Source organism: Lytechinus variegatus, chromosome 16 (assembly GCF_018143015.1).
Source record: "Lytechinus variegatus isolate NC3 chromosome 16, Lvar_3.0, whole genome shotgun sequence".
NCBI lineage: Eukaryota > Metazoa > Echinodermata > Echinoidea > Temnopleuroida > Toxopneustidae > Lytechinus > Lytechinus variegatus.
The window spans coordinates 26,594,915-26,655,862 of NC_054755.1; the positions used below are offsets into that span (position 1 = coordinate 26,594,915).

At 36.6% G+C, this 60,948-nt stretch overlaps 2 protein-coding genes across 2 annotated transcripts; one reads left to right on the forward strand and one right to left on the reverse strand.

Annotated features, from left to right (window-relative positions):
- Window positions 1–32,319: 32,319 nt before the first annotated feature.
- Window positions 32,320–46,554, reverse strand: LOC121429519 (ubiquitin-like-conjugating enzyme ATG3). The gene is made up of 9 exons (XM_041626578.1): window positions 46,309–46,554; window positions 41,903–42,065; window positions 40,281–40,388; window positions 39,721–39,846; window positions 38,361–38,398; window positions 37,719–37,874; window positions 35,704–35,828; window positions 33,944–34,012; window positions 32,320–32,922 (listed from the first exon to the last, which is right to left on the reverse strand). Exons 1-9 carry the CDS (start codon window positions 46,378–46,380, stop codon window positions 32,820–32,822), a joined length of 960 nt encoding a protein of 319 aa, XP_041482512.1. The 5' UTR covers window positions 46,381–46,554; the 3' UTR covers window positions 32,320–32,819.
- Window positions 46,555–50,794: 4,240 nt separating this feature from the next.
- LOC121430252 (echinoidin-like) lies at window positions 50,795–59,255 on the forward strand. Its single transcript, XM_041627529.1, has 3 exons — window positions 50,795–51,041; window positions 57,524–57,701; window positions 58,806–59,255. Exons 1-3 carry the CDS (start codon window positions 50,908–50,910, stop codon window positions 59,034–59,036), a joined length of 543 nt encoding a protein of 180 aa, XP_041483463.1. The 5' UTR covers window positions 50,795–50,907; the 3' UTR covers window positions 59,037–59,255.
- Window positions 59,256–60,948: the final 1,693 nt, after the last annotated feature.

Sequence of the window (60,948 nt, forward strand, 5' to 3'; positions counted from 1 at the left end):
TAAGCATGGAGCTAAATAGCTCTATGGTATAAGTTTGGGATCATGTCACCAATGCAATTACCATAATGACCTGATGTGACCCTGACTGAATTATCCAATTGATATCCTGCAGGGTAGGTAGCTCTATGGTAGCTTTGAAATGCACAGACGGAATCCTCTCCCTTGTATTGGGTCATGGTGTTTGGAGAGGGAGGGGGCGTTCCAACTTGATTCAACAGGTGTATATACAGTATGTACTGTGTGAATGCTGGAAAATCAGTTGACTTTCATCCATTCCAATCTCACCATAAAGGGTCTGTGTATGTACACTGGGCATGGATATATCGAACTGATTTGTATTATCAAAGCACTAGATATTGTTCAATCAGAATACAAGATGTCACCTGGGACCCATTTCGTATAAAAGGACTTGCAACTGTTTTGCAACTTTGCCATTATGGCAAATACCATGGTAACCTTGATTGTGATTGGCTACTGAGACCTGTTACCGTGGTAGTTGCCATAATGGCAAAGTTGCAACAGTTGCAAATCCTTTATGAAATGGGCCCCTGGTTGTTATGGTGCATGATTGAAAAAAAATAATTTTTCATTAAAAAAAAAATCAACATACTGTACTGTCTACACAGAGTACACCATGTACCTATGATGATGTAGGACTAATATTTAGTGAGTTTTCGCAATCGCAATGTGGATGGATTCTAGAACATAGAAAATCTACACTGTGAATCAAAGCAGCAGTTTCGTCTGTGACTCTGGAAAAACGACATACTGTATTTCCAATTCTTTGTCAGCTGCGAATCTAAAGACGATCTGCTGCCCCGGTTCACCAAATTTAGACAAAAGACCACTCGGCTGTTCATTGTGATTTGATGGGCATTTTCAATGGATTTACTTTGTTCTAGAATCCATCCCATCGCAATATTATTGCGAACACTCCCTAATATAGACCTACATGTATATGATGCTGTGATCATTTAGCATACATATTTATTTCCAAAAGAATTACATGCGTATATCCTTGTAAATCCAAGGTACATGTAGCATATGGGCTTGGCCTGTGCCTATTCATCCTGATAAGAGGTCAAACTAAGCTCAAATGATGTTTGGACAATGCAAAGTTCCTTGAGGTCACTTGATCTTATCATCCTTGGGCAGCGGAAGTCTGTGAACTTGACTGATAATAGTATCTTGAGGAAATGCTAACTGATTATATCAGAATTTCATTATTTTTTGTAATCATTTCCTGTCATTCTGATGCAATTAAGCCTGAGACTTTTACAAAAATCCACTTTCATTGTTACTCAGATATTTGAAGTTCAACTGCTTTTCTTGTAGGATGATAAAGTTATCTTTATACATTTGAATTTATCATGGTCACAGATTTCAGTACAATTTACATTTTATTTGTAATCTTGAGCCTTGAGAATATATTTTAAGGAGCAGAAAGGCAATGGGCTATTTTTTATCTCTCTGAATTCCCTATTTAATTTTCGCATTCATCTTTGATGTTTCTGCAGATTATAACCTTGCAATTGCTCTATTATTGTAACCTTGTGATTGCTCCATGATCATATTGTGATAGGAAAATTGTAAAACCTGTACTTATTTTGTCTTTTCTTTCTGTCTTCTCTTGATTTTATCAGTCTTCCAAAGGAGTCACACCCATGGATTTCCTGATGCCAACCAAATACAACTCAGAAACACCGAAGCCAAGGAAGAGGCGGCCATCATCACCATGGTAACGTACGGATGCTACCCTTCGGTCAACATCCTCCAGGAGTCATCTCGTCAGTCCGTCCATTCATCCGTTTCAGTCGTTCTGTCCATCCATGAAACCCTTGCACGTCGACGTCGAGAAGGATGCGAGATGCAGCGAGCCGTGATGATGACGACGAGCGTGAGTGGCGAGTAGTGTTCCTTGGTTCTCTGGGGGATGCGAGAGAGCGTGATCAATTCTCAGACATGTTCCTCCACTCAAGATCTCAGGGGTGCAGGGTGAGAGATGTGGCACCAGTCTGAAGAGGCCATCAGATAGTGGCCTTTCGGAGCTTGTGGACACCATTATGACCATTGAACAAAGAAAGCAATGGGAGATAAGCCTTAAAGGAAATGAATTATGGGGTGTGTGAACTTAATATACTATCATTTTGTAAACTATTATAAAGTGTATTTAATCTAGAGAATCAAAGACAAAACATGATTATAGGAGATATTGAGCTGCATTTGGAGCTTATGAAGTAATAAACGGGAGAAATCTAATAGCCCTATAACAAATATGTACTTCTGACAAAATGATGGATCAATCGTGAATCATGCTTGGAAATATAGACTGGAAAGCAGAAAGTGTTTCTTTATGAGCATCATCTCGAGGAAAAATATTGGTTTATCCTAGAATTTCTCAGTGAATCTTTATGATACAGTGAATATCTATTATTCAAGTGAATCGCAAATTTTCAATATTGGATCTCACCGCTCGATGCAACTGCACGGTTTTCACCCCAGCACACAGTGATCGCCAAAGCCTTTGTATTTCACCTCGCTTTATAATGCATGGATCAAGCGATGCACTTGCCGTCTCTGGTGAAAGCTTTACAATACCAAGGGCACGTTTCCTTCTATAAAGAGAAAGCTTTCACTTTTTTTTGATGGATGTCGGGAATATTGCTGTTGGAATCAGAATGAATCAACCACCATGTCAAAAAAAAAATGCTGCTTTCCGTGTGCTTCCTCCATGAAGAGGATCTACTTCAAGCAACTCACCATTCGCAATCTCTCTCCACCAGGTTGTGTACATCCTGGATACTGTCATCGCAACGATCATCAAGATATTGTCAACATCGCTTTCAACATGCCTTGTGTTTTAATCTCTCTCTCTCTTCACTTTTTGCTGAACTCTGTCCTATCTTTTACAAACATGCTGAAGTGTGAATCGTAGCATGTGAATTCATCTTTTTTATCTTGCTTGTAATCTGTCTTTTTAATGTTTTTTTTTTATTTTGTTTATATGTTTCTGTAAGTGTGTGTTGGTATTCCTGTTGCAGTACCTGTACAACAATGTTTTTGGGCGTACATGTTGTTATTCCATCTGTGATGCAAACGATACTGCACAAGCTGTTTGAAAGTATCTCTATACTTGCGATTCATTGTAGAATCAGTCATAAGTTCCCTCAAGAAAAATCATTATTATTGTTTGATATTGATGGTAGAACAGTCTATTCATGACCTTAATATCACCAAGTTTTACTTGCACTTCAAAGGCTAAGCTTTGATTTAAAAGAAAATACTGTAAAAGAACAAAGCTATCACAATTCGCACAGCTTTGAAAGTATTTTGATAGTGATTTCACTTCAGCCATTTGCAGCCTTTTCGTGAGCTCACAAAATCTTTTTTTCATTATAATGTTCCTTGAATTACATTAAGCTTTTCAAAAACCTGAAAAATCACCAAATCTGAGATAAACTTGATTATTATTATAATCATAGGGTACACTACATTGGCTTCTCCAGTATCAAAACTTTCTTCATTTTTCGTCAATTTCAATATCCATGAAAAATGAAATGCAACTAAGCCCACCCCAGCTATGCACCATCCTACCCTTTTCCTAACCTCAATACATTAATAATGGGAATCTATTATGTTCATTCTTCCGGGCTTTGATGGACGGGTTCTCATTTTGAGTTTGCCAAGGGAAAGAGTCGAAGTTGTAAAGGCCATTAAAAATGCAACCCCCAATAACGCTCTCAATGGACCAGAAAAGATAGTCCATCACGACTTCGCCTTTGTTTTATTCATCGATGCCAGGCCATCCTCGTTATGTACCTAAACAATTTTCAGTAGGAAAAAAAAGCACAAAAATTTAATGGGATTGTTTCAGATCTTGTTCCTTTGTTCTGAAAAACTGCTCTATCCTTGTCAAAGGCATCATTAGCAATATTAGGGACTCAAGGTTGAAGCAAAACTCTTGACGTTGCCCCATTATTGAGTTGCCATGGTTTCCTTTCGTTATCTGTATCTTATGATAGCTGTTTTTTAAGCTCGCTTGATCGAACCATGTGGTATTCGATACATTGCTGGTAATAGTGATAGCGTCCCTACCCTCAGATATTCAAACTCTAATTCTGCTAATCTTGATAATTTGCATAATGGTTGATAATGTTAATACTAAAGGAGAATAAATCATTATTATCCCTGTCTAGCCATTTCTTGAAGGGTGTGACTGGAAAGTAGTTATTAAAGGGTGCCAGTAAAGTCTGATAAATTTATAATAAAACAGTAGAATATTATCATTTGAGTTGGATATGATATCATTTGTGGGAAACAGCTGTCTTTTTATCCCTGAATTGAAAGGAAGGGATTCAACACAGAATCCCCAATGAAAAAGAGCAAAATATAGGATTATCGTTTTCAAAAGAATTGATTTTTTTGTAAATCTTGACCTCAGAGTCGAAATGAGAACCAAATGAGAAGTAACCACTGTAGGCTTAATTTGGGTAGATGGGAATATTGATTAAATTTTATTTGTATTTTTTTATCATTCTATTCATAGTTCAGTCTCTGTAGGGATACCCTAAAGCAATCGAAATGGAGGATTTTGACAAATTTAACTTGTTGAGTACAAAGTTCTCTAACGAGTGAGGATTTCATGATTTGGGGGCATAGAATTTTTTGAAGAAAAAAAAGACACCATTTTTTATTTCCAATCATCATTTACCTGTCAAGCGGGAACCTTCCTTCATTGGAAATTTCAGAGGTTTGCCCAGATATTGTTTTCTTCAAAAAATGCTGGAAAAACTCCTTTATTTTTTAAACAATAATCATGTGAAGTTAACCGCTGCTGAGTGACCTACTGCATAATCCAAAATATGGATGTTTTGATGTTTTTTTTTTCCGAATCGTACCCACTGCTTCTAGCTGCTAAACATGTTGTTGATTCACAAACATGCAGCTGTTTTTTTCACATTGTTGACTTGTCTGACATGCATGTTGTGGATTTTTGAGACATCGATCATAAATATACACAATACAATCACACAAAATGCTGTTGGCCCCTGCACCCATCCCACCCTCCCTCCCAAAATGAAATTGTGTCACACAGCTGCAGGCGCCTGCAGTATGTATGAATACTGATGTAGGTCTACAAAGTACACTAAACGTAACGGTGCTGGGGGCATACGCCTTAAATTATTAATGATACCAATCTATTTTTGCTCCTAAATCTAGATCAGTTCAGAGGTTCAACACTATGCTATCACAGGAAATCTGTGAATTGAAGAGCATGATTTCTTTATAAAGTCTGTTTGGCAAAGGTGGCAACACAGATACGGTGCATTTTTAATGGGGAAAATCCATGTATTATATTTTCCCAGAATATTTCTCAAAAACAGACCAACGAGTGCAGCTTCCTTTAATATCGAACACGTATTGTGTAATGCAGCTATCGTAGCCCCGAGGGAAAAGAGTCTTTTGCTAGGTATTCCAAATGAAATTAACTTTATGGAAATTTCTCCGCGTATAATTTACACTGGCTTTCAAATAAACGGATGGCAGCAGTAACTGCCAGTAAGGTTGAATGTGGGTCTCGCTTCCGCTGTCTCGACATTTACATAAGATGTAGCTTTAGTCCTTCGGTTTATTTATATTCCGAGAAGTATAGCTATGGTATTAGAGGTGTCTTAATTCTATAGGGTATGCATGTATGATGAGGAATTTGCGTCAGAGCATGCGACCTTGTTTTTCACCTGAACTTGGTTAGAGCAGTCTGCAGAAAGATGATCATCGCTAGATTTACATTTTTAACCACCTCTCAGAAAATCTCGGATTTTCTCTCTGAAATGTCAAAATAGATGATGGTGTTTGGGACACCGTAGATTGAGCAAGATAACAGTTTTGTGGTTCATTAACTGTGTGTTCAGACCAAGAAAAAAGTTGTGGTATACTATCTGATTTTTTTTAACAAACCCAAAAGTTGATTAAAATACTAACCCCAAATCCCAATTCAATTTGCATGCAATATTGTTATAACCACCTTGGTTGATTAAAATACGAATTGACCAACTGTTGGTTAAAAAGTCCCAATTCATTATGCATGTACCTAGTAATTTTGTCTTGAGCAACTTGGTTGGCTATTTGAACCAACTTAAACGTTGGTTAAGAATTTTCTGAGAGTGTATGAAATATATGACTGACAGGTTTGTTACCAGAGTCTTTTATTGCATTATGATATCAATTGCTTTTAACGTCTTGGCCCTGTTGTACAAAGAGTTACGATTGATCCGATCAATCATAACTCTATGGTAATCCATTAATGTCATAATTTTTTCTACGAAAAATTTGCAAAAGAGAAGTGCAGTGAATTTTCAAGAAATTAATGAATGCATGATACATCACAGCTAGAAAATATTTTAAACAAACATGCATAATAGATGTTGACGTTGCTGGCCGTCCATAGTTGCGATTGATCGGATCAATCGTATCTCTTTGTACAACAGGGCCCTTATCTCTGCAAGTTCAGTATCTTAATTTGTTTTAAACAGGCCTATAGCCTACATGTAACTGTCATGGAATTTCGTTGGAGTTGGGTGTTGCACATACCCATAGCAGACATGCCAGACAACATTCAGGCCATGGTCAGTTCCATTTACTCCCCCGGGGGGGGGGGGGTGTCATCCATCCCTCGGTCTATCGGGAAGAGAAAGAAACTGATTTGCAGCTGGCAGAATGATGAGAGATTTAATTAAACTAATCAGGAGGTTATCTTTCCAGCCTACCTTGTCCGCTCAAATGTGTCACTTGCTCAGGGAAGCGTCATTAATTTTCACGAAACGGGACGAGATATTCGCGGGCAGGAGTGTTGCATAGCGCCTCCGCTTGCCTGCCTCTGAACTCGCGGTCTTGGTCAAGCGGGTTTGCTAGTCTCGGCTTCAGACCTCAGAGTCTCTGAGACACTGTTCATTCTGAAGATGATTGAGTTGTTGGATGGCAATGATATTAGCCATATTAATTAATCCTATAAAATGATTCCTTGGTTCATTCCATTTTGAAACAAGTGCGTACATGTACAATAATGTGTAATATCATTGAAGATGGAATCATGAAAGTCAGTTGTCTAATCTTCTTTTACAATGCCTTTCTAATGGCAGACCTTTTAATAGTTGCTCCGCTCTACATGAAAAGAATGCTTGTAGTCTATGAAGGCCTTTCATGTTATGTCATTTTTCATCAATTCTTCATTTATAATGCCATCTAACACACAGGAGCAATGGAGGAAAACATTGTTCAGTTGTGTTAAAGTTGCAGAGGCCATCTTGCTTTCAAGCTGTTTCATTTCCATCTTTTTCCATATTCATGACCAACAGATGTGAATATAAATGTCTACTGTTAGTTACATGTACATGTACGTGTACATGCATGTGCATTAGCCTACAATTATCATGAAGGCCTGCACATAGGCGTACGTTGAATATATTTACATTTATTGTTGCTATACAAAGTTAGAGTACAAATGTAGACTACATGCACCAACTGAACAAGCAACTGATCGGGAAGAGCTAGGCTACAGCGCCATTTGTTTCAATCCACCTAGAGCTCAAAGGCTTTATACAAACTGTACAATATTGAATAAGCCTTTACTATACATGTATCTTTAGCATAGGATGTTAAGCATTGGCAGTAGTTCAAGGCTGCGGTTTATCTTTGATCACATTTCAAAGTTTCTGATCAAGAGTTGTGTTGTTGCCCTGTGTACACTCCCCAAGCCAGTTTCCTTGATGAGAGGAGATTGTGGGTATTTTTTATTGAGGTCAACTAATGGCTTGTTTTGGTTTGATCATGGCTCATGATATGCAGACCTTCCCTCACAATCCTTGATCAGTGATGCTGTTCAGACTTAAAAAAACGTATAGAGGATCGTTGTTTTTACTGAGCATCACTGATGATGGGAGCTTCATGTAGGCCTACAATGTAGATTTCCTACATGTAGCTATGATACTGTTCAGATAGGGAATTTTTTTCACAGACAGTTCCCTGTTCAGACTAAACAAAAATCATGTAAATGATTGTTGTATCAGAGCATTGGTTATGATGTGAACTTCCCTCACAAACTTTATGCTGTTCAGACTAATGAAAATTTGTGTGGACAATGTATCATAGCATTGGTGCTGGTATAAACAAAGCTTACAGTACATACAGAGCCGTGAATCTGTTTGAACAAACTTGTTTATTTGAACAGATTCAAGATCATTGAATGTGTGGTGGTGAGATAGAGCTTGAGAGCACCTCATATTCTGTCTAAAATATTCCACAGGGAATGGTCAGTGTGTAAAATGTATATTCACATTCTGAATCTGATCAGATAGGCCTAACACATGTAGACCCTAGAGGCCTTTTCAATGAGTGAGGAGCTGTGTAATTTATGACATGCATCATTACAGACAATAAGCATTTACAATCATTCAATTTGACAATCAAGTTGCACTCTAATTTGCATTCTTGCATTGGTGTCACTTGGTTAAGCTTTGAATTCCATTATTGGCATTACACTTTAACTGCACGTGTGAACGCTCCTATGGTTCAGCAGTGCATGCAGTCGACCTACATGCACATGCATCAGACTTCATGAAGATAATGTGAGCTGTAAACGGGTGCACGCCCAAACATGGCATGTTAGCAATGACTCTCACAGACTTGCTGTGTAATTACATGTATATGAATGATCGCATTTCTTGACTGATCATGCCAAGATACATTGAAGGACAAACGCAAAAACACAGTTGATAAATTTCCTATTTTAGGGTAAATATTTAGGCTTTCCATCACAATGTAGCCTACCTACATGTATGTAGGCCCTGCAATCTATTTAACCACATAATGTAGATCTACATTGTATATGGCTAATGAGGCATACAAGTACATTTTGAGGTTGACTTTGAAAAGACATGTGATCTTTAATCAAACAGCAATATCAACTGATAATTAACGAAATGAAACAACAAATTCCATTTTATTGTGCATAATGCACAAATCATTGTTTTGTATACTCTGCGGTCGTCTCATCCGCCCGTGGGCAATTTTCGAGACAAAGAACGTCAAATATTACTCCTCTCTTCGTACAGTGAGGCAATTAGATTGTTTTATATGGTCGAGCAAATTCAGGTTTCCAAATGAATTCAATTTGTATCACGTTTGAGGGGATATAAAAACGAACCGATGAGCCGGGAGTAATATTCAAGCAAAGGGGGGCTGATTGCATGAGCGCATGCATAAAATCAACATGATTGCTACTAGGCTGCTCCTGTGATAATACCAGTTCTGTTATGGGGAGAGGGCTGGAGAGGATGAGGGGGGGGGGAATGTTGATACTGGCGCAAGACATGGAGAGATTATTGCTCGGATCCCTGGCGTACATATTACACACACTCTAGCGGGGACTCGTTTGATCGTCTTGGCAGACCGGGGTTTTAGGGACTGCCCTTACAGTGAGAAGATGGAAAGAAAATATGTGATGAGTAGCTCGCTAGTGAGGAAGATAGGAATTCCATCCTTGCATGCGCACTCAAATGAGAGCACTTGAATCCTACTCCTACATGTACATGGTCCTGTGTCATATTCACATTAAAGGGTAGGCACTATCAAGCATTAGGTTAACACACTTTTTGTGCATGATAATGCGGTTGAACTTGGACTGCAGGTACATAAATAAATGAATCTATAGTCTTTATATTTAAATAAAAATGTTGAAATAATGTCATTGTATTTGTATCGACGTGACAATTATTTTGTTCTTTGAACTGATTAGTGCCTTTAAATTTCATTGAAAATCATCCATTGGTAATGTTTTGGTTTGGATTGCAGATAAATGAATGTACATGTATAACAGTTATTGTTAGGCATAGGCCTAATAGATTATTGAAATGCTATCATTTGTGTTGACTCAAGAATAATCATGTACCTTCAAACTAATTAATATATAGTGTTTTTGAAAATCACCCAGTCGATTGTGTATGGTAACATGAATTATGATAAATAGAAACTGAAATATTAAAGCTAAATGATAGTAGTTGCAGTAAACACTAATTTCGTGAGAAAGTCGATAAAACCAAGGTTAAGTATGACTATATCATCGTGGATCTAGATCTGGTACAGTTACATAAAATGATCTTTGTGAAATCATGAAATCTGAGCTGAATTACGATCACACTGAAGATCTCCAACACAGATAGGCACACGTGGGACAGTGTATTATTATTGCTGGAATAAAGACCCGACGGAAGTGACCGAATCCGCGCTTATTTTTCCTTATTTCTCAGCAATTACACAATTTCTTCCAGAATCCTTTGGCATATATTTTTTATTCATACAAACAGACACTTGGGTGGTCATTATATTAGATTCTGTAAAAGTCATTTTGAGATCGTTACCAGAACTGGAATTTACCTTTAAGTAATGAAGCTGTCATTCATTGACATTGAAGCTAAATTAAATCAGGGTTCTCATTCTATGTTTTATGTGAATCTTTAAAGATCTATTAATAGATCAGTAAATATCTAGGAAATCAACATGAAGGGAAATAAACGAAATAAATAATAAAGGAAATAAAAGTTTATATTCTCTCATGTGAAATACTGACTATGAAGAATAAAAGCGAGCGTTAATACCAAATACTGTACACTACCCATTGACTTTTGACATACCAGCCTATCAGACCTGTAAACATGTCATACAATCAGTCCATTGCTTCAAAGGGACAATCGTTACAATGACCTATTTTCTAAAAGAATGTCTGATGTCCACCTTTAAACACGCCAACCCAACCCAGTGTAGGTTGGGTACTATTGACTAGGTTCATTGTATCCAGTTGTTTTTAGAAGATACAAGTGTTACATCCATTGTAGTCCCACTCAATGCAATCTGTGTCATGCATACCCCGAGAGCCTTGACCTGTAGCGCAAAGCTACTGCCAAACGTTCCATTTTAATCGGTGTCCTTCGCAGACATGTTTGCCACTGAAGGTGTCATCCCTTTTGCCGAGGAAATCAGCACACGCAGTGTATCATTTGTCTGAGTAAATTTGTCGGGAATCGATTTTGAAACGTTTTGATTCTGTTTGCTCTGATGGGATTGTAAACAAATATACTGACGAGGTTGAATTGTGTCCGCACTGCCAGCCATTATGTTGACCCTCACATCAAGTCATTGTCTATAGACTTTCATTATGATGATGGTAATTCATTTTGAGTAAACAGTAGGATTGATTGATTTGATTAATTATCGGGTTAGGAAGTCAATCATCCGAAATGTCATTTGCTGCCGATGGATAATCATATTTTAATGAGCTTGTATTGGCATGACATTTTGATGTTTGCATGGATTCTAATGTCATTCTAATGTCAACATCTATCAGGAAGTGATAAACAATTGTTGAAAGCAACTGTTGGGGAAGTAAACAGTTTTTTCCCCCACTATATGTATTGTAACAAAGGATCTGAACAATGGGTCGTATGGTTGTATTTTAGGTACATACAGGCCTAGGTGTTTGTTGTAAAATGATATCTTGCATCAATATTTTACAAAGGAGTGGGTATTTATTTTAAAAAATCACAAGAACATTGAGCCCGTTTTGAATTAAATCAGCGGGCAAAGTGAAATGGATGCAAAACTGATCCTCAGTAAAAGCAGGATTTCCCTGATAAAAGCAGTTTGATTAATCATCACATTAAGTATAGGCCTACATGAAATATATTAACTGCAAATGTATGCCTACATATAAGTATGGTGCACATAGGGAAATTGAGGATTTCATGTAACCCTAAGTGAACAGGCTTCTACTGTTACTGCGTGCAGATCGAATGCAAATACCAGAAAAGCCTAGAGGCCTTGTTGTCCATTTCTTTTCAAAGATCAAGATGCGTTTTGTCACAAATGTCCATTATCAGACAACACGGTTCACTTAATGATGGACTAATTGCCTCTCCCATGATTGTCTTGCCCATTAAACGTGTAATGAACGGAGAATATTCATGTGCACGCCATGTTCAGGCTCTTATGTGTCTGTGTGCAGACCAGGATGCACCTTTTCACCCGTAGCGCGCATAATGTTTCCCCATAGGAATTCCCCTTTAGGGGCCCTTGCTTAGGCAGGGGTGCGTTCACACAAGGCTTGATTATTATGAAATTGGGAACCTCTGACACCGGGCCAATGCCTAGACTGTGGTGCATTCATAGGCTGAGTTCACACAAGGTCTGAGAAAAAGGATCCCCTTTGACAGGCCTATGTTTAAGTAGGGGTGTTCACACAAGGACTTACTATGGAATTGGAAACCCCTTTGATAGGCCAATGCCTACATGTACATGTAGGTGGTGGTGCATTTACACAAGGCCTAATCTGGGAACGTTGAAGATCCCTTTGACCATGGACCTACTACTCTGACAGAGTCGAAGGTCCAGGCACTTCCTGGTAGGTCCATGCTTTGACTGGTCCTTGTTTTGGTAGTGATGAGTTCACATGAGGTCTCATTCTCAAAATTCAAGATCCCTTGGAGAGGTAAATGTGTTGGAAGTGTTGAGTTCACACGAGGCCTCCATTTAGTTGAAATTAGAGACATTATTGAGAGTAGTGCTCTTGACGATCCAAAAGTGCTTTCTGGCGTGCTTGTAAGAATATGATCAAGTTTTCAGTGAGGTTTTGATAATGTACATGTTTTGATGAAGCAGATGAGTAACTTAACCGCAAAGTTCCTGCGCTCTTATGTTCTACTCAGGTACATACATGTACGTCCCTTTAGCCACTCTTGTTACTGTCTCTCTATTTGTTCTGTCTCCTCCGTACCCCCCTCTCTCTCTTTCTCTTTCTTAGTATCTACTTTCTGAGCTCTCTCTTTGTTTCTTGGTTTCCTATTCAAATTTTCCCTTACATTTTGTTTCTCTATTCCACCTTCACCTCCCTTCCCTCCTGGCCTCCTTTCCACTCCTACCCCTCTATCTTTCACCTACCCATTCCGGCCCCTCTCTTATTCTTCACCTACCCCTCCTGCTTCTGCCCCCCCCCTCCACCCCTAGCAACCCTCCAATATACCTCCACTCCAATATACTTTCCCTTCCATTTAACTTGTCTCTCACTTTTTCTTTGTTTTGTTATTTCTGTCTTCCGTCTTCAGAAATCTAAACTCATGCTATGGTGAATTCAATAAAGCAAAGACACAATCCTAAACTCTATACATGCATATTATACTGTTTACATTTCCTGGTACTGCGGTTTCCCACATCTTTCAGCCCTTCCCTTCCAACGTATCTGATTACATTTGCAACTTGCAATTAACATTTTAATTTACTGAACAATAGGGTAGTATTTCAGTTCTACAGATTAAATAAATGCTCAGTCAGAGCTGAAGATCTTACAGGCATCATCATTTGCGATGAAATTTTGTGGTCTATACAAAGAGCTTACAATGATTTTCTGACATCAATTCTGTGGCTTGTTGTTGACAGTTATGTCTACCTTTATCTTCTGTTTATCACTTTTTGTTAATGTAGATATTACTGTGGTTTGATTAAATACTGTCCATTTTGGGTTATGGATGTATAATTTTAATACTGCATCATTTTTATATTGCCCCCCCCCAAACCCAGGCTCATGTAGAGTCTGATAATAGGACTAGGTCTTACAAAGAGTTGTGATTGATCTGATCGATCGATCGCAACTATGGAAAGCCAGCCCATTTTTTGTTCAAAAACTTCTGAATATGAATGTATATCCATAAATTCATTGATTTGACAAATTTGGGTGTTCTCTTTTGTTTTAAAGGACATTTTGCAATTTCCTATATAAAAAATTATGACACTGATGGATTTCCATAGAGTTACGATTGATTTGATCAATCGTAATGTGGGGCCCAGGCAAAGATAGGCTTGCTTATTTGTGAAGTACCTGTACTAGGCTTCCCTGGTCCCCTTTACACATGGTCTAGAGATTGATCATATTCCGATTATTGAAATGAATTGCATTCAACATTCTGTGCAATCATTGTACTAATGAACTGTATATTCACGTGTTAATATTTTTTTTGTTTTTGAGACCCTGATTTAGTTTGGTTATTGAGCTCTTAAAAACCACAAAGCTTATTCTAGAAAGCAATCAATATAGGATTGCTTATTAATGAATTAATCACTGATGAAAACTTTCGCTTTCTGTGTGTTCTCTTGGTATAGAGAATTATGCAATATGGAAACAAAAGATATTTTGTTCTGTTTCTTTTTTTTAACTTCCTTTTTTTTTCCAATGTTGGAATAATTGAGCTTGATAAAGAAATGCCTTTGATATGTGTAAGTAAAAACTGATTGTGTCACAGTATTCTCTTAAAAATACAAGCTTACTTGCCAAGCATGTAATTAAAAACCTAAACAAATAAAAAGGAAATTAAGTCTCCCCAACTTCTGTTAATTGTCTACAAATCATACAGGGGGTTATTTTTAACACACATATGGTCATACATGTAGTTGGTAACTCTTTGAGGTATCTTTGGCATCTTTGCACATTTGTAAAATAATCAACTCGAACAATGATAAGAGCATTAAACCAGACTTACCCAAAATAACTAGACAACTTGAATGATGGTTATATTTGAATTGCTAGGATCTGGGTAAAAGTAATAGAAAAAAAATCATGAATTTTGAGGAAAGCACTTTGTTAAACTGAAGAGGCTACCCTGAATATTGAAAATCAATTGGAAATGAATGACTACTGCAGTAAACAAAACAATTGTATAAAGATATATTTTGATTGCCATTACTGGTATAAGCTTTTGGAATCATTTTTACTTTCCTCTCTGCAAAAGTATTGAGCTCTTTCCAATTTCATCTTTTTCAACTCTTCAGTTTTTCAGTTCTTTTTTTTGGGGGGGGATCACTCACCCACTGCAATTTATTCTGAAACCTCAGAAAGTGAAAGTTTTCATCAATGATTAGTTCATAAATGATAACTGCTATTTAGATGTTCTTTTATTCTATTAAAACAATTCATATCTGACTTCATTGTATGCAGGTTCCTACTTATCGAGGTTAGAATTAAAAAATCCACCTGAAATGAAGTTGTTATGAAGGTTTGAGGGCTCGGAAATCCCCCACAGACAACCTAATTTCTTTCCTCTAATCATGAAGGAAACAGACGACATGGTTGCTAACGACCGTCTTCCTGCCCCCCGTTGCTAGGGAAGCCATTTTGAATGTGCTTTTCATCCGAAGCTATTGCCATAGGTTTTACCGATCAAAGCATTGTCATGGAAGCATGTTATGAGATACAGGTGATTCGTTAGCAGATGAAGAGGTCTTTTAATATTGTCTAGGGTATTTCAAGATAAATTGATTTACAGAGATGGAACGGAATCAAACAAAATAATCACTGTCGTTTCTGGAGCACATTGCACAAAGCTTAGAAATTATCATAGAACATTTTTTTTAATGATTGATTGCATTGACCACAATGTACAATTGATCTTGAAAATAAAGTGTACAATTAATCACAGTTCTTTGTGTCAAGAGACCGAGGTTTGCAAGGAGTGACAATTGGATTGGGGGAGATAATTGCTCGTTTATCTGCAAAATGAGCGGGGTTTTTTGTCATATAAGACTTTTTTTTGTCCTATCAAAACTATTGCTCACAGCACCTTCTGTAATTTTCGATGTTGGGTACCGATCGATACAGGCTGCTTGGCATCAATAGTAAAGCAATTATGGTGATTACCTTTTTTATGGTTTTTTCAACAGTCCCATCTTGAGAACTTCAGTTACTTTCTCCATTTTCTTTTCTTGAAATCTGTCTTTTAATTTTTAATTCTGTATTTCACTCTGCGCTATCTCTTCTCTCCTTTTGTTTTTCGCTTCACTATTCTTCTGCCCCGTTTTATAGTCATAACATCCATTCCACCCCACCCCCTCCCCCCCAAAAAAAAGTGCAGTTTACTATGAAAATATTTGATACTGTGAGAAGCCAGTTTTTACATTTTTAATCCTTTTATCATATTTTCCCAAAAAAAAATTTAATTTACTAATTTATGTACTTGAATGATTTAATTTCATTTATGATGAATATTGTTTATGCATGTATAAGGTTGACCCATTCCTATGTACTTAATTATAAACAGATGCAAGATAATTGAAGTATGATTATATTCCCCTTCTATTGTATATCTTAAATTATTACCACCCCATTCGTCCCTAATGAATTCTTAAGGTAATTGAATGAATTAGTTTGAAATATTCACCAAACTAATTTCTTTTTATGTCTCCTGTTTTCACTGTGATATGTACTGTATAATTAGGATATATGTAGCTGTACAGAACTATTTTTAATCCCGCAATATTGTAAGATGAATGTTTTTTCTTTTTGTGTATTTTTGTAAACATACTGTATACATGTATTTATGATTGTATAGACTTCTCATGTTTGGCAGGGGGTAAAATAGACCCCCTTGCCCTGCAAATTAAGAGGCATTTCTTTATTGTGTATATATGTTGAGGTATATTCTATAATAAGGCTACTATCTTTCATAGGTTGTATGTATCATAGATTTATCTTAGAAAACATTATCTTTGATTTTAATTATGTGAATAATCATGTCAAAGTCATTTATAGTGAAAGAGAAAGGGATGTGATGTGGGCTCAGAGCTGGAAGGGTGCTAAATACAGGTATGTGTTGAAACATATGAATTAGCGCCCTTCTTGTTCTGAAATAGACAGTTTTAGCTCTGCATATTTTTGGCAATATTGGAGAGTGTTCTCTTTTATGACCTTCTTGTCATGAATGTAAATTGCACTCTGATGATGTCATTTCTTGTTTGTTTACATAATTTCCTTTTTATATTCATTCTTTTATTCATATTTTAAGTACTTTCAAAAGGCTTTTCAATCCTTTAATCATTCAAAATTAAAATAAGTGTCTGGGTTTTTTCCCTTTTTTTCCGGGGGGGGGGGGGGGGGGGGGGGGGTGTTAGGGGTTCACAGCATCCACTTTATATTCTCTATTATTTAAAAGTTCTGAAATAACTTTTTTCATTCTTGGACATTAATTTGTACAAGCATTTTCCTTTATTTAATTTTGCTGTAAAATGTCCGGTAGTCCCCACTCTACCCTTACTGTCATTGTTCTCTTTCTATTTTACATAAGCTAACTTTAGACCAAAGTTAAAAAACCTGAACTCCTTTGATTGTCTCGGGAACACAAATTGTTTAATTCTAATGTTTGTGGAATTCATGTATGGTTATCTGAAATTTACAATGATGTTAATAGATATTTTTTTAAAGATAATAAGTCTTAAATTAACCCTTCTATCACAATAATTGTTTTGAATCATAAAAATCATGTGTAGTGCAGACAATGAAGATTTTATCTTTATTTCTGTATCTGTAACTATTGATTTTTTTTAACTCTGTAACCTCTAATTAATGATTTTACGTGCTCACTCATGCAGATGAATTGTTTTTCATCGGATGTGAAAAGCATTGTCATATTTGAATGACTTTTATCAAGTCTTTCTTTGTCATTTTGAGCAAAGAAAGTAGAGAATACATGTACCGGTGCTATTTAACAGGTCAGTTGATGTGGTGTTGTTTAGTCAAAGTATATAGTTGTACATTATCGCAGCTCAGTTTTAATAGTAATAGCTTTGACTCTGTGCCACGATCGTGTCCTTGTCTAGAGCAGACCAAATGCGAAGATTTTACATGTTAATGCGTCTTACAGGGTATTTTTGTACGAAAAACGGTAAGCCTTCTATGAGAGCGATGGCTCGGTGTGACAAAAAAAACATTAGCAAGGTTTTTAGGGAAGGCGTTTGTGATTTTAGTGTTTGTCATCCTTCAAGGGGGGACAATAGGAAACACCTCGTCGGAAGTTAAAGGGGAAGTTCACCCTGACAAAAAATTTATTGTAAAAATAGCAGAAAAAATATTGTCGAAGGTTTGAGAAAAATTCATCAAATAATCAAAAAGTTATTAGAATTTCAATTAATTGATTTGTGACGTCATATGCGAGCAGCATTCCTACATAGCGAATGGTAAAAAATCAATGAAATGTCATTTTCTCAGAAAATTGAAAATGGTTTTTACTGTACCTTTTGTTTATCAATAGACAAATCATTTCGCACCCGATCATGAATAGAAAACGAAATTAAGTCATCAGGAACCAGACAAAATTTGAAATTCATGCATTTTATATTACTTAACGCATGGGGCAGCTGCTCGTTTATGACGTCACAAATCCAAAACCCTGAACTCTAATAACTTTCTTACTCTTTAACGGATTTTCCTCAAACCTTCACCAATATTTTTTACTATTTTTTCTGCTATTTTTACAACAAAGTTTTCTTCAGGGTAAACTTCCCCTTTAAAGAACATTTTAATGTGACAACTCACTACATGTAGAACTCGGATGTAAATTTATACAGCTGCGCATGCACTCTCGTTATTCTTGCAGTGACATCCCTGTCATGATGAGCACAAAAATAAATGCATAGAATAGTGACTAATAGATTTTGTAGCAAGAGGGGCATTTTGTGCCATTTTAGCTAATATATGGAGAATTTCCTTGTTTTCAAGGCATTACGCTAAAAATAATATGAGGGATAGTGTAGGAAACCCTCTTAATGTTACGATAAAGGTATTGGATCTACATGTATAAGATGTAATCACTACAGAAAATAACATTGGTTAAATTTTTCTTGTCATTAGTCTAATTAGATCTCTAATCATGGAATTTAAAATCTTGCATTTCCTTGTTAGAATTGAAATATTACGGGACTAGTGTGAAGGGAAAAAAGACTACAACTAGGAAATAATTTCTATTGTGTAAACATGTTTGGATGATTTAAGGACAGGGCAGGTTCTCTCACTTACACCCAAATGTTGAAGTTCTATTTTTTGATCAAATTTGAAATTCAAGTTTATGTGAATTTTTGATAATGACTTGTGGTGAGAACAGTTAAAAATCTATAAAATTACATAAATTCCAGTCTATTTCATATGAACAAGTAACAATATTTGATTTTGGACTCTAGGAACACTATGTAACATTGGTGATTATTATAAGTTTGTATCTAAATATTATAGTGATGCACATGTTTGAAGTTCACAGCTAATATGAAGTAGGGCATTTTGCAAGTTTTTTTTATGAAAACAGCCATAACTGTATGATTGGCTTCTATCGAAACCAAAGAAAGGCCATTAAACTTAGGACCACACTCCTGTAATAGCCTTGCTTCAAGGCTGTATTGCTGAGCTTTTTATACCACCCCCCCCCCCCAAATGTGACCTGAACCAAGTTTGAAGTTGGTATGGGGGGGGGAGGTAAACATTTCAATAAAATTTGACCTGAGGAGGAGGTGGCAAAGTTATTCTTTTCACTATTTTTTTTTCTCAGAATCTTGCTTTCGGTTTAGAAATGATTTGAGATTAAAGCACGTTTCCTGGAAATGAAGCTATGGTGCACTTTTTATATCTTGAGAATGTGATCCTCAACAGGTAATAATGATCTAATATGAAGTTTTCACTATTTTTTTTTCTTGAACAAAAGTGCTGCAGTTCAAACTTGTTTGTCAGAAATGATCCCCTATAAATCAACTCAGACACATTACGGCCCTGCTACACTTTGAGGGCAGTTTCACCTGACAGCTTACGTTGACCTCATCTCCTCCCCCAACAAATCAGATGCCTTGATTTCAGTAGCTTTACTTTAACTTGGATTGCTAATAAGTTTTTTGAAACCGACCCTGGTTTTATTTTTGGAACATGGGGTGAATGTACCTCCATGCGGCCAGATATTGAAAGATTGAAGCGCTCACCTCTTTCAGACTATTCAATCTTTGAGAAGTGGAAACGGAAAATAGAACTACATAAAGAAGTATCTTGTTTTACTTGATGTTCAAAGAAAAAGTGAAATAGATGTTTTGAAACCACAAGGATATTTTCAAGAAGTGTTTATCAACAGTAAGACCTTCAAACCAACATATTTGTCTGCAGTTTACGTGAAGTTCTTTAACAGTTTTAAGTGTATAACTTCCTAGTGTGAAAGGGTCTCCGATTAGTAAATGGGATCATGTAGAAAAGTGAATGTGAATCTCTATTTTTATATGGAAACCTAAAGATGCCTTTTTAAATGTGAATAGAACTTGAGTGACATGATTAAGATGGTAATGTAGCTGTTGTGTGAAAGGGAAGCCTCTTTTTTCTCAAAACTGCCCTTTTTACATTATCACCGAAAATCAGATGTATACATATCTAAAGGGGGCTGGATGTTTTAAGTTAGTGCATGCTGACGTACTGTAAATGTTCCAGCCATTTTCTCCTTTAATCCCATTTTCTTGATATCAAGCATTCTTGATATTGTTACAACACAAAATATTAAAAACTCAATTTCATTATCTTGTGTCATTAACAAAAGGCAATTCTTGATTTCTAGAAAAGGGATGAAGAAAATGGCTTGACTAAGCCCACGTACATGAGCATAAACTGACTAAAACATTCAGAGTCCCGTCTTACAAAGAGTTGTCATTGATTCGATCAACTTCAACTATATGGAAATCCACCAGCATCATAATTTTTCCCCACAGGATATTGGCACAATGTCCTTTGTAAACAAAAAAGGAGCATACTAAAATTCCCAAGAAAGCGATGAATGTATGAGTATACGTCATATCTAGAAAACATTTTGCACAAACATGTGTTTTAGATGTTGACATTGCTGGCTATCCATAGTAGTGGTTGATCCGATCAATCCCCGGGGGGGCCACTTCCATTCACGAGTGGATACCATGCGCGACCATGGGGTCTCGAAAAGCACCCTAAACACGTAATTTTCATGTTCTGAAAATGCACCCCTTAACAAGTATTGGCGTGTGAAACCCTACCCTTAACAAGTATTGGAAACAAAACGATACTCTTGGCAAATATTCCCTGAAATGAACCCCTAAACAAGTACAGGATGTTTTATTATTACGGGTCCTTCGGAAAGCCGGCTTTACGTTATTTGGTTTAGTACGACCCCAGCTTCTACACCTCGCGCAAATCGGACTCTTAACACGAAGTGTTGGGGCAAAAAGGACATCCTTTAATTATAAAACATTATAATTTTGTTTTATCATCCCCGCAAATTCGACCCTAAACACGTAATTTTCCTAGCGAAATAGATACCCTTTTTTCATTATTTTTGTGTTTTTGACACCCTTATCACGTTACGTACGTAACGTGCCCTATCGTGAAAAAGACATCCTTTTTACGTGTTTTTTTGGTCGCGCATGGTATCCACTCGTCAATGTAAGTGGCCCCCCCCCCCCGGGGATCAATCGCAAGTCTTTGTAAGATGGTCAAGATGTGACAGCCCTTTTACATGAGAAAATTTGTGGTCTGAGTATTGGTGTGTCAAGTGCATACCATACAATACTTCAATTATCATTGATTCCGTCAATGTTGGATGCAGTCATTTCAAAGCACTACCCTTTTGCTCAGAAGTATTGATATTCTTGCCATGTTTAGAGTACGTGTAGTACTTTGAACGGATTAGTCTCGTATGCAATCTTACGGATTGGAGGTCACATATTAATCATAAGTTCAGCTTGATACTCATAGCTCCATATACTCTGAAAGCAAGAAATATGAATATTTTTAAGCATGCAAATGAGTATCATTCCCATAGAAATGATCACAACAGTAAACTTTATTTTTCTCAATTTATTTATTATCTGGTTAAAGAGAGTGATTTTGTAAACCTTAGTAGTAATGCAAAAACATGTAGTAAAAGGATTTTTACACATTTGTTATACTTTTAGTTTATGAAATGCATGTTGTTAAAATTACCAATGAAGTGCGGAAATTGTAAGTGCTGTATGGTGCCGACTTTAAAAAATATCTGATATCAGTTTATTGTTAGACACAAGGTGATATTTTCAATTTCAAATGCTTCAAACAATTAGAACAACGTACAAAAGTAACAGATAAACAGATATTAAATGTATTCTCATAGTTCAAGTATAAATCATTTGTTTAGTGATGAGTGGCGTAATATGAAGCTAGGTTATGAAGTATACATGTACATCGATCTCGGTAAAATGAACTTGATATGTATATGCAACAGTACGGTATAGTATAAGAACAACAAATACGATGTATCTCTTGTTTATCTGTCAACTCTGAATGTGCAAAATTATACGCATGGTTGATGTAGATTCACGGAGTAATCAAATGAATCCTGTTTTGAAAATATGTTGTCCTCAGTAGTAGCTTCCACGTCATTCAACCACTTTGATTGTATCATGAAGTTGTACTCACTGTGGTCTAGAGAGGGAGCTATGCTAGAAATTGCAGTGCAGCTCCACAAATACATGTACAATTCACGTGTGTGTAATTTTGTCAGCACCTTCCCGTAATAACTTTCACATATGACTTTGTAATGTGCACTTGTATGAGATGTTGAATGTAGTCGGGTATGTGAACGACTTGAATTCTGATGCCAAAATGTACAAAATGATCGCTCTGTACATTGCGTAACAAAAAAGGCTGTTGATATTTTTCTTACAGTTTAAACCAGTGATCAAGAGGTTGTAGAAATTGTATAGCCAAATTTGAGATGCTGATAGATTATTATCAGTTATTTTTAAGATGATATTGTAATTAATAGGTATAATAACTTACTAACAACTTATTCATATGTATGAATGATACTTTGGTTTTTGTCTTTATAATAAAACCGAAAACAAACATGAAAATTGTTCTCTATGTTGTAATTAGCCTTATCAAATGTTGATATATTTCTTTAAGGACGGAAATCAAAGAAATATGTAGAGAGAAAAATATGGATGCTAAAGGAGAGCGGGATATAGGGGGACAGAAAAAGACTGAGTAAGAAGGAAGAAAAGAGAGGAAGGAAAGAAAGAAAGAAAGAAAGAAAGAAAGAAAAGAAAGAAAGAAAGAAAGAAAAGAAAGAAAGAAAGAAAGGAAGAAAAAGAAATAGAGGGGGAGGGAGAAAGGAAGGAAGAAAGAAAGAGGGAGGGAGAGAAAGAAAGAGAAAGGGGGATATAGAGGGGGAGATAGGGGATGGGAGTGGGTGTGAATGAAGGGTGAACAAATGAGAAAAAATTAATATCCAAATATATTTCAATTCTTGAGTGGACTTGATAAGATATTTATATTCATTTCCTGCATACTGATCCTGTATTCCACTCCTCCCATATCATGATGCCGCTCCCAGTGCCACCCCAATGAATGGACCAATGTTATGCATTCTACAGGCTTCATTGGTTAAAACTTTTCTGTTTAATCAATCTGGAGCAGTGAATGATCGTGTCCACGTATTGTACATTTGTTGAATACCATCTGTGATGCATTTTGATATCAATTTCATTCAATTAATTCCGATGAAGAAAATTGGCCTATATCGCTGGCAATGGCTTAGATTCAAGCAGTGAATCTATTCTTTGGGGGTAGGGGTGGGATGTCGTTTATTGCCCTCGCTACTCAACCCTATCTCTGCATTTCTTTCTCCCTCCCCCTCTCACCCTTACTCTCTCTCTCTCCCTCTCTCATTCTTTCTCCCCCTCTCACTCCCTCCCTTTCTCCTCCCCTGTCTTTCTCCCACAACATTTCTGTACCTCCTCTCCCTTCTCCTCTCCCCCCCCCGCACTTCCCACTCTCTCTCCTCTCACTGGCACTCTCCAAGTTTCATTCCATTATTATTCCGTATCTGCTATGGCCACTTAATTTAAATTGATTAAACAATTAAAATGCATGACGTACAGGTAGAGCTAGAGGTGATGTGACGTAAAACTAATTCATTTGCCAACCTTTTAAATTGAGTTACTGAAACAAAACATCAATCCACGGTCTTCTTTATACATACACCCCCTTCTCATGATGTCGAGCATGTACCCATATAGGCCTATCTAATCTAGATATGACCCCCCCCCCTTCTTATTTCTCACCGGGGTTAGGGTGGCGCTCCCATCATCATCAGGGCACCATCTTACATATACACAGCGATGCGATTGATCTGGGTCTCGCCTTACCAAGAGTTACGATTGATGCAATCAATCTCAACTCTATGGAAATCCATCAATGTCATGATTTTTTTTTTCTACTAGAAATTGCACAATGTCCTTTGTTAGCAAATAGAAGCACAGTGAAAATTTTCAAGAAAAACAATGAATGCATGCATGAATATACATCATAGCTCGAAAATATTTTGAAACAAACATGCATAACAGATGTTGACGTTGCTGGCCATCCATAGTTGCGACTGATCGGATCAATCGCAGCTATTTGTAAGACGAGTGATTTGTGGTGATCTACTTCAAGTATCCATCAATGTCATAATTTTTTCCATCTTGACAGTACAAATATCCTCTAGTAAAGAAAGAGGTAGACACTGAATTGTCATAACAGCGAAAGCATGTTGGCTATTTATCTGCATAGAAAACTTTTGAACAAGCACGCATTTCAGATTTTGGTGTTGCTGGCTATCCATAGTTGTGGTTGATAGGATCAACCCTATATAGCCCTTCGTAAGACGGGGCCCAGATGCATCATTCACCATACCTTTCTAAATACTTGCTTCTTTATAACTTCACTTGTTTCACTATCATATGCTCTTGGTGTTTCATCAATGAACATCCGTGCCCCTGCTCCTCCCAAATATATTTTACACATGGCCTTTAGGCACACATCTCATTATCAGAAATAATAAATCAAGCGAGGACCCCAATCTTTTTAAAGAGATGGTCCGGGCTAAAAATATCTATATCTCAATAAACAGAGTAAAATTCACAGAGCAAAATGCTGAAAATTTCATAAAAATCGGATAACAAGTAACAAAGTTATTCATTTTAAAGTTTATCAATATTTTGTGAAAACAATTATATGCACATCGTCATCAATATTCACTAAATGGACACATATCTCATTATCAGAAATGATAAATCAAAAGAGGACCCCCCCCCCATCTTCTTAATTCCACAAATTTTTCCTTGCCAATTGTTTTGCCATCCACAATTTCATCATTTTTATATCCTCTCCTCCCATTTAAATCCGTGCTCTGTTATTATCCCCTCTTTCTAATCTAGCTGTCCAAAATGTTTTGTTATCATCAGGAACTCTTAGTTGTTATCGCCCATAAAAAAATACCCCCCCCCCCAATTTTACGCAATTCTATCCATCTATTTTTTTACACCTTTCCTCTATGTAGTATCCATGCTCCAAAGGGAACTATATATTATTATCCCCCACCCTTCTCCTAGCTATTCCAATGGTTTTGTCATCATCAGGAGCTATTAGTTGTTATCGCCCATGAGAAGATACCGCCCCCCCCCCCAATTTTACGCAATTCTATCCATCTATTTTTTTACACCTTTCCTCTATGTAGTATCCATGCTCCAAAGGGAACTATCTATTATTATCCCCCACCCTTCTCCTAGCTATCTCAATGGTTTTGTCATCATCAGGAGCTATTAGTTGTTATCGCCCATGAGAAGATACCGCCCCCCCCCCCCATTTTACGCAATTCTATCCATCTATTTTTTTACACCTTTCCTCTATGTAGTATCCATGCTCCAAAGGGAACTATCTATTATTATCCCCCACCCTTCTCCTAGCTATCCCAATGGTTTTGTCATCATCAGGAGCTATTAGTTGTTATCGCCCCTGAGTGCGAACCAAGCTGGGATACGACATCCGACCCTTGCAGTATAGAACAGAAGCAATGCTACCCTGTTGATGGAGTCTGCAGCGGCAGAGCTTTTTGAAGACACATTTTTGTTAATAGCATCAACGGTGTGAATTTCATCAACATGACTGAACGATGGCCCTCCGAGCGTGACACATAAATCTATTTATATTCTTCTAGTTAAATTTAGAAAAGGTATCTTTTAGTGATGATAGATTGTAGGGGCATTGTTAGAGGAACCCCCAACCTTTTTCCGGCATTGTAGTGTATTGGTGCATATACTGGTAATCAGTGCATACTAATTAGTAGAATTAATTATAGTACCAACAAAGTTTAGATCGATCATAATGGCATTTACCCATTAATCCTTCTCAGTGAAAATAGCTACTCAAATTAAAAGGATACACTTTTTATACTATGCCCTACAGGTTACTTGTCTCCATGCCTTCCATTTCATATTAGAAAATCAAATAGACTTATTAATGATGACATTCATATCTTGGATCATAAAAAAATCTTGAGCCCTTGGTGTGATGTATCATGTGACCTGAATTCGATTATTCTAATTAATGTTAAATAGAACACCCATTAGCCACTTCTCTCTATCTCTCTCTCTTGCTCTTCCCTCTTGTCTCCCCCCCCCCCTTGGGCTCCTCCCTCCCTTTTTCCGCCAGGCCCCAGAGTAAAATCATGTGACCTGCACAAGCTAAAAGTTCATAACATTACTTCTCCAAAAATAAAACAAACATGTATAAAAAGCGGCATCTCTGACCCCCCCCCCCCACAACCAACTCTGCAGTTACACTCATACAAATTTTAAACAAGAAAGAAAAATACAATACGCCACAGAAATGTTAGCTGCCAACAGTTACATGTAGGTTTTTATATCATATATCATCAAAACAGGACAGACAGACATGCATTCATACATCAATTCATGTCCTTACACTTAACAAATACTTTCAAACATTAGGAGCGAGCAAAAAGGATTACACATGTATGTTTCATGTATGTTTAATGCCCTTTTTCTTCCAAATGTATGGAACTCCTGTAAAGCTTGTGAAACAAAAAAGGGAAGATCCACTTGTAAAATTTTACAAAAAATTTTGCAATTTGCACAACATAACACAAATACCTTGTATGATTTTCGAGAGTAATATTTCTTTCTTGATAATAACACTTAGTATTTAGGTTAATACTTCTTTAATCTCAAAATGAACACATTAATTTCAGTCGTATGAGTTTTGTGTGTATCAGCTCATACTGCCAACTGGCAATTTTAATAGGTAGGCCTATTGGAATTAAATGAAAGAAATATTTAAAGCTCAATGATATCCCGAGTTTTAAGTGTCACTTTCCTTAAAACTCCTACTAAATACGGTAGGATAAAAAATCCTAATTGGCAGCATTGCTGATACCAATAAATATTACTCAAATTGCATTCAAGTTGATCCTACCCTTTTTGCAATTCAAAATTAGTTTACCCTGACATAAAAGAAGTAGTTTAATAAAAAACAGAAAATCATTTTGGGGGGATTTCTAGCGAATGAAATCACATAATATAAACTTGAAAAATTCATTATGTTCTTATTCTTCAATGGGTTTTTGCCAAACAATATAATTCTTCCAATTTCTGCTTTTATAAAATTCAATTCAGACCAGGGTGAACTATCCCTTAAAAGAATTACTGCAGATGAAAGAAAGAGGGCTTAACACAATTCGAAAACCAATAACTGAAATTTCAACCAAAGTTGATCTAACCCCTTTTGCAATCTTAACAGTTCTAAATTTGCCAAGCCAGAAGCCGAGCCTTCGCGATGACAATCATAGAAGATTGGGGAGGAGGGTAGGGGTCAGTACTCAAACATACAGATACAACATATGCTGCATTATTTATTAAGAGAGTTCTCCAACACAAAAGTTTTGCAATCAACTGCTAAATGCCATTTGACCAATCAAGATCATCGTTGGATGTGCACTTTGTTCAAATGATTGACCACGAACCAACCAGAATAGTTATATCATAATCGCAAAGTATCGCAAACCTTTTTTACAGGACCATGGTCTGTGTATACATTGCTGGTAATATCACCCACTCAAAAACATGTATCAATAAACGATGATGTCTTTGAAACATATCTTTCAATATAACACTACAGGTCAGAAAAAAGCAAGGCATTGATGTACATGTTATTCCTTGAAAATGAAAAATTAGAAGGTTCAGATGTATACATACATATATGTATTGTACACAAGTCACAATGATTTGGTTAACACATGATAATTGAACACCTCAGACTTGGAGTTAATATTATTCTAAATCATATTAAAAGACCAATTTACAAGTCAAATTTGTTAATAAGCTTAAAGCTCTTTCAATATTCTGGCAGTTCAACACTTGGCAAGATATACGATTTAAAGCCCCCCCCCCAAAAAAAAAAGGTTTCTCAATTTACAAGGGGGGGGGGATAAAATAATAAAGTTCACTATATCAGCTCCAAAGACTCACAAAAGAGGTTGCGATAGATCCTCAATATAGTCAGCGTTAGCTGAAAATAAGTGATAAAAGTGGGAACATTTATTTGATGCAATATGAGGACTTAATAATCATCCTCATGTCAAGCTAGGACAAGAACATGTTTAGTTCATCTTTTTACATTTTACATTAAGCTATTTAACACAAAGATTTCCTAATTTTCACTCCTTAAAGTGTATAAAGTGACATTCGTATGGTGAGAAATTCACATCAAATGACAAATTGCAGATGCAAGAGTTGTCAAATTTTGAAATGAAGTTCTCCTGAACTAATTAATGGGACAGTGCATTATAGTGGCGGATCCAAGTGTGGGCACATCCGGCCCGAGCCCCCCCCCCCCCCCCCCCTTTGAGAGCCATATAAAATATTTGTGAGGGGAATATGTTATGCATTTTTTGTTTGTCAATTTTTTATTTTTATTTATTTTTTGGAGGGGGGGGGCATGTTAATTTTTTCTGTACAAAAATGCCCCCCTCGGAAAATCCTGGATCCGCCCCTAGTGCATCGTCATTGCTTTGGTCAATCAGCGACCTTTTATCAATTCGATTCAGCGTGATCAAAGTTACACTTATTGACAGAGAATTTAGCCCCAGCTAGCTTTCCACAGTTTGAAACTGATTAGATTCACCATAATCCATTGTAACTCTGACTGCATTCTGAGTTATACATGTAGACATCCTACATCACTATAAAATACAGGACACAGCTTGCTGATAGTAAATCACTAACACTAATAGGACTTCATATCAGCATGTAACGTTGTTCAAAACAAATACAAAGTAACAAAAATAGGATTTAGATAGTAAAGTATCGCATAATAATCATAATATTCAATCAAATATAATTGCATAAATTTTCTTATTATATACATACATGTATACACAATATCATTCGACATGCTCAGTGCAATATAATACATATGGAAGCAATGTTTGAAAGAAATAGAAACATAAGTCACTGATTCTAAAACTGAAGCCCAGCTCCATGGAATGGACTAAGGACATGGGGGACATCGCGAGAAAACGCTTGCGATCAATTGAAATCTCTATTGCAAGTTTAAAATTGATAGATCATTTTTAGCTCTAGCAAATCAAATTATACCCCTTGATTCAAGGAGTTGACCAGCAATCGGTTGCAAATTTGCAATTAATTGCAAGACATATGATTTACATGGGAACCCAATATATTTGTAATTTGATTGTAAGTCTTTTTTGCAATTGATCGCAAAGTTTCTTGCAATGCCCCGTCAGTCATAATCTTTTCAGATAAAATGCATGAGGTGTAAGCTACATATCAGGGCCGCGTCTTACCAAGAGCTGCGATTGATCCCATCAATCAGAACTATGGACGGCCAGCAACGTCAACATCTATTATGCATGTTTGATCAAAATATTTTCTGACTACGATGTATTTTCACGCATTCATAGTTTTCTTGAAAATTCACTCTGCTTCTCTTTGTTTACAAAGGACATTGTGCAAATTTTCTGTAGATAGAATCACGACACTGATGGATTTCCATAGAGTTACGGTTGATTGGATCAATCGTACCTCTTCGTAAGATGGGGCCCAGTTTGCAAATTAAATGCATGCAAGCAGTTCTAAAATATACTTCAAATTGTACATGACTGATCTTTAATTGGCACATGCACAGGTATAATAGTTACTGACAAGAAAGCCCGTAGATGAAAATGTTCAAGTAAAGGCTTCAGAAAGGAAATCCCAGCATAGCACCAGATAGGAAATTGAACCTAAGACCTACTAGGAACAGAGCCACTCAGCCATTCATTGTGAAAATCTCAACTTCCGCATGTATGATTGATCTGCTATATTACCATGGTGTTGCCAAAGCTACTGCTGAATAGCGCAAATTTTTACCACAAAATAATCATGAAATTTAGATACATGGTAAGCTTTTTTTTTTTGAAAATGATATAGAAAAACTTTAATTGATCTCGATTCATTGGCTAGTTTGCGAACGGTCAGCAGTTTTGCAGTCCTACATCTTTGAAGACTTTCAGTCTTCAAAGCTTCACGGTAGACTCTTGATATTATGTAATCCATATTGAAACTATGTGTAGTTAAATTTAGTATGCTCGCAAATGAAAGAAATTTGTGTATCATTATACACACAATTCTGTCAGAATATGAAAATAAATCATGTTGACATGATGAATTTGGTTGCCTTTTAACAAATCTATTTTGCCAGACTCTAAGTACACGTATGAATGAATGGACATTGAGGCTAAAATCATGCTATTGACGTGCTTAAGTTTTGGGAGACACTGCAGGCAAAACAGCACTATATACTGGACGCTCTGATTTGACAGGTATGCATTAACACACAATAGATCAAATAGGGCATAGGGCAATATTTTTTGCTATTTCCCTCAAGGCAAGGCACTAAGCCAAGTCACAGTAAGCACATGATCAACTTCCCTCAACTGGCCTTTCCTATTTTTTCATCAAGATGAGCACTAGCACTTTCAAATGAAGACGTTGCATATGCGTTCTAAAATTCTAAGAAAGAAAGACATGGCATAGACTACGTGACTAGAATAGTATGTCAGTGATCACATTTGGAATTTGTTTGCTGTAGTGTCTGCTTTTGGCACATTTCCACTATTATTTGGGCTCCTGTCAAATACCAATGACTACAAACACTTTGTTAATCTTCAGTGGATGTGATGAAAAAACAAAATTTTAAGGAATATATGAATGATCTTCAAAACACAACCAAAGAGAATCTGAAAACCACTTTGATGCCGATAGTTTATCTAAAATGACCTTTTACTGCTCATGTGCAGTAACCACCATGATAAGGCTACATCTATCATGATATTGTAATATTTCAATCAGCTAATATACTACAAGACAGCTTGTTGCAATAAATATTGGCGAGATCTCTTTTCTATAGATGTTTGCTTCAAACATCTGGCTTTCCAAGCATCATGCTATAATACACGGACATCACCGACATGTCGGAACAATTTAAGGTCAAAACGGGTTTTCTCACTCTTTTTTTACAGCTCTCAAATACAGAATTTTGTAAGCTCTGAGTTACATCACATGCATGACATATCGCGCAAAACTGTATCTGTATGGAAGCATATGTCTCGTGTAGAATATACATTTCATGATGAAACTATTTCAGCGTAGCCAGTGGAGGAGATTTTCTCGCAGTTTATATTCCCTCAAATTTTAAATACTTCTTAGCTCAGTGGTCATTAAAGGGCCCTACCATTGACAAATCATTGGGAAATTAAATCAATACGAAATATGCAAAAAGCCAATTAACTTGCATAATATAATCCGTCCGTCATGAGCGCCCGTCGGACTAATGCGATAAAAGTTTTGACAGCACAAATTTGACCGAACTCGTGACGGTTATTTTCTTTGGGTCGTCGCAGTTCAAGTTAATCCCAACCATCCCAATTCCTAGACACTTGGCAGGTCTCTTGATTGCTAAACCAAAATGAATAACCTTTGTGAAGTTACATGTTTCAAAGTGAAAACATGCAGTTTACTTCTGGTTGGTTAGTCTACTGACAATTGCTCTCCAATATTAGACCTGCTGGCGTTTATTACATAACACCCCCAGGCATGCAGCCGAGTGAAAGACCTGAATCCCTTCTCTGTTCTGAGATTAGCCTTCATTTCCCCATGATTTGTCAATGTAAGGTCGCTTTAAAGGCAACCGCACACCTTACGACCCGACCGGTCGCCAACTGGCTTGCAACTGGGTGAGGGAAGATGTGACGTGACAGCTCTTGTCAGCTTGAGCGTCGCAGACCGGTCAGAGACAAGTAGCAAGGAAAATCTGAAGTGACATGTCGAATCCTTATGACTGGACACAAGCTCAATCCAACCTCCAGCCAATCAGACAGCAGAGTCGCATAACGCGTATTATGATAAACAACAACGCGCATACGCAGTAGTAAGCGCAATTTCTCAGATGCTATGCCAAAAAGCAAAAAGCGCATGCGTGAGTCGCAGATCGGATCGCAAGGTGTGCGGTGTCGAGGCTTATAACTGCCTTGCGATTCATCTCCCCTCATTCAGTCGCAGGCCAGTCGCCGACCAGTCGGGTCGTAAGGTGTGCGGTGGCCTTAACAGTTCACAGATTGTCTAGATTTACACAGCCTAATATCAAACAAGGCAACAGCATCCACATTAAAAAAAAACATGATCATATATTGCAGTTGATATTAAATCAAGGCCCAGTATAATCAAACCTTACAATCAACTTTGCAGCTAAGTGTAACTCTGCGAAAATGTGAACAAAAAGTTACAATTGATTGTTACTATCGATTTGATGTGTTTATGATACAGGACGAAGAAACAACACTTCAGCACTGATGAAGGAAAGAGAGGAAAATTTGCAAGGATGAAAACACTCTTCATGGAATGATATAATCTGAACGAATTTGAATTTTTTGAAGTTAATTCTAACAATGAATCACATACTCCCACTGCTCCACATACACATTGCTAGGATACTTAGATATTGCATGATTATATAAAGATAAGAAGCCTCCGCAGGGTGATAGCTAGCTGCTGCCGGTTGCCCCGTTGCCATGGTACACGATCGCTCACCGCGTTGAGAGAGGCGAGTTCATGGTGAAGTGTCTAGTGTAGTCGTATTCTATCGTTGGAATCACGGCTTGGACGAACTTCAGGAAAATTAAAAGGTAGCTGAAACAAATTAAATAGTTAAGGAAAAGCATGATCTGAAGATGACAGAAAAAGGGAAAAAGTAACAGTTATCTTCATCCATTTAGCATACCTTCTTAGACATATGGGTTTATTTATAAAACTATGAAACTGCCTTATACAGGCGAGGGGACCAAAAAACATACCTACTGTATACTTTCTAAAATAATTTCATTTCAAATACTTACACCCATGGCATGAAATGCCTGTCTATTGTCAAAATTTCTGTGAAAGTATTTTGATTTGGTCATAAACTACAAAGATATTAAAAAATATTCTCTTCATTCTTAACTCTGAAAGGTCAATTCCTACAAATTTCAGTTGACATTACAGTACTAACATCAATGTGTATATGTGGGACAGTACCACATTCAGGCAAAGACCAAAACAAAAAAAGAATATCATTCTTACAGGAGGAAAAGTATGGGTCATCCACTACATAATCAATGATTTTGAACTTTTGGGCTCCTTTTCTCGACTTGAAAAAAATTAAATTATATATATCAAAGATTGGATGGTACAGCAAGCAAATGCTCTCTTACTTTATTCACAATACCATGTGAAATGATCTTCGTTCTGATTCTGTTTTTTTTTTCAAGAAGCCCAAAGGCATACACAATATACAAAGCAATGATTCAATAACATGTATAACAATGACAAACCTATGTTAGCATCACCATAATGTGATCCTGTCAGAGATGTACACACTGATTTAAGTAAACGAACATCAACTGAAATTCCCCCAAATTTACATTTCAGAATAATATTGCTTATTCTCTTGGTAATTTTCAACATGCTCAAAAATTTTTCGCCGAAACAAAGATGTGAATTTTGAATTTTCAGCAATACCTGCCAACCATTTGGTCATATAATCGACAAATTGACAAAAAGTTATGATTTAGCGCTTGTTCAAACAGTGGGTAAACATTTTTACTCAACCCTACTTTAGATCAAGTGGCACCCCCCCCCATCTACAATAGTCATAAGTCAGATCAAAGGATACAGATGTACTCCTAGTTCACCTCCGCCGTCTTGCACTGTGTGAATGATCTTCTTCATGACGTCAGCATGTCTGCGGAGTAAAGCAGACCAGTTGATGTTTGGTCAAAGAATGAGTTCAAGAGCCATTTGCAGACAAAATTGGCAATAAAAAATAAACGCAGCTTGAATTCTAATCAATCAGAAACTGATGAGCTGTGTGAATGGTTTAATGCAATTCTTCTTGCAACATGACCAAGTTTAAAGGACAAGTCCACCCCAACAAAAACTTGATTTGAATAAAAAGAGAAAATTTCAACAAGCATAACACTGAAAATTTCATCAAAATCGGATGTAAAATAAGAAAGTTATGAAATTTCAAAGTTTTGCTTCATTTCACAAAAAACAGTTATGAACGAGCCAGCTACATCCAAATGAAGGAGTCGATGATGTCATTCACTCACGATTTCTTTTGTTTTTTATTGTTTGAAATATGAAATATTTTGATTTTCTCATCATTATCATGTGAAATAAAGTTTCATTTCTCCCTGAACACGTGGAATTCCATTATTTTAACATTTTGTGCTTCAGGCAAGGAGGTCTTAATCGTCAAATTCGTAAAAATTGAAATATTGTATAATTCAAACAATAAAAAACAAAAGAAATAGTGAGTGACATCATCGACTCTCTCTTTTGGATGTAACTGGCTCGTTCATATAACTATTTTGTTAAAAATAAGCGAAACTTTGAAATGTCATAACTTTCTTATTTTACATCCGATTTTGATGAAATCTTCAGCATTGTGCTTGTCTGATTTTTGTCTATTGATTCAAATCAACATTTTTCTGAGGTGGACTTGACATTTAAGTAATATGAAGTACAAGTGTAGCCCTGAATATGCACTTCATTTGGGATGACAATAATGGTAACGATGTTTTGAAATGACTATTGAATAGATTGATATTTTTCAAGGCAGGAGGATTCTTTCACAACGACTAGAAAATGAAACTGCTTCCAACTATTGCAAGCCTTTTATGCCATTATTGTTGAGTTTTGCATGCAATTCACTTAAAAACAATGAAATTTCTTTGATTATATTTTTCTAGATATGAATATTTCTCAGATTAACACAGATATTCATCACTCCCTGTTGGCATAATTCAACAATTAATTTCAAAACATGCCTTAAAATTCCATTGCACAATGTCTTGAAAACTGACTTAATGTCTTCTGGAAATGGTGCTAGAAAAGTCGTTATTATCCATACTATTTTTATTATTATTGCTAGCATCATCATTGACATTATCATCATCACCATTACCATCATTATCATCATCACCATTACCATCATTATCATCATCACCAACAATCATCATCACCATCATCACCACCATCATCACCACCACCACCATCATCCTCATCATTATCATCCTCATCATAATTATCATCATCATCATCATCATCATCACCATCACCATCACCACCACCACCACCACCACCACCACCACCACCACCGCCGCCACCACCACCACCACCATCATCATCATCATCATCACCAACACCATCATCATCATCATCATCATCATCATCATCATCATCATCATCATCATCATTAACATCATCATCATCATCATCATCATTACCGTCATCACTATAAAACCACCATTACCATCAACATTATCAACACCCTCCTCCTCCTCACCAACATCATCACTACTTCCACCGCCATCATCTCCATCACATCATCATCACCACCATTGTTACTATCAATATCGGTATCGCTACCTGCATGGATGTACAGAGCACATCGTCTGTGGAAGATTCGGATGGGATTCTACTGTTACAGTCTTCTTCACATGATCCTGGCTGATATCTTCATACATCTGATCTACAGTCAAAGGTTTTCGATGCTAAAGAGAAATGACAAAGAGTACGAATTCGTTCAGTCTGCATATTGAATAAATGATTTTGGGAGGAGAGATCTACAGGTCATGGGGGTGTTGCAAGAAAATATTTGCGATCAATTGCAAATATACGACTGATAGATCAACGTTAGCTCAGCTGTAGCAAATCAGATTAAACTTCTTGTTTCAAGGAACAAATTAGCAATCAATCACTAATTTGCAATTAAATGCAAGACATATGATTGATTTAAAGACCAAAAATTGACTTTTATCGCAAATTTCTTGCAACACACGAATAGTGATTCACTTTGCTTTTCATCTCCCAGGCACAGGTGATGCCCAACAAATACAAAATAAAAAAAAACAAATCAATCTGGCTTTTCCAGCAACTTTCTATAGAGAGACATGGAGGTGAAACGTTCTTCCCTGTGGTAGCTACATAACTACGAAATCATCTAAACTGGGGCAGTGAAGATGGCCTCCTCTGTTGACCAAGTTCAAGGAAGCCACAAAATCTCATCTATTTTGCTAAAAGAAGACAATGAACTGCAAGGACTAGGCTGGTCATTCTGAGGGGTTGGAAGATTGTTCTAGTGACCCAAACATGGAGTAGTGTGTGTGTGCAGCACTTTGTAACCAAAAGGAAAAGGTGCTTTATCAAATATTGGATTTGATCAGATTGGATTGGGTAAATTAATTTGAACCCTGATTGCCCAAAGGAAACTCACAAAACTTTTCTTCTATTATTTTTCATTTCTTCCAGGACTTCATAAATGTATTAAAAAACATTGCCAGGTTCAAATAAATGAGCCAATAGTAGTATTATTGAAGCGTCATTGAGCATTTCATCCACATATATGATCCTCCAACAAAAGTGATAAAGTTTTTTAATCATTAGAGTCCATACTTAACTATAAATATCACTTAAGTTGTTTAATACCCCCATCCCACACCATTACCATAGCATCACAGTTTCAAATACACTTTGAAAAATGGGACTTGTATGTGTTTACCCCAAGACCAATGAGCACTGGTCAAAAATTAAAGGACAAGTCCACCCCAACAAAAACTTGATTTGAATAAAAAGAGAAAAATTCAACAAACACAACACTGAAAATTTCATCAAAATCGGATGTAAAATAAGAAAGTTATGGCATTTTAAAGTTTCGCTTATTTTCAACAAAATAGTTATATGAACGAGCCAGTTACATCCAAATAAGAGAGTTGATGACATCACTCACTCCCTATTTCTTTTGTATTTTATTATATAAAGTATGAAATATTTGATTTTCTCATCATCGTCATGTAAAATGAAGTTTCATTCCTCCCTAAACACGTGGAATTCCATTATTTTAACATTTTGTTCTTCAGGCAAAGAGGTCCTAATTGCCAAATTCGTAAAAATTGAAATAGTGAGTGAGTGACATCATCGACTCTCTCATTTGGATGTAACTGGCTCGTTCATATAACTATTTTGTTGAAAATAAGCGAAACTTTGAAATGTCATAACTTTCTTATTTTACATCCGATTTTGATAAAATTTTCAGCATTGTGCTTGTCTGATTTTTCTCTATTGATTCAAATCAACATATTTCTGAGGTGGACTTGACCTTTAAGTAAGTAGTTCAAGCCACAAGATTTTCACCTTATATTTCCCATAACATGCTGTTACCATGGCAACACAATATCTGACACATGCGGAAAAAAAATTAATGCAAATCTTTTATTCAAGACCAATGTATGCCAAGTTTGTTGAGGAATGAATATAAACTGAGGAAGTACATTTAGTTCGATCCGCAACATTTGCAATGGACCGACCGACTGCCCGACCAAAAGCTGATTCCTTCCTATACACCCCCTTCAAACTTCGCTTGGCAGGGGGTAAAACAAACTTACCTCATCATATCCATACAACCATAGCCTGGGTGTTTGATAGTACTTGTCATATGTGATGTTTAGATCGTATGTTCTCGTTTGCAGTATTCCGCTTTCTCCACTGGCCCCTCCGCTCTCCGACCCCGTACCCTTTAGCTTACTCGTATCCAGCGTGGCCTGTTGGCAAATCAATCAAAATACAATAACTGGTGCTTGATAGTAAATGTCAAATGAAATCACTTTTTCTTCTCCTTCTTCTTCTTCTCCTCCTCCTCCTCCTTCTTCTTCTTCTTCTTCTTCTTCTTCTCCTCCTTCTTCTCCTCCTCCTTCTTTTTGTGTGAGTAGGCTTTTGAGATGCTGAAGATGAACACACTGATTTAACCGGTAAACCCTCCCAATAATCCCTCTGCTCTCATACACTGTAACCCTTGGGAGTTTCACAGAGGTACAATAAAATCATTTTCATTTTTATTAAGCAAATGGCATTTCATTTATTTTTATCACGCGATATATGGGAGGCTGCTCAGTGCTCACATATGACATCACAAATCAAAATATTTATTTGAAATGCTAATAATTTGATCATTTTGTCTGCTATTTTTACAATAACCTTCTAGTCAGTCAACTTTCCATTCAAGGAAAAATTAAGCAAAATGTACTCACATTGTCTTCTGCTTCTAGCATTCCGCTTTCCTCAAAAGCTGAAATCAAAACAAAAGGACCTTTTATCAGGGAACATCCTGTTACTCAGTGGTATACACTGCATGTGACTTCCTGTCATAGCATCACTATTTAGTACACCTTTAGGAAAATGAAACTCTACTCCAAATAATGATGATGGAGGCATTTCATAATGAAATCCTTTACCACAGGTCTCAAGTACATTACTATTTGTACATTAACACTACCGTTTTTCAGGATTTAATACACCTTTTGGCAAAGTGAAACTTCATTCTCGATAATGATAATGGAAGCATTTCAGTGATATCCCATAGCACGGGTCTGAAGTACATTACCATGTTTTAGGTACATGATCACTACCATTTTGCTGGATAAAAATTGTGATAGAAAAGCACCTTAGGCACCTTGTCGAAAGTAAGAGCCTTCTCTTTCCCGCAGGAACCCCAATAGTGGCTTTTTGTTACCAATCCTCATATTTCGTTACGGACAAAATGCTGCACAATGCCTAATCGTGGGGTTCCCGCGCGCTGATTGCCGGGGCATACTTGACTTAGTGTTTACACAGAGAAAAATTGCCGTGTCTGCCCCAGCTTGCAGGTCCAATCCTACTAATTTGGCGAAGCAAAATTTCCGTGTCTGCCCCGCGAGCCAAGGCAAGGTAATCGCGCTTACACACATTAAAAACAAGGCAAGTCTGCCCAAGCTTGAAGGTCTGCCCCAAGAGTCGGGCAGCATGTAAACACGGTAAAATATAACCTGGAATTTATTGTAAATATCAAGGTTATCTAATACACTAATATTTAGTGTACAGATGATGCACAAAGAACATCTTGTAATCTGAATACGGAAAATTATAAATTATACAATGCTAAATTGATATCTTTAATTACTTTCAAAGGACTTTGATTAGCCTAAGCTACCATATCCAGTGCCCAGAGCGTTAAAATCGTGAACCCTTCCTTTTCTTACTATACCTGGGCCAAGAATGGGAAAGATATAAATTTTTTTGTAAAAAAGGATTTCACTGCAGCAATGGGAGATGAACCCACGACCTTGCGGTTCACAAGTTTGTTGACTAAACCACTGATCAAAAACTTCTATGCTACTTGGCTTTACACTTCATAAGGAAGATGCAAATGGTAGTGATTAAGAAAGCATGAATGCTTGTAAGCAAGCAACCAGAAAACCAACAGCTTAAGGTGCACTCTAAGGGACCTGGCAGATAAGAATTAATGCCTTACCAAAGGGCACTAGCACACCAAGTGGGAAATGAAACCGGGTCACTGGAATCCAAAACCCCCGCTCTATCGACTGAGTTATTGCACCTCTATAAATTAAATACCTTCCATATCTTCTGCTTCTTCATCATCATCATCGTCGTCATCGTCATCACCACAAGCTGTTGGCTCTGACTTTGGATCAAGGGTCATCTCGCTAGACTTTTCAGCAGCTTGGGTACCTGACAAATCTGAGAGAGGTGAGATGAATCATATCATAGAAGTCTCCTTCTTTATAACATATTCTCTTGAATATCACTAACACTGTTATCAAAATAATCATCATTATTAATGTTGTAATTATGACCAGCATTGTGAGCATCATCATCACTACAATCATCATAAACTTCAACATCATTGTCATCATCATCATCATCACTATAACCACCACCATCATCCGCCTAATCATCAATAACCACTATCATCATCACCACCACCACCATGATCACCATCATCATCTTCATCATCATCACCACCACCACCATGATCACCATCATCATCTTCATCATCATCATCACCACCACCACCACCCATCATCATCATCATCACCAGCAGCATCATCAGCATCATCATCATCATCCTCACCCTCATCATCATCCTCACCATCATCATCATCATCGATTACCTGCATTATGATGTGTATCCACCCATCCACCATCTTCATCGTTCTCTTCGATGATAGCCTCATTCTCCTCATGGTATTCCATCTGCTTGCATCTCTTATAACAAGGAACTACAATGGATAAAAAAAAATTATCATTCTATTAATGGCCCACAAAAAATAACTATTACATATAGTTAAAGGGCAAGTTCAGCAAAGCATAAAGTTAATTTGAATGATAAGAGAAAAATCAAACTAGAATACCACTGAAAACTTAATTAAAACTGGATGTAAAATAAGAAATATAGACGATTAAAATTTTTTTAGAAGGTCAGCAAGATTATTCGAAATGAAACTATTTGTACTTGTTGGGAAATACAAATAAAAGTTAAAAATTCAAATACACATGGTCAACTGACTATTTGTCTTTCATTTTCACTCTGCAGGTTAAATTTCAATAAAATAAAATGTAATTCAATCTCTCATAAACTAATTTGGCATGACTTCTGCATATTTACCTGTTGAACATGTGATGTTTGCAAAGAAAGAGAAACTAAAACCTGCATGCATGTACATGTACAGCCCATTCCTTTGAAATTTTGATATGTTTATCAGGGGTGTAAACTTGTACAGAATATACACTGTATGTAGGCTGCATACATTTTAGCATTGAGGGCCTGTACATGTATAGTGATTTTCGATATTAACATGCTCAAAACACTTAACAATACCTAATAGTCCTGCTCTGCAATTTTAACAGCTGCCAAGTTGTGTAGTACATGTCTGTAATTTCTTATGTGAGTCTAATGTAATTTTGGGGGTGGGGGTGGTCACCATTGCTTCATTTCTTACCCTATAAATATAATTTTGAATCAGTTCTGGGCCAATAGCATCCTTCCAAACATGACGGATTCCCCTGAGGTGCTCAAGCTAGATAATTATTACAATGCGGATCAATATATATATCAAGGCTCCACGTTAACCTATCTTGGTGGCCCAATCGGTCCACCAAAGGCATCAGTTTCATATTTTTTATGGCCCGCAGTGTAGCAAAATTAGTGGCCCTCAAACAATTTATTGTATAATTTATCAAAACTTTTGTATCCAAACCAGGCTACCAACTGCCGGCTTTTACAGAATTCTGGTGGCCCAACTCTCATTTGTGGTTGCCCAGGCCACCGCGCTACTGCTAATGTCAAGCCCTGTATAGATGGACATTCGCATGTCATGCTACACACTGCAAACTGGATTCCTTCTTTTCACCCTAATATAAAGCAGTGTTATCTTTGCAAAAATCAAAAGTAAATTCAGAAAACAGAACGTGAGAAAAGAGAGCGCTTGTCATACTAATAAGACTACGTGTACATTGTACAGTAAGAGAAGATCCGTTGAAAATCCGACGCTGCCCAATATGTATACTTTTTATCATGGAACAAGGCCTATGACCCTGACTCAGGTGAGGTAAATGGGTACCCAATAAACTTGATTCTTTGAATGCACCGAGCGCTGCCAATGAAGAGGCAGCTCGAACTAAAACCAAGGTAAAAATGGTTGTGCTTTGTGTCCTCTGGATAAAAGTGTTATGTACAAAATCAAACTACCGGTATCACAGCATTACCATTATCATCATTCACAAGCGGACATACCGTTATTGGTGAGAAGAAACTGCTTTTCGTCTGGGAGATAAGATTTCTTTTTGCTCGCCTCTCCTGCACTCCACTTCCACGTCGGGCAACTGTGAACGAGATGGTCCCCTGCAGCGACAAATTCCTCTGGTGTCAACACCCCGGTCTCTCTGAACTTTGACTCCTAAGTGAGAAAATGAGAGAAAAGCTTGAAGCAAATGTTCCAATGAAAGGTCAAGAATTGCTTCCAAAAGCTTTCAACTGGTTCTACCAGTAATTTTGCAGAGCTCTATGTCCAATCATGGTGATAGGTCCATGGTCCAATAGACGATTTGCCATACATTTTTTGCTTATTACACTATACGTCTGTTTTCTTAATCCATTTACTTTTGCAACCTAAGTTCTCATATAAATATGCTTTGATTATTACTAAGTAGCCTCCAAATTAGCATTATTTATCATTTTAGGAGACTCTACTTCACAGGGTCACTATTGGCTTTATTCTAATTCCTCCTTTTCATTTCTCATATTATTACTGTACACAAGCCTAATTATACACAAATATCATTGCATTTATTTTAAGTTGTTTTATTGCATGTATACATTTTAAATACTGATGTATATATTCAAAGTGTATTTTTTCTCTGTACTCATTGTCTTTTTTAGAAATGAATAAATGAACTGAACTGAATTGGTGATGGTATATTGATTATAATAATGATAATTATTCATAATCATGTATTACATTTTAGTATTTGTTGAATAATAATTTTTATCTAAAGTATAAATTGTTCCTCAAAACGCATCTTGTAACATCACTAATCATAGCTATGTTATAACAAAGCAGTTTGAGGGTCAGACCAATTGTATTTGCTTTGTTAACAAACGGATCGAGGGATCTACACGAGATTGGTCTGGTAAGAAACCTTCAATTTTTTGCCTTTTCATTAAAGGACAAGTCCACCCCGACAAAATCTTGATTTGAATAAAAAGAGAAAAATTCAACAAGCATAACACTGAAAATTTCATCAAAATCGGATGTAAAATAAGAAAGTTATGGCATTTTAAAGTTTCGCTTATTTTCAGCAAAATAGTTATATGAACGAGCCAGTTACATCCAAATGAGAGTTGATGACATCACTCACTATTTCTTTTGTATTTTATTATATGAAATATGAAATATTTTTATTTTCTCGTCATTGTCATGTGAAATGAAGTTTCATTCCTCCCTGAACACATGGAATTCCATTATTTTAACATTTTGTGCTTCAGGCAAGGAGGTCCTAATCGTCAAATTCGTAAAAAAAATGAAATATTGTATAATTCAAACAATAAAAAACAAAAGAAATAGTGAGTGAGTGACATCATCGACTCTCTCATTTGGATGTAACTGGCTCGTTCATATAACTATTTTGTTGAAAATAAGTGAAACTTTGAAATGTCATAACTTTCTTATTTTACATCCGATTTTGATGAAATTTTCAGCATTGTGCTTGTCTGATTTTTCTCTATTGATTCAAATCAACATTTTTCTGAGGTGGACTTGACCTTTAACCAATTTCGGAAACCTTCTTATGCCTAATGCATAAGAAGGTGTAAAAATGAATAAATCACCACTATTTACATGATTTTCATCTTAAAAGATGGATTTCCTAGGGAAATCACTCTTTGTTTTGGTGAGTCTCTTCATATATGGCAGGCGGTTCAAGGCTCCATCATGATAAAGAAGTAACAGTTGTGTCAAAATATTAAAAAACATCATCATGAAGTCCTCAAGGCGAATGTGCACTCATCACAAGCTGTGCTTTCTGAGTCGCTACCTCCATTGTTTTGTTCAAGTTCATAAAACGTATTGATGCTTTATCGTTGGAAATATGTACTTCATTCATTCACCATTCACCAAAATCTTGATTGAAATAAATTAAAACACATGACTGAAACTAATGATTCTTCTTTACGATGACAATAAAATGATACCAAAATCATGAAATTTGATGAAAATTTGACCGAATTAAAGGGATAGTCCGGGCTGAAAGTATTTATAGCTAAATAAATAGTAATAGTGTAGAATTCACTGAGCAAAATGCCGGAAATTTCATCAAAGTCGGATGACAAACAAAGTTATTGAATTTTAAAGTTAAGCAATATTTTGTGAAAACAGTCGTCATGAATATTTAGGTGGGCTGATGATGTCACATCCCCACCTGTTCTTTTGTACTTTATTACATGAAATTAGGTCTATTCAATTTTTTTTCCTCCAAGAACTAGAAAAACTGGACTGACAACTGATTTAGTGCATTAGATATTTATTGCTGAAACTTACTTATTTCATTATATGGCATAATCGTGATATAGTCCCCAAATCCAAAAGTGGGATTATCAGAATCACACCTACCAGAACGCATGAAAAACACTTCCTTTCTCCAGAACACAGTCCCCAACTCTCACACAGCTCTGTAGCAAAATGATAACACACACAAATGAAACACACTGTATATAAACACTAGGGTTCTCTCCCTATTATATACTCGTGATACAGTCCCCACTCAATGGGAAATCAAGTTTGATTTTCACAGCGGTGGGGACAGTTTCAACAGTATAGTATACTCGTGATACAATCCCCACGCTATGGGATACACAGTTCATTTGGCACGCAGTGGGGGTAGCTCCAACAGGTAGGTAAAGTGCATTACATTTGTGGGTGCAAAAGGGGGAAGCTGAAGATGCACAAAAAAATCACAATCCTATGGTCATATTTTTACGTTTATGTTTGGAAAAAGGTAGGGGCTGAAGTCCCCCCCCCCAACTTCAGCAGCCATACCCTAAAATGTTTTATCCTTGTCACATTGCATCGGGAAACTGTCCCCATCCCCTTGTTGAACGAGCACGATTTTATGTTGTGAGGGGATGGTATCACGAGTATGATATACTGTTGGAGCTATCCCCACTGCGTGCCAAACGAACTGTGTATCCCATAGCGTGGGATTGTATCACGAGTATACTACATGTATACTGTTGAAACGGTCCCCACTGCATACAAAGTGAACTGTGTATCCCATAGCATGGGGACTGCATCACGAGTATACTACTAGTATACTGTTGAAACTGTCCCCACCGCCGTGAAAATCAAACTTGATTTCCCATTGAGTGGGGACTGTATCACGAGTATATAATAGGGAGAGAACCTTATATACAGTGTATTTCATTTGTGTGTGTGTTATCATTTTGCTACAGAGCTGTGCGAGAGTTGGGGACTGTGTTCTGGAGAAAGGAAGTGTTTTTCATTCGTGCGTTGTGTGATTCTAATAATCCCCACTTTTGGATTTGGGGACTATATCATGATTATACCCATTATATTTCACACAAGTATGATTTATGAAATCATGAAAAAAATTACGATTTCATGTAATAACATAAGAAAACAGAAAGTGGGGGTGTGACATCATCAGCCCACCTAATAAATATTCATGACAAAATTATGTTTTTACAAAATATTGCTTTACTTTAAACACCAATAACTTTATTATTTGATATCCGATTTTGATGAAATTTTCAGCAGTGAATTCTACTCTATAGGTCTAGATCTAGTAAGCCTATTAAAGGGGAAGTTCACCCTGAAGAAAACTTTGTTGTAAAAATAGCAGAAAAAATAAAAAATATTGGTGAAGGTTTGAGGAAAATCCGTTAAAGAGTAAGACAGTTATTAGAGATCAAAGTTTTGGATTTGTGAAGTCATAAACGAGCAGCTGCCCCATGTGTTATGTAATATAAAATGCATGAATTTCAAATGTTGTATGGTTCCTGATGACTTATTTTTGTTTTCTATTCATGATCGAGTGTGAAGGGATTTGTCTATTGATATACAAAAGGTACAGTGAAAAACATTTTCAATTTTCTGAGTCTCTGAGAAAATGACATTTCATTGATTTTGTCGCTATGTAGGAATGCTGCTCGCATATGACGTCACAAATCAAATAATTGAAATTCTAGGCCTAATAACTTTTTAATCATTTGATGAATTTTTCTCAAACTTTCGGCAATATTTTTCATTATTTTTTCTGCTATTTTTACAATAAACTTTTTGTCAGGGTGAACTTCCCCTTTGATATCTAGCCTAGGCTAGGCCTAGGGCCTAGGCCCTAGGCCTACCGTACTATTATATTTTTTTAACATGTTTAATATTTTCAACCTGCACCATCACTTTCAAAGATGTTTTTGGTCTGTTTCAAGCTCATTAAATATGCAAAACCTCTCTAACGGTACTCACTAATATATATTTATCACTTGAATGAAAGAAAGAAGCCACTTTTTTGGGACCTGCCTACATGACATGACTGAGTCATGACAGCGCATGCATGTACCGTAAAGTTATAGAAGTGGAAAGAAAAACATTGATGAGTGATGTCGTTGACGTTGGCCTACTTTACCTTTAAAACTGGTGTCAGGAATTCAGCAACCCCAAGGCCCACGCCTTTCATGCTATTTATCATATTCTGCATATTCGCATATGTCCGTCTGACCTCCTAGAACAAGCGTTAGTCCACACGATTTGTCGAAATGACGAATTTTATTAGCGACTAAGAACGGTTCTTCACTTCAGTCAGTTTTCCGCAGGTGCCCCGGAAGCTAACCACTACAAGACGGTAGCTGGCGCATGGCGCAACCACTACTGCATCACTGCTTCATTCCTGAACGTTCTGTAGCTGCATATCTCCGCTCGCTCATAATTTGTATGGCATCAGGCCTAGATTCGATAGATTTTTTTTTCAAATTGTCATAATTGTTGGATCAAATCGATATGTTTGTCCCTCCAAAGAAAAAATACAAATATATATATAAATACATAAATATATATATATATCTATATATAAATGTGTAAAGCTTTACATGTACAACAGCTTTTTGGCAACTCTTTTTTTATTTTTAAGCTACGCCTACCATTGTTCTCTTCATCCATTTCTGTACAATATATCATATATATATATGTATTTTAATCTAATTGATGTATGTTTATGTACTCATTTACATAAATAAACTTGATACTTGATTGTGTCCCCTCGCAGGATCGACGCCATCGCTATCATCATCATCATCCTCATCATCCTCATCATCATTTTCATCATCATCATCATCAACGTCATTTGATTTTATTTTATTTCATTTATTTCTACATCCACATCAGTATCAGAATTAGAAAATACATTGTGTATAGGCCATCTCTATGGTATAGGCCTACAATATACAAACGCAATAACAAAATAATAATCGTATATTGTCAAACGACATTGCAGCTAGTATGCGTGGAAGGATCGACTAACGAATTGTATAACAAATATAAAGTTTTATGGAGAAGAAGGAATTTTATCTTTGAAATGATTCCAATAATTTGAAATGAAACGCACATTGTAACATGGTGTATGTGTTGGTTCCAAGACAAAATCTAAAATCATCATCATCATCATCGTCATCATCATCATCATCAGTTAGCAAATGATTGAGCAAAATCATATGATATAATAACAATAAGGAGAAGTATAAGGAAAATAATGATATCATAAAAAATTATAGAAATGAAATAACATTGACTATACAGTGCCAGTGGCGGAGCTAGGATTTTTTTCCCGGGGGCACTGGGGGGGGGGGGTCCTTGCTTTTTCAGGGGGGGGGCACCGGCCATTTTTCCGGTGTGTGTCATGTGTCCACAAGGGCGGATCCGACTTTCGCCAATAGGGGACGGGGCCCGAAATTATTTTCACCTATATCAGTCACTTCTTAGTTTTATTCTTATAAAACAACATAAACATAAAATAATCTCATAAGCCTTATAAAAAATGCGAGCGCGAAGCGCGAGCGTTTTTTTTTTTACTTTAATGTAGTTTTTCCTGAAAATTTAATTTTCTGGGCAATGTTATGTGTGATCCTGAACAAGATTCGTATGTACCCCCAAGCGCGAACTGAAACTTTTATCAACTGTTCTAGCATTATCGAAAAGGGACCTGTTGAGGACTGCTTACAGTTACCCACGAAGACGGTATAAATTTCAATAATGCGAGCGCGAAGCGCGAGCAAATTTTTTGAAATTCCAACCTAAAAAAAGTGGTCATTCTAAGCACTTTTTGTATTAATGGGATAGGTATGTAACTATACAATTGATGCGAGCGCGAAGCGCGAGAGGAAGAAAATTGAGATTTAAGACCTAAAATTGGGGCACTCTATTCATATTTTGTAAGTCATAAATATGATATAGTCAATTAGGTATCATTAATAATGCGATCGTGAAGCGTGAGCAGATAATTATTGATATTCTGATGTAAAACTAGATTAAGTACATTTTAAATAAAGAACATGCAGGCTATCGCGCATGTTTTAGATTTAGAATCTGGGCATTCTGAATGCATTTGTTTAATGGAACATTATGGAATACACGTAGACAATATGAACTTGGCAAATCAAACAATGTGACCACGCAGCGTGAGCTTAAAATGCTGATATGTAGACCATAAAACGGACATTTTACAGAGCACTTAAATTTGTAAATGAAAAAAAAATAATGAAAGCTTGATGTCCGAGCTAAAATATGTCAGTTTTGCATATTGACGGACTTCAAAACTTACTCCACATCAGTCTATTGAGCAAGATATGAATCCCATCGAACAGGCAATTATGGCGTGAAGCGCCAGCAAAAATTTTATATAGTAACATGAAAAGATTTTTTTTTAATTGCAAGTCTTCCCCTCACATTATGTCATTCACTCGCCTTCCTCCTCTTATTTTCCTCTTCTTTTTTCTTCTGTCTTTCTTCTTCTTTTCCTTTTTCTTTCTTTCTTCCTTTTTTCTTTTCTTTTTTGTTGCTCTGCCAATTTTTTTCTGGGGGGGGGGGCACCTGGGGGGGCACACCAAATCTCAGGCCCAAATCTCAGGCCCCCCCCCCTCCCCGTAGCTACGCCACTGTACAGTGCGTATCAAATAAAAGTTTACTCTTAGAAAAGTCCTGTAAAATTATACATTTGTAATATCCTGAAGACTTTTCCACATTTCAACATTGGTACATGGTACAGATCCATTTAAGCAAATGACGATATAAATGTCGAAAAATATTTCCTCTTGAGTGAGCACCACTTACTTTTGAAAAGTTAGTAAAAAAAATGATTTGCGCAGAACTTTGAAATAGTTATGCAAATAAAAGTAGACCTTAATCATGAAGAACACATGGAATTTAGCTAGTAAAATTGTTTTGAAGATATCTTTTACCTTTTTAAACTTGTTTCCTTGCCCAAAAGACTTCAAAGAGTGCATTGCGCCCCACCCCACTCCCCCACACACCAATGCCATCGTACGGATATTTGCTTTACACTGAGCTATGATTTACATGAAATGGCTTAGGCTTGATTTTCATTTTGCTCATCATTGTCAAGCTTGGGAAAAGTGTGGAGAAACAAGTATTAAATGATGAAACCTTAGTGAAAAAATGCTGGAGATGTCTGATATAAAGTTTTTGTTCATGCAGATTCAGTTATATCCTCAGATCCAGCTGGCACAAAAATGGTAAAGGTTGTGCTAACTAAGTGTTGAAATTACAATTTGGGTGGTAAAATTGTTACAAAATGCTTGAATGTATCCATTTTATGCAATTTACTAAAAGTGCAAGGGAAATGTATGAGAAATATTTTGCAGGGTAAGTTTGATTTCGCCCTTTTCCCTTGACACAGCTCGAGAAGTAGCATTTCTGCGCAAACAGATTTCTGCGAGCTTTACAAAAATGGACATTCTGTCAAAACTTTTACTTTCATTGGATAGATGAGACCCAAACCCAAGATTATACATGTTATATGTGAAAAAATTACCCACATGTTGTATATCTTTTAATTCCCAGGGCTTTTTGAAAGTTAAACTTTTTCTGATACGCACTGTATAATAAAAACAACAATGTCAATATAGTGAAAATGATAATCATGAATAACAATTTTAATGATGGTAATGATAAAGATGATGTATAAACACTTCATGGCACCCAGATTGGCCATCCCCGGCCAGAAGAGCTTTTTCTTGAAAACATTTCCCTTGTTCAGTCAGCCCCACAGACTTTTAAAGAATCACATGCTATACGCCCCTTAAAGAAGAAAAAATAAGGAATTACGCCCATTCCCCACAGGATTTTTCACAGAAAGCCGTGATCTTAGGGGTCAACATTTCTTAAAGGGATCGTCGGCCAGGCTGGAGATATTTATATCTCAATAAATAGAGTAAAATTCACAAAGCAAAATGCTGAAAATTTCATCAAAATCGGATAACAAATAATTAACGAAGTTATTGAATTATAATTCCGGTGAAACAGTCCTATAGGCATGTCTTTATGAATATTTATTAGGTGGGCTGATGATGTCATATCCTTACTTGTTCTTTTGTATTTTATTATATGAAATTAGGTTTATTCAGAACTTTTCTACCAAAAACAAAAACGATTGGATTGACAACTGATTAAGTGCATTCATTTAGTTATTTCACAAAATATTGATAAATTTAAAATTCAATAACTTCGTTATTTGTTATCCGACTTTGATGAAATTTTTTGCATTTTGCTATGTTGATTTTACTTTATTTATTTAGATATAAATATTTTCAGCCCGGGCCATCCCTTTAATCTGTAACAAGATCACTTTTTCAGCCCTTATCTTGATTTTCTGATGATAACATTTGATTTTTGTAGGCCTATAATACTGCGAATTTAATTCTTTTTTTGTTCGCTTGAATCATGGACCTATTAATAGGTGAGAAGCACGTACAAGCAAAGCCAAAAATGGATACTCTTGTCTTAAAACATGTAAAAGGAGTAACATGGACAAGGTAGTTTATTTAAAGCTCGTTTTCAAAGAAGAGATTTCCCCCATGCTTAGGCCTTAAATCACGATATACATTACCTGTCCAAAATACATCGAAAGCCTGAATAGACATCACGAGGATAGAAAACGGGAAGATTTTGTATTATTTTTCCACATTGTATTTGAACTCCACGAACTGAAATCTGCATGATGGACTTCAGGAGTAAGACAGTGCGATTTTTGATCGGGTTTCTCGCCGTTATGATCGCCGGCCCGATCGGGGTGCAATCTGGATGCTGCTGCCCCTCACTCTGGACTTCGTTTGGTCAACATTGTTACAGGTAAGCCTGTAGGTATATGGTAGGCCTATTAGTTTTTTTTATTTTTAAGATTGTGTTGTCAACTTTCCTTTGTGTACACCCAGGGGCGTAGATAGCGGGGGGGGGGGATGGGGATGCATCCCCCCAGAATTATAGGTGGGGGGGATGGTGCATGTGTACAATCATCCCCCAGGTTTCTGTGGGGGAAGAAGCAAAACTATACAGTAATAAAGCAATGAATGCTAGTTAAAATCAATCAATAATAATAGCAGTAATAATCATAACGTACAGCAATGACAAACATGATCAAAATTTGACTTTTATTCAGAGTCAATCATCTTATATGCATTTACAACTTGCAAGTTTTAAGTAATAACAACTGTCTTGCGTCGTCATATACATTTAAGGATCGTTATTCAGAGTTTCACCAAGTACATTTCCTTATAATAATATGTATTTGCAAAGGAGATAAGTTCAAAATATTTCATTACAGATTTAAGAAAGTGTCGCTTAATCACTCGCTTTCAGAGCAATTGCTTTCATAACACACTGTTCAAACGAATTAATAAGAAATTACCTATACACATATACACTGACCCTTTTCCCTGCTGGCTATGTCCTCAACCCCTACTTTGCAAAGGAAAGGTGAAAATTTTCAGTCTCTAAGGAGCGAATTAGTAAATGAATGATTTTGGAATGAAAGTGCAAATTTTGGATGGCCTCAGTGATATCCGAGGTTTTTTTTCACTCAATATTCACTCTTTCATATATTCACTCCTTAAAGAGTGAACTATTTCACTAATTTTTTCAGAGTACTTTTCAAAGAAGGTAGAATCATCCAATATATAGACATGCCTTAATTCACGAAGGCAGATTGAATCAATCCATGGATAAGATTAATTTATGGTCTAAGTATAGCGTTCATACTTTTGTACTTATACGTGTACTGGTTATTGAATCGTTCAAGAGAATAGGAACTTAGCAAGTATGTTCCTTTCGAGCGTGTTACCTGATACTGCCATATGAAGCATTAGTATGCCTGTTTTTCCTTCATGTTGGGCATTGTAATCCTTTACTGTTAAGGACTGTTTTGCATAACTATATTGGGTGAAAATAAACGTCTTCCAGTTTCAAGAAGAAGTAAGTCGAGGCGCAATGTATTTTGGAATTACTTATACCAGTGATTTCTGTACGTGCGCAGTCTTCTAGGTTTGAAGGTTATAAACTGTTACATTTCATTATATGTTTTTATCATAATCATCATAACAAGGTACATAATAAGAAATGAATCGAAATTATAACAAGTTACTATCTATACAGTTTACTTCCGACAACCCGGTGAGGTTTATTTCATTTCCATACTTAATTCAATCAAGCCTTTGTAATCATGCATGGTAATTTTAAACAGAGTGTGCTTATCATTTTAGTGTCCGCATATCTGCACGTGGATAAGAAATATAATGTTGAGCTTTTTTATTTTACCCCTATTACTATAACTGTAATTGATATTTTTTTAGTTATTTGGCTGTTTATTTGTTTATTCCTTTAGTTGTTGATTCATTCGTTTGATCATTAACAATATCGCTACTTTTAAGAGAGTAAAATAAGGAATACTAGTTATTCTAGATCATGTTTAGCAGGACTGTCATGACCAAGATGATAACTAGACATCCGACAAATGACATTTCTCTTATGATCATCTTTACTCATTGTCATTAATCAAACAAAAGATTACTGCCATGAAAAATGTGCAAGGAAGTTTGTTTATTACTGGATGCCCCGTTTATTGCTGAAAGCAAAGTGATTAAAAGATACACGAGATAATCCATGAGGCAGATCGTGTTATTTTGTTATCTTTAACTCGTCTGCTTTGGCCCATGATATTTTGTTTTTATCGAGTACGTTATCTCCTTCATTCTTTATATTTATATATTAATTATATAAGTAATTGTAAGTATATATATATATATATGTATATATATATATATGAATATATAAATAAATATATATATGTATATATAAATATATATATATATATATATATATATATATATATATATATATATAAAGTATGACCCAGCTAGGGATCATCCCCCCAGGTCTAAGGACCTGTCTACGCCACTGTGTACACCCCCTGGGGGGGCAGTTCCAGTGAAGAGTGGATACCATGCGCGACCAAGGGGTCTCGAAAAGCACCCTATAAAGTATTTTCCATGTTCTTAAAATGCACCCTTAACAAGTATTGGCGTTTGAAAACCCTACCCTTAACAAGTATTGGAAACAAAACGATAATCTTGTCAAGTATTCCCTGAATGGAACCCCTAAACAAGTACAGCGATATTCTAATTCAGGCGCTGGACCGGGGGGGGGACACGTGTCCCCTACAAAATATCCTTTATTTGTGGTTGAAAACCTTTTTTTTGGGGGGGGGGGCTTGTCAAAATTTTCCTCCGAAAAATTCCCCCCTTAAATCCTGGAGTCGCCCCTGTAATTGTTTTGACACGGACGTCGGTCGTCTCTTTTACCTTTACCTACATCATAATTAATCAGATAATATACGGCCCCAACTTCACCTCGCGCAAATCTTACTCTAAACACGTAGTGTTGACTGTTAGGGCAAAAAGTACATCCTTTATAAAACACTTTAGTCTTATTTTTTATACCCTTCCCAAATTTGACCCTAAACACGTAGCTTTCCTAGCGAAATAGATACCCTTTTTTCATTATTTTATTTTTTTGACACCCTTATTAGTTATTACGTTGTGTACGCACCGTGCCCTATCTTGAAAAAGACGTCCCTTTTACGTAATTTTTTTGGGTCGCGCATGGTATCCACTCGTCTAAAGCTAAACCCCTTCAAAATTCTTATACGTTAATGCCTCCACTTCCAGTTTTCTTATACCCCCAAAAATACCATTTTTACACAGGCTAAAATTTCCTTAACCCCGTACTATATAGGTGGGGCTAAATTGCCATTTAGCCCCACCTATTGTACGGGGTTAAGCTTAGCCCACTTTCTTTTTACACAGCATTTTTGCAAAGTGGGCTAACCTCATGCACCTTTAGTACGGGATTATTTGGCCCTGCAAAAAAGCAGGGTTATTCCAGCAATTGCGGTGCTAAGAGCGATAGTACGGGGTTAAGATCGCTAGTGTAAAACAAAAGTGGGCTAAAAATGGCAATTTAGCCCCACCTATAGTACGGGGTTAAGGAAATTCTAGTGTGTGTAAAAAGTGTACGAGTGAAGTACTTGTACTACGAATGATTGACAAAAACCACTAGTCCGGGGTTAGCGAGTTTCGTGTGTGAAAAGCAAGCATTCCTTATCCGGGGTTAGCAATAACAATTTGGCATGTGTGAAAAGGAAAAAAAATAGTACGGGGTTAGCGATAGTCCGGGGCTAAGAAAATCCTGTGTAAAAAGGGTAAAAGTGTCCAAAATCTAAGGGTAAAAATCAATTTGTACTCATTTTCTTATGGAACAGCCTTCCTGGAGACACTGAAAAAAAAACCTTAAAAGATTTATTTTCATTTCTTCTTAATTACCTTCAAAACTTCTTGAAAAGAAAGTATAACTACTATACAACTGAAAGACACCACCCCCCCCAAAAAAAAAAAAATCAAGTGATGAAAATGGATCTAGCCATTTTTGGTCTGTATTAGTTTTAATCGTGTGTTTACAATTACGATTTATTTTTGTTTGACTTACTCCTGATACTACACAAAGACAGTGGCGTAACTACGAGGGGCACTTGCCCCTAGCTTCCCTATCAGTTGAAGAAATAATTTTTGTCATAATCTGATTAAACATAATTGAAATGTGGCCTATATGCAACCCCTTAGGCCTTTTGTGTTTAATTCAACATCCCTTTGAACTGCAATTCATTTTATTTACATTACATCTATTTACGTGTTCCGCAAATAATAAAAATCGTCACCGCTCCTAAACTACAATTTTTTTATGTATTCTTTTGTGATCTCAATGATCTCTGCGCTATCTTCATTTTTTTCTTTATATTACCTTAAAGAAGCTATATACATTCAACATGCAGACCAATCCCCTATTTCATGTATTATGAATTTTTTCTCTCTATTTGCCATTTTCTGTCTCTTTTATTTTTATATATGTAACTGATATTATCCGAGACATACAAGCTCAGATTCTCATGTGGACCTCGATCTCCATTTCCACCGAAACTGCAGTAATTTATAGCGCTTTTTTATTGACATGAGTATCCAATTTGGTTTCAAATTTATAATAGAAAAGTAAGATTGCATGTATTCTACTTCATTTGATAAATACGGTGTCAGGTAAAAATAGAGGAGGTAAAATGGCAGAGGTAAAAATGGCAAAGGCAAAAATGGAGGACGTAAAAATGGCAGAGGTAAAAATGGAGGAGGTAAAAAATGGCAGAGGCAAAATGGCAAAGGTAAAAATGGCAGAGGTAAAAATGGCAGAGGCAAAAATGGAGGAGGTAAAAATGGCACAGGTAAAAATGGAGGAGGTAAAATGGCAGAGGCAAAAATGGAGGAGGTAAAAATGGCAGAGGTAAAAATGGCAGAGGTAAAAATGGCAGAGGCAAAAATGGAGGAGGTAAAAATGGCAGAGGTAAAAAGGGCAGAGGTACAAATGGCAGAGATAAAAATGGCAGAGGCAAAAATGGAGGAGGTAAAAATGGCAAAAGTTTCAGTTTCAGTTTATTTCCATTATTCATATACAGACATTTACATGCTTGACATGAGTATAACATAATTATCTTCAGTTGAAATAAATGGTTCTTGAGACAAAATTTATAAGCAATAAGAATTTAAATCAGTGAAAAATGGAGGGACCTAAGTTGAAAGCAAAGCTTGTGAGTTATAGGCCCCAATGGAAGAAGGAAATAAGATAAAAGGCTATATAGTTATTAAAATTAAAAGGTAAAAGAAAAGCAAAAGTTTATGAACCAATTGGTTTAATCACATCTGTAGCACGCCCTGGAAGGAAAGTAATGTTTTAAAGGGAGGTATGGTGGTAAAATGGAGCTGCTGAAAGGTTTAGATATCTACTGCTGCCTGAACTGCATAATCATTCAGAAAAGTATGTTTAAGTTTGCGTTTGAATATAAACTATGAATTGGAGTCTGAAATGTCTTTGGATAGCCCGTTCCAGTACTTCGGTCCTGAGAAAGTAATTGTTTTCTGAGCAAAGGTTGTTCGAGTCAGTGGTAAATGATAAGATAAGAAATGACAGAAGAAAGGTAAAAATGGCAGAGGTAAAAATAGCAAGGGTAAAAATGGCAGAGGCAAAAATGGAGGAGGTAAAAATGGTAGAGGTAAAAATGGCAAAGATAAAAATGGCAGAGTTAAAAATAGCAAGGGTAAAAATGGCAGAGGCAAAAATTGAGGAGGTAAAAATGGCAGAGGCAAAAAGGGCAGAGGTACAATGGCAGAGATAAAAATGGCAGAGGCAAAAATGGAGGAGGTAAAAATGGCAGAGGTAAAAAGGGCAGAGGTACAAATGGCAGAGGTAAAATGGAGGAGGTAAAATGGCAGAGGCAAAAATGGCAAAGGTAAAAATGGCAGAGGTAAATGACAGAGGTAAAAATGGCAGAGGCTAAAAGGGAGGAGGTAAAAATGGCAAAGGTAAAACTGGGTGAGATAAAAATGACCTAAACGCATGAAACACTTTTTGTATTAATTGTAATCATGAACATGATCCGTATAATAATATAACAAATAATAATATAGAACGCAATAATTTCTTCTTCCCCCAATACGTTTCTTTTTTTTCTTTCCTTATTGCCAGCCGATGGGGGTTGCAATTCCATTTTATCACACCTACCACAATTCCAGGGGTGCTGCATAATTGGAGAATGATACTTGCAGCACCCAAATCTTTGGGTTGTTCACCAGCATCCCCGCTTCCCAGAGTCATGCTTGCATGGTTTTCTTAGAGAGACACGTAGAATCTTTATTGATTTCAAACAGTCTTTAAAATGTCTTTTTTTTTAATCAATATGTATCAAAATTTCAGCTCGCGCTTCGCGCTTGCATGGTTTTCTTAGAAAGACATGTGCTTTTCATAAATTCCTATAGAGTCCTTAAAATTTCGATTTTTCGGGTCAATAGATAAGTAAAATCCAGCTCGCGCTTGGCGTTTGCATTTTTTTATTTATTTTTTTTTGCTTAGTGAGACACGCAGCAGAAGTACAAAAACTTGCATATGATATCCAGTTTTAAAATTTGATTTTTAGACATTTTTAATTTTGTTCAATTTATTTTCTTTATTTCATTTGAGTCTGTGGTAAACATGGTAAATAAAGTTCATTTCAATTTTGGATGCTTCCCTCTCAGTATACATTTTAGTATTATTTCGTTAATTCGCGTTGATAATTTATGGGTGTTTTTTATTCCTTGTTTTATCCTGAGAAAATAGATTAAATTGAATTGAAATATTCATATCTACCTCCGTTTTCAGGGCAAGTTTTAATTGCACTTTCCCATTTTTCTTTCTATTAACAGATATTTTTCTTACAATATGACATGGGAACGAGCTGAACAGTTTTGTCGTGGGTTTTCAGTACCTTCTCTCGGAAGTGGTGACCCGGATATGGATAGTCTAGGTCACCTTGTCTCTATTCACTCTCAAGCGGAAAACGACTTCGTTTTTACACTTTTCAAATCTTCAGCCCCAAAAGAGGTTGGTCGATTATTATGTTATCTTCTTGTAATCTCCACGTATTCGATACAATGATTTTTTTTATTCTAGTCGTTTTCTATTCTTTGACCCAGGTGATTTAAATGATAACAATGATGATGATAATAATAATAGTAATGATAATGACGACGATGATGATGATAATATCAATGATAGCAGCATCTTTCAATAGTCATCACATGCGAATTTCAGTTACACACGCACCCACACGCGCGCGCACATATTATAGTCAATCTCTCTCTCCCTCCAATTCATTTTAATTCAAAGATGACAAGTAACATACAAGGCAACATTGCAATATAACGTTGAAATATTACCCAAAAATGTATGGTTTTCCATGAAGGTTTAGAAAAAAAAAAACATGCGAGGCTGGATCACCAAAACATGGTGAAAAATGTCAGTATAGTAAAAAAAACACTTATGGTTACTAGATGAAGAAAACGATAGAATGTTATTTTAACTGTGAAAATTAAACATTAATTTTTTGCATTGGTTTATAACCAAGATATAATCTGAGAATTAGTTATCAACTTTTGAGTCATATCCCATTTGGGACCTACTGTACATAAATCAGTGATTCAGATTCATAGCTGCAATGGACTTGATAGCTTATAAATAAAGTTAGCTATCTGTCTCTCTCTCTTCCATTTTCTATAATTATTCTAAATCAGCTTATTCATCTCGCTTTCTAACTTTCAGTTATCAAATCATTTTTAAAATTCAATTAAGTTAATTAATTATTTATATGTAAAAAGTCTCCTGTGTAAATGCATCCTGTACAAAGGCATGCATTGTAAATTAAGAGGATCGATCGCCCTAACACACTAAGGAAAAGGGGTGCAAGAAAGGTGCAACCTTGCGGGAAACGGTGCAGAACGAGCATAATTGTAGTTGCACCTTTCACTCGCCACCGCACCTTCGGGGTGCGATTCTGCACCATATAGGTGCTAATTTGCAAATTTCAGACTCATGCAAAGTTGCACCTTTCAAGAAAGGTACTTAAACGTGCTCCCATTGTGACATCTGGACATTTATAGGTGCAAAGTTGAATCTTTCTTCTTCCCTTTCTTACTCTCTCTCTCCCAGGGAAGCAAGTACATGTGGATTGGTCTTCACGATGCCACGTTAGATGGCAGCCATGCTTGGGTAGACGGCACGGACATTAGATACACCAACTGGATCCCGGGCCAGCCTGATAATGTCGGGCGCGAAGACTGTAGTGAGATAGTGAATACGCGAAGTGGTGATTGGAACGACGTGAGATGCACATTCACCCGTGCGAGTTGCTTCATCTGTAAGCTACCATCGTGGTATTAAAATCAGTGGCGTGGTGGGCCATATATTTTCAAATAGTTTACGAATAGTATATCCTTATTCATTTTATTATGAAAGAGTTCTTAATATCTACAACTATTTGATATAACTTTTGAGTTGTATATCTTCAAGTTTAAATGAAAATGACACTAAAATGGCCTCAGATCAGTAGCGTACCAAGGATTTTCCACACGGGGGATAAAACCGCCCGCCGAAAAAGTCTTCAAGCTCGTCAGCTCTTCCGGGGGGGGGGGGCAAAAAAGGTTTTCAGGGGGGGGCAGGGATACCTCCTTTGCATGGGTTGTGACTCGTCAGGGGGGGGGGCAGACTGCCCCTCCCCGTAAGTACGCTAGTGCCTCATATTGAAACTGTTCCTTTTTTCGAATCTCAAATTAAGTCGAAAGTGGACGTTTCTGAATCTGACTTTGTTAACTGTATCTAAGGTGGTGCTAATCACCAGAAAATGAACATTTGCAAAAGTTTTTTGAATTCTACCATCTTTTAGATATTTAGTTGTCAAGTCAGGTGATATAATATTACATTAAGAATAGTTTGTTTCTCTGAGCTCTCTGGACATTGTAGCGATGTTGTCTACATTCAACACTCGGCATGAATGAGTGCATTTTCTGGTGGGGTTTATGAACTTTTTAGCACACTGGATGCCTTCTGGTTTAGTAATTCAATTTTTATCATCCTGCATGTACAATTGCCGTCTGGTCTACTCTACACTTCCTGCTGGCCAACTCTGGGAAGGAGACAGTATCACAGAGTGTGTTCACAGTGTGTATACATAGTTGATTATTGTGATTCACACTGTTTTGACACTCAAATGTGACAGTGTGGAAACAATGCCACACTGTGACACTTCTGCAGTGTGAACATTCATGGTGTGTTCAAATAGTAAGTTGCCGATTCATCTACTGCCAACTCGTCCACTCATCACATGGTCTACCTTCATTTAGTCTACATGCAATTCTGTCCATTAACATTTCGTCTAACAGTCATTTGGTCCAATAATCTCTTCATCTAATCACCAGTTCGTCTATGACCATTTCGTCTCACAATCAGTTGGTCTAATACCTATTTTCAATCATTTTCAATCATCTCGCCCAATTAACACTCAGTCCTATTAGACCAAATGGTATGTGGACTAAATGGATATTGGACAAACTGGTTACTTAAACGAAATGGCAAGTAGACCATGTGGATAGTAGACGAACTGATGGCAGACCTTATGATAGTAGACGAGTTCTTCATTGGACGAATTGACATTAGATCACCTGGATATAAACCGTTAAGTTGCGATTCTCACAGTTCAAATGGTCGGATTTACAGTGTGATGACACCTCCACACTGTGGATCAACATATAGTTTGAGTGTTCACAGTGCATTTACAAAATGGACTACCAGTATGTGAATATGTTAAACACACTGTTAAAGTGGTCAAATTAAACAGTGTCAGGATTATTTCACACTATGTTCCACAGCGTGACCACACTGTGGTATGATACAGGGCCACAAATGGTTTAATATCCATCTGACCCATATAGTTCAAGCTCTACTTCGTCTACTACTTATTTTTCACCCCTTTCAAATAACATTTGATTTATATACCAGTTCGTCTAATCGTCCCGTCACTCTAAATACGAAAGAACTTATATGGTCCCTAATCACACTCCTCTAAGAGTGAGACGAGGGACTAGTCATTTTTTAGTGGAATTTACATCTTTTGAGAGAGCATTATAGCTCCTCCTGGAGTGAACAGTGTATATCTTTAGACATTTTCACTCCAAAAAGAAGTAAATGCACTCCCAAAATATGTGATGAGGGACCAGATTAGCTCTTTTGCATTTAGAGTGTATAGGGAAAAAAACATAGTGTCCTACAGTGTGTGCCACATTGTGTTCACAGTGTG

Excerpts from the sequence above, each read along its gene's own strand:
- LOC121430252 (XM_041627529.1), top strand. The coding sequence starts at position 50,908 with ATGATGGACTTCAGGAGTAAGACAGTGCGATTTTTGATCGGGTTTCTC. Across the intron at positions 51,042-57,523 it reads TTTGGTCAACATTGTTACAG|ATATTTTTCTTACAATATGA; the intron begins GTAAGCCTGTAG and ends TTCTATTAACAG. Across the intron at positions 57,702-58,805 it reads AATCTTCAGCCCCAAAAGAG|GGAAGCAAGTACATGTGGAT; the intron begins GTTGGTCGATTA and ends TCTCTCTCCCAG.
- LOC121429519 (XM_041626578.1), bottom strand. The coding sequence starts at position 46,380 with ATGCAGAATATGATAAATAGCATGAAAGGCGTGGGCCTTGGGGTTGCT. Across the intron at positions 39,847-40,280 it reads GGATACACATCATAATGCAG|ATTTGTCAGGTACCCAAGCT; the intron begins GTAATCGATGAT and ends CACCTCTCTCAG. Across the intron at positions 35,829-37,718 it reads GGTTGTATGGATATGATGAG|CATCGAAAACCTTTGACTGT; the intron begins GTAAGTTTGTTT and ends ATTTCTCTTTAG.